Below are 72,089 nucleotides of genomic sequence, written 5' to 3'. Positions count from 1 at the left end.
AACCTAACCATGCATATACGCTTGTCACCTTGCATATAAGATGCACCTAAATCTAATAGGAAATAGCACATAAATTGCCTACGGGGAGAATTCTCTGTTACAAAGATAGACAAGCGGCTTACTTCTACCCGATAAAAACTTCAACCTTCCAAAACAACTATTCCTTTCAAATAAACCTCCAAACACCTCAAATCTAGTCAAATACAACTCAATAACATCAAATAATGCTACAGAAATGCACTCCAACAATAAAATTTTAATCTTTAATCAAATACCAAAAGTCAACAAAAGTCAACCCGGGCCCCCAAGGTCAAAACCCAAGTCAAGGGGTAGATCCTAACTGCCTATAACCCCATGAGTCCGACAATATAATTAGATTCCAAAACTGAGTCAATATCAAACCTCAAATCCTCAAAATTCACCCTCTTAAGTTGTAGAAAAAAAACCTCAATTTATCCTTCAGAATTTCATGATTAAAGTGTATAAATCCATGGGGATTCAAGATATATAGTCAAATTCAAGTGAAAATTACTTACCCACAAAGTAGTGATGAAAATCTCCTCAAAAATTGCCTCTTATCGAATTCCAACTCTCAAAATAATGAAAAATGAACTAACCCCCGAAATATATGAAGTCTACTAGTGGTTCCGCATTTGGGGACAAAATTGCCGCATCTGCAACACCGCATTTGCGGTCTAAGGCTCGCATCTGTGAGCTTCTACCTATCTAGTCTCCCTTCGCATTTGCGCCACCACTATCGCATCTGCGACTCTGCAGCTATGCATATTCCCCGCAGGTGCGACCATTCATCTACACAACAAGGTCCACACATGTGGACTTCCAACTCAAGGCCTGCTCCTCACATCTGCAACCATATACTCCACAGGTGCGACCACGCACCTGTGCTCCCTCTTCCACAGATGCGGCCAATCGCAAGGCTACATCACCTTCACAAATGTGTCTCAGCCACAGCAAAAGTGACTTCGCACCGTTGTTCAGGATTTCGTAGGTGCGATGCACTATGTAATGACCCAAATCCTACCTTAAGGTCGTGATGGCGCCTAGCCAAACTTGCTAAGCAAGCCAACTCGCATTCAATAAAATGAAGTCTATTTTCTTAAATTAATATCAATATAGCGTAAATAAAGACACTAATAATCCAAAACAGTAACAAAATTTGATAAAATCATAATACGGCATAAACACAGCAAACATCGCACAACCCCAAGACTAGGTGGTAAAAGTACATGAGCTACCACGATTAGAGAATATGTATGAATACATAACCAACTGCCTTAAATACAAATATACAGGAATGATAATAGAACAGGGACTCGGAAACTGTGAAATAGATCTATGAAGTGCAGCTCACCCTAAGTCTCTGTGTGAACTCCAAACTCAGTCTGAAACTCTGCTAGGACCCACCTGAGGACCTACACAAAAAGATGTGCAGAAGTGTAGTATGAGTACACTACAATCGATACCCGGCAAGTATCAAGACTAACCCCGAGGAAGTAGTAACGATTCTCAAGTCATATGATACTCACTAGTAGAATAGCATGTTCGATAAATCAATACTGGCAATATAATATGAAGTGCAAAAATAATATCAACAAATCATCAAATAGAAGAGAAGGCATAGGAAATATCATGATGGACGAAATTCCACAGTTTATGAAAATACAGTACAAAATTTCAATGAAGACGAGTACAGAATTAACATATTACTTTCGTCCCATCACAGCAATTGTAAGGCCCCGTAAAACTTTTGCCAAGGGATTCAAGATTTGTGGTGCCGAGGTAGGGTGATGTGTACGGATGTAGTAGTTAATCTTCAATTTTGCCAATTGAAGAATGCACTAAGGAGTAGATGGAAGCTTTTAGCAGAAGAAGGCAATTCTGCGGTCTGTTTCACAATCGCAGAATCATTTCGCAGGCCGCATAATCATCGCAGAGTTGAGCAAAAAGTTTGTTGAATTTTGAAGGTCATTTTGCAGTCCATTCTGTGATCGCATATCCATTTTGCGGTCTATATTTTCCGTCGCAGATTTGGCATGAAGAATTTTGTTGGGTCATTCTGCGGTCCATTCTGCGGCCGCATAAGTGTTCTGTGGACCGCAAACCCATCGCAGACCGGTCGAGACCATCCTAGTTCTTGGCATCATTTTCACGGCCCATTTTGCGGGCCGCATATCTGTTATGCGATCCATTCTGCGACTGCAGACCTGAGTTCGGAGGGTCCATTTTTTAATTTTTATAACCCGGCCCCATTTTAATAAATAGCCTTAGGGGCTCATTTTGAAGCAAATGTCTGATGATTTTAGAGAGAGGTAAGAGTATTTTAGAGAGAGAAGGAGAAAACCTAGCATTCTAATCACCCATTCTTGCACCAATCTTCAAGAATCAAGGAAGCCACTCACTAGACCACTATCTATCCGGGTAAGTTCATGTCCTATACCACCCATGTAAGTTATTCTAGGGTCTAAGTATATTGTGGGGATTGGAAATAGGCCATGCATGTGACAATAGGTTGTAGTATGTGAGATTAATGAACCATTTTGGTTAGTTTCTTGTTGAAATTGGTTGAGGGAGGAAGGGATTACCATTGTAGAGCTTTATAGTCTATTTTGCATACTAGGTGTTTGACAAAATTCCTAAGACAATTACACCATGAGAATCCTTCTAATTATTATCCGATTTTTGCTATCTTCCTATAGATTGTTATTGTTAAGAAGTTTTGGGACATTGTAGTAACTTAAGGAAAGCTCAAACAAGGTATGTCGGCTAAACTACTCTCTTAAAATTGAATTCCATGATGTTCCCGTAAGTTTCAAGTATGGTTGGCTCAAGTTCCTTATTCCCATGTTTCGAGTTGTTTCCAATAAATTTGATTGTTCCGAGTAAGCAAGTGTCGAGAATTATGTATTCAAAATGTGTTCTGAATGTTCCTATCACATTATGTTATCCCTCGGAAATGTGTTCAAGAATGATATGTGTATTTAAATGTTATGGCTTGAGTCGTGTTTCAAATGAAAGTCCATTATGCTTAACTTGGAAAGAATACTCCATGCGTCTAAAACTCCAATTGCTTATATATGTACCTAAAGTCTTGATTTGAAATGCCTTGTTGTTGATAATCTATAAGGATGCTTGAAAGTGAAAGAGGTGGATTGGAGATATAAAGTGTGCACAACGAGCCAAGAATGAAAGTTATACTTGTGGTCAATGGTGACAAGGAAATAAAATGATGTGAGAAAGGTTATGAAATAAGCCTTGATTCAACGTTCCAAACTGACTTCTAAAATAGGATTGACTAAAAGGTTATATACCCGAGTCAAGCTCAAATGTGGTTATTTTAACTAATGCTATGCTTTGTAAGTATTTCCAATGTGTTTTGAGCTCTTATATCTTCATGAGTTGAAATTGTGCATTGCCCTTTTGGGGAAAAGTATTCCAAGAATAAATGATGTGTTACTCGTTTATGATTTTAACTTGTGTTTCGATTGCCAATCATTTTACTCCATTTCTTGGAAAGAAATCCATTGTGTTAAAAGTCGTCGTTACTAATAAACCTAAAGTTGTGATTTCTGGAATATTCTATTTGTTGATGTTTATGATGATGATCCATGAGAGTAAAGAAATGAAAATGTGGAATATAAAATACGGCCAGCGTGCCATGGATGAAGAATCATAAGTATGGCCAAGAGAGCCAAGGAAATAATGATGTTGTGAATGGTTGAAAGTACTAACGAAGCTATATATATAGGGTGAAAGGTTAAGAGGTGAATATAAAATATATTTGTACTTTTGTTTCCTGTGTGTGCAAAACAAAAATATTTTTGGGAGTATCATTAGCAAATCGAGAAAGGGTGGGCCATAAGGCCCACACCCGAAACTATACGTGCCGGTGTAGGGGTGGATTATGATTATTCCCCTTATTTGGGATGAGATTGAAATATTGATGTGATTGTGATTATTTCCCTTAATTGGGATGAGATTGATATTAGTTGTGAATTGTAAAGTCAACCCATACGGCATATGTGGGAAGGCGGCCTAGCCGATCGGGTGGAGATCGGATGCCATGTTGCGCACATGGTGGTACTACTCTTGATAACACCTTTTTTCACATCGCATGTCAAACCATATTGTTCGTGGGGAGATGGCTTAGCCGATCGGGCGTGATCGGACTCCATGCTAAAAACACGGTGGTATATCGGTGCTAATGATCTCCCAACCAAAAATATATATTATTTTCGTATTTTGAAAAATGTTATGTTTTAACTGGGAATTTGGATATTGTTGATGGTGACTTGTTGTTTCTATGGTTTTCCCTTTCTTATATTGGCATTCTATTTTGAAAGAGGACATATAGCTTTACATACTAGTACTATTCCATATGTACTAACGTCCCTTTTGTCGGGGGCGCTGCATCTTCAATGGATGCAGGTGGTTCGTCAGTGGGCGATTTTGATCCTCGTTAGCAGTTACTCTCTATTCAGCAGATTTTGGTGAGCCCTATTCTGTTCCGGGCTTCATGTAATTTGACGTTGTACTTTATGTTTCGAGGTATAGCCGGGGCATTGTCGCCGGCACTTCCATACTACTCTTCTGTTGTACTTAAAGTCTTCGTAGACAGGTTGTGGGTGGTGTTTGATGCTGGTATTTGGGCAAACATATTCTTCATCATATCTATAAACTTGTAATATTTTGGAAATCATATATGAATATCCTTTGGTAATGGAAAAGATTGTGGAACAATTGACTCTTCTCATGTCTATCACTTGTATTGGTTCTTATATTGTTAATGGGCAAGGTTGGGTAGAAGACATCTAGCAGGCTTACTTAACCGGGGTATCTCGGTTGAGCGTTGATCGCGCTCCCCGAGGTCGGGGCGTGACAGCAATAATATTAGAAATGACATCCAAAACATAACATAATCTCAGCAAGAATAATCCCTAAAACGATCACGTACAAAAACATCACTATACCAGCCTTATCTCATCGTATGTGCTAAAATAAAGTAAATGCCCTCCTTGTCTCACCACACGCGTATTAACAATTCATTACACCTTGTCTCGCCACATTTGGAAACTCGATATAACCCACCTTATCTCGCCACATGTGCAATATCAATAATAATAATAGCACGGCAAAGACCTCTTGCCAATACGCAAACAATCCGCCCAACACGTCTACATGTGCCACAACCATGATAACATAACATGCCAACAATTGTCATCAAGAAATAAACACACAATCTGCCAACGCAGTGCACAAGGACATATCAATACAAAAATGCAGATGGATGTTCGACATATAAGTATGAATTTAGTCGATTCAATTTAGCAACAATCTCACAAACGCCCAACTTGGCTAATTTAGGAAATAAAATCCTAAAACATGATCTCTAGCATTGAAAAATAAACTCAAGTAATCATCTAAGTGAATACACGTAGAACAGAGATCTCTCAATCAAAATAAGGCAATAAGAGCAACCTCGAGTCAAATCCGGTCATAAACCACACATAGCACTCGTGTACATGCTCGTCACCTCATGTACACGTCGTTTTTCACATAACACAAATAACAATTGAGGCTAAATCCTGAGGGGTATTCTCACACACAAAGTTAAGCAAGATAGTTACCTCAAACAGGCCAAATCAGTACTCTAAACATCCCTTCATGCGTGAATCAATATACGGACGGCTCGAATCTAGCTGAAATAACTTAATAATATCAATAAAAGTTATATAAAACAACCCCAAACGATAAAGTTGTGATCTCGATTCAAATATGAAAAGTCAACCTCGGTCCCGCATCCCAAAACCCGACAAAACTCACAAATTCCAAATACCTATTCCAATACGAGTCCGACCATACAAGTTTTATCCAATTCGGAGTCCAAATTGGGGTTCAAATCCTGTATTTACACTTTAGAAGTTTTTACTAAACTCCCCAATTTCTTCACTTAGATTCATCATTCAATTGCTAAAATCAAGGTTGGAATCATGAATAATAATCAAATTCGAGTAAAAACACTTACCTGAAACCATATCATGAAAATCCCCTCAAAATTCTCCCAAATTCGAGCTCCCAATCTAAAATGTGATAAATGAAATTAAACCCTCGCTCAAGATATATTCTGCCTAGCACTTTCACTCCCGTGGACCATAAGTCGCTTCTACGACATTGCATCTGCGAAAAACTATTGCAGAAGCGGAATCCACTTAAATCCTAAGATTTCGTTTCTGCGGACCAATACCTCGCACATGCGGAGCCGCTTCCGTGGTCAAGGATGCGCATATGTGCCATCACATTTACGCAAGGTCCTTCGCATCTAGGGACCAAGCTGTCTTACTCCCATCTTAGCATCTGCGGCCAACCATCCACATTTGCGGACTCGCACCTGCGGTTCTGACCTCGTAGGTGCAAAAACATCATAACATAACTGCCCACCAAGGCCAAAATGAGCCGAAGCTTATCCGAAACTCACCCGAGCCCCTCGGGATCCAGTCCAAACATACCACCCAATCCCAAAACCTAACATGGACTTACTCGAGCCTTCAAATCACACACAATTATGTCAAAACCATGAATCGCACTTCAATTCAAACTTAATGAACTAATCCAAATTTTTGAATTCCAAACTTACGCCGAACATGCCTAAACAACTCGGAATCACCCCAAATTTTACAGACAAGTCATAAATCACCATATGAACCTATTCCAAGGCTCATAATCCCAAACGGACATTGATAACCACAAAGTCAACTATAGGGCAAACCTATGAACTTCTAAACCTCAAACTTACAGCTTTCGTCAATTAGAGCCAAATCAACAACCTCTGAATCAAAATCCAGACATACGCCTAATTTCAAAATCACCATCCAGTTCAAACTGAACTATAAAAACTACGATCCGAGGGCAAATACACAAAAGTCAAACTTTGGTCAACAGTTCTAACTTAAGCTTCCAAACTAGGAACTAAGTGTTCGAATTCAATCCAAAACCTTCCCGAAACCAAACCAACCATCCCCTCAGCTACATAATAATAAATGCACCTATGGGAAGCATCATATAGGGGAACGGGGCTCAAATACACAAAACGACTGGCCGGGTCGTTATATTCTTCCCTCTTAAACAAACATTCATCGTCGAACAAGTTTAGAGACACACCTAAAGTGCCAAAAAGATGAGGATGTCAGCTCTGCATATCATGTGCGGTCTCCCAAGTCGCCTCCTCGACTGGTTGACCTCTCCACTGGACTTTTACCGACACAATGCTCTTCGGCTTCAACTTTCGAACCTGCCTGTCCAAAATGGCTAACAGCTCCTCAACATAAGCCAAGTCCTTGTCCAACTGCACCGAGCTGAAATCTTACACATGTGATGGATCCTCATAGTACTTCCAGAGCATGGAAACATGGAACACTGGATGAACTCCTGATAAGCTAGGTGGCAGAGCAAGTCTATAAGCCACCTCACCAACTCTCTCTAGAATCTCAAAGGACCAATATATCGAGGGCTCAACTTTCCCTTTTTCCCGAACCTTATCACACCCTTCACGGGCTAAACTTTGAGTAGAACCCTCTCGCCTACCATGAATGCCATATCATGAGCCTTTCTATCAGCATAAAGCTTTTGCCTGGACTGCTCTGTAAAAAGTCGCTCCTGAATCAATTTCACCTTCTTCAAAGCATCACGAACCAAATTAGTGCCCAACAACCTAGCCTCCCCAAGCTAGAACCAATCAACTGGAGAACGACATCGCCTGATAACAACAAGGTCGGAAATCCAAATTAGAGTAAGAATTTGAAAAGTAAATGCGAAAGCAATAACAATAAGGAATTGAACAACTAGAACTAAAGGGCAGATTATAAAGGATATGAGAAAATTCAAGGAAAGAATTCCAAGAACTTCCAAGAACGCAAGTTCTATAGCCTTGACAAGATCAAAGCAACAACGTCTTGATTTATTGAAAAAATCAAACGCCTTCACTTAAAAGCAAATCAAAACAATAGATTCGGATCTTGACCGCTTTACGAGTAACTTAAGACAATAATTAATAACTAGTATTAATCTCCTTCTAAGAATACCACAAAGAAATCAAAGATATCACAATAGAGAAGTAATCTTACTACCTTGAACTATGAACTAGTAAAGGTTGAAAGATAAATCTCAAAGCACAAGTAACAAAGGTTCAAAAGAACTCTCAAAGTATGATATACTTAATCAATAATGAAGTGTCTCAATGAATGAGAAGAACTCCTTATTTATAGGAGTACTAAGGCACAAAAAGTCCTTAAAATTAGGTAGGGTAGTTGCTAAGGCATAAAAAGTCATTACAATTAGGTAGGGTGGTTGCTAAGGAGTAAGAAAAGTCATTACAATTAGGTGAGGGCGGCCAAATCCCTTTGGGTCAGATTTGGACCTTAAAACTACTAGTTTGGGCTATTGATTTGGACTCCAATTGGGCTCCCTTTGAAACACCCCCTTTTGGACCTCTTTTTAAGCTCATTTTGAGCCCCTTTGGTGGACTTCAAGGGCTGATTTGGTGGCCCAATCTTCCTTCTCTTGGACTTCAATTTGGATCACCAAATAATTGTAAAACTTGGATAATTCATCTACTTTGGGCTTGAGCTCTTCCTCTACAATTAAAAGCTTCTTTATTTGCCATGGAAGTCCAGCAACCTTAGAGTGCAACTCTTTAGCTTGAGATCTTGTAAATGGCCTTGGAGCTTCCAAAACTCTATCCTTGTCCTTGATGCTATCATTCCCCTCTTCTTGAAAAGAATTCGTCCCCGAATTCGATCCTACATCAAACAAAGACAAGTCAGCAACATTGAATGTAGCACTTACTTGGAACTCACCAGGTAGGTCCAGCTTGTAAGCATTGTCTCCAATCCTTTCAAGGACTTGAAATGGGCCATCTCCTCTAGGGTGCAACTTTGACTTCCTTTTGGAGGGAAATCTCTCCTTTCTAAAGTGAACCCAAACTAAATCTCCAGGTTTAAAAATAACTTGTTTTCGACCCTTATTCTTTCTCAAGGCAGTTTGCTCATTTTTCTTCTCAATTGCTAGCCTTGTTTGTTCATGAATTTTTTTCATCATCTCAGCCTTTGTCCTACCATCAAGATTAACAATATTATTAGTAGGTAATGGTAATAAATCAAGGGGAGTGAAGGGATTAAAACCATAAACAACCTCAAAAGGAGACATACCTGTAGAAGAATGAATTGTTCTATTGTAAGCAAATTCAATCATAGGTAAGTGAGCCTCCCAAGAAGTTAATTTACCTTTCAAAACAGCCCTCAACATGTTTCCTAAGGTTCTATTAACTACTTCAGTTTGTCCATCAGTTTGTGGGTGACAAGAAGTAGAAAACAACAATTTAGTGCCTAACTTCCCCCAAAATACACGCCAAAAGTGGCTCAAAAACTTAGCATCCCTATCACTAATAATAGTTCTAGGTATACCATGCAATTTGACAATTTCTTTTACAAAAAGATCAACAAAATGTGAAGCATCATTAGTCTTTAAACAAGGAATAAAACGAGCCATTTTGGAGAACCTATCTACCACAACATATATACTATCCTTACCATACCTTGTTCTAGGCAAACCTAACACAAAATCCATAGAAATATCAATCCAAGGTGAAGTAGGAACAGGTAATGGCGTGTAAAGACCATGTGGTAACACTTTAGATTTAGCTTGTTTACATTCCAAACACTGTGCACACATTCTTTCAACATCTTTTCTCATTTCAGGCCAAAAGAAATTTTCAGCAAGTATGTCTAGCGTCTTTGGGACTCCAAAGTGACCCATAAGCCCCCCAACTTATTTTCCTTAAAGAGAAACCCATCTTGGAGGTTAAACCTCTCAAAAGGACCCAACTTACAATCTGCAAAAATCTTGCCAAAATCAACATCATTAGCATAAAGTCTCTTGATTTGATCAAAACCCATCAATTTAGAAGTCAGGGTAGAAACTAAGACATACCTTCTTGAAAGTACATCCGCAACAGCATTCTCTTTCCCTTGTTTGTAAGAAATTACATAAGGAAAAGTTTCAATGAATTCAACCCACTTAGCATGCCTTCTACTAAGCTTACCTTGACTCTTCAAGTATTTCAAGGATTCATGGTCAGTTTTAATGACAAACTCTCTTGGCCACAAGTAATGTTGCCATGTGGCTAAAGCCCTTACCAAAGCATATAGCTCTTTGTCATAAGTGGAATAGTTCAATGTGGCTCCACTCAACTTCTCACTAAAGTAGGCAATAGGTTTAGAATCTTGCATCAAAACAGCACCTATTCCTTTGCCAGAAGCATCACATTCAATTTCAAAAGATTTAGAAAAATCAGGCAATTGTAACAATGGAGCAGAACATAACTTTTCTTTCAACAAGTTAAAAGCATCATCTTGTTCTTTTCCCCATGTAAAAATCTTATCCTTTTTAATAACTTCAGTTAAAAGAGAAGCAATGGTGCTAAAGTCTCTCACAAACCTCCTATAAAAATTAGCAAGTCCATGAAAACTCCTAACTTCAGTTACACTCTTAGGTTTTGGTCATTCTTTTATTGCTTTAATTTTCTCTTCATCAACCTCAACTCCTTTAGAACTAACCATAAAACCCAAGAAAATCACACGATCCACACAAAAAGTACACTTTTTAAGATTAGCAAATAAGAGTTGCTTTCTAAGAACTTCAAAAACTTGTTTTAGGTGTTCTACATGCTCTTCTAAAGTGTTAGAAAAGATCAAGATATCATCGAAGTACACCATAATAAATTTTCCATAAAAATCCTTAAAGATATGATTCATTAATCTCATGAAAGTGTTAGGTGCATTAGTCAAGCCAAAAGGCATAACTAACCACTCATAAAGCCCATATTTGGTCTTAAAAGCAGTTTTCCATTCATCTCCAGGATTCATTCGAATCTGATGGTAACCACTTTTTAGATCAATTTTAGAAAAGATTTTGGATCCATGTAATTGATCCAACATGTCATCAAGACGAGGAATAGGATGTCGATACTTTACCATTATCTTGTTGATTGCTCTACAATCCACGCACATCCTCCAAGTTCCATCCTTTTGGGTACCAATAGGACGGGAATAGAGCAAAGGCTCGTGCTCTCTCTCACAAAGCCTTTCTCAAGCAGCTTCTCAACTTGCCTTTGAAGCTCTTTTGTCTCTTCTGGATTACTTTTATAAGCAAGCCTATTTGGGATTTGTGATCTAGGCACAAAATCAATTTGATGCTCAATGCCACGTAAAGGTGGCAATCCATTAGGAATATCTTCAGGAAAGACATCTTCAAAATCCTGCAAAAGAGAAGAAATACTACTTGGCAAAGAAGAAGTTAGTAACTCAGAATTAATCAAAACTTCTTTGTAAGTAAGTAGTATTATGGGTCCCCCCTCTTTTCTTGCATTTAAACACTCTTTGGCTTTTATATAAAAACTCTCTTTTTATATTTCCTTAGCCTCTTTCCTCTCACCAAGACTTTTATTTTTTTCATTCAAGCCCCTTTTTATCTCTTCTCTCAAATTGTTGCCCTCTCTCTTGGCCTTCTTTCTTTTCTTTTTCCTCAAGATCACTTTTTATCCCTCCCCTTGGTTTTTCCATTGTTTTCCTTAATCTCTTTTGATCTTCAAACACTTGAGAAGGAGATAAAAGTGCAAGAGTAAATTTTCTACTATTTAGCTCAAGAGAATATCTATTCTTCCTTCCATCATGAAAAATATTCCTATCATACTGTCAAGGACGACCCAGTAAGATATGAAAAGCTTGCATAGGGACTAGGTCACAAAGAATATCATCCTCATATCTACCAACATTGAATGAAATCATACATTGTTTGTTTACCTTTAGTTCACCACTATCATTTAACCATTGAAGTCTATAGGGAGTAGGGTGTTTCATGCATGCAAGTCCCAATTTTTCCACAAAGTATGAACTCACCACATTAGCACAACTACCACTATCAATGATAATAGAACAAGTTTTCTCCTTTATCCCACACCTAGTATGGAATATATTCTCCCTTTGTTCTTCACTATTGCTTCCCAAATTGATAGTCATAATCCTCCTAACTACCCCAATCATGCCATCATTAGGTAGTTCTATATCATCATCATTACTCACATCTCCCTCTTCTTCTCCCTCACTTTTTTCACTCTCATATCCTCCATCTTCTCTAAGAATGATGTTTCTTCTACTTGGACATTCATGCATCATATGTCCCCTTCCTTTACATTTATGACACTGAATAGAACTAGAAGGTGTAAAAGGTTTAGTGTTAAAGGTTTTACCTCCCTCTTTGTCCTCAAATTTGCCTTTATCCTTGTCTTCTTGAGGTTTAGAAGAACTCTTCATCTCTTGATTCGACCATGGCTTCTTGGAGATGGTGTTTGACCGACCTTTCCATGAGATAATTTGCTTTCTTTTATTTTGATTTTCTACCTTTACAGACAAATCAACTAACTCATCTATTGTTACATATTGTTGTAATTCTACTACATCAGCTATTTCCTTATTTAAACCATTTAAAAACCTAGCCATTGTAGCCTCTTCTTCCTCCATACAATTAGCTTGCATCATATCCATATCCATAGCCTTAAAGTACTCATCCACAGACATGGACCCTTGCTTTAATGTTTGAAGGCGTTGTTGTAGCTCTCTTTGAAAGTGTGATGGTATGAATCTCTTTCTCATCACCCTCTTCATCTCAGCCCAAGTAGCAATTGGTGCTTGTCCTTCTTGCAATCTATCCCTAGTAAGCTTTTTCCACCAAATAGCACCATAGTCAGAAAACTCAACAATTGCAAGTTTAACCTTCTTACCCTCAGAGTAGTTGTGACAGTCAAAGATGGCTTCAACCTTTCTCTCCCAATCAAGGTACAAGTCTGGATCCCTTGTTCCCTTGAAAGATGGCATCTTCATCTTTATACTGCTTGTATTATCATCTTCTACTCTACCTCTTTGTCCCCTCCTATCTCTTCCCACCCTATCAAAATCAATATCATTAAAATCATCTATAGGGTTTTTTTGATTTACAATGGGAGCAAGGGGTACATTTCTCCTAGCTTGGGGCCTAACATTATTTTTTCTTCTAAGTTCAGCTATTGTATCATTTTGCTCAGCAATTGTGTCCCTCATCTCTTGGAGTTGCAAATTCCACCTTTCGAATTGTTGATGCATAGCTTGCAAGGTAAAATCATTTCTTGCTTTGATTTCGGCCTCTTGAAGAACCCTTCGTTCATCATCACTACCTGTATGTGACATCTTAAATAATTAAACTGTATCAGAAAAATTGAATTTTTTTCTCAATTATTCTCACACACACTTTGCCTTTTTTTTCTCTCTCGAAATAACCTTTGAACAAAATACTTTGTAGATTTATAGTTAAACCTAGCTCATATAAAGTTCTTAGTAGTAAAATATAGATTTTTGGGGAACAAATGAAAGAAGAACCAAATCCTAGAACTATTAGGCTCAGTTGAAACAAGACACAAACAAAAAAGGAAATGATTATATATTTAGATTAGAAAGAGTAAGAAAACTTAAATTTTTATCTTATCTTTGAAATCGGGGATCCCCTCTTCTTGTTTCCTTTGATAGTTTTTGGAAACAAATTAGATACAAAAGAAAGTTCCTGGAGAGCAAGCAATTTTTTTTTTTAAAATTGATTTTCGTTTTTTTTGTTTTTATTTTTAACTTGTTTTGTTTTTGCTCTTAGTATTCAAGAAATCCCCAGAATTATGAAGAACGAAACCTTAATAGAACCGCTCTGATACCACTTGAAAACGACAAGGTCGGGAATCCAAACTAGAGTAAGAATTTGAAAAGTAAATGCAGAAGCAATAACAATAAGGAATTGAACAACTAGAACTAAAGGGCAGAAAATAAAGGATATGGGAAAATTCAAGGAAAGAATTCCAAGAACTTCCAAGAACGCAAGTTCTATAGCCTTGACAAGATCAGAGCAACAACGTCTTGATTTATTGAAGAAATCAAACGCCTTTACTTAAAAGCAAATCAAAATAATAGATTCGGATCTTGACCGCTTTACGAGTAACTTGAGACAACAATTAATAACTAGTATTAATCGCCTTCTAAGAATACCACAAAGAAATCAAAGATATCACAATAGAGATGTAATCTTACTACCTTGAACTATGAACTAGTAAAGGTTGAAAGATAAATCTCAAAGCACAAGTAACAAAGGTTCAAAAGAACTCTCAAAGTATGATATACTTAATCAATAATGAAGTTGTCTCAATGAATGAGAAGAACTCCTTATTTATAGGAGTACTGAGGCACAAAAAGTCCTTAAAATTAGGTAGGGTAGTTACTAAGGCATAAAAAGTCATTACAATTAGGTAGGGTGGTTGCTAAGGAGTAAGAAAAGTCATTACAATTAGGTGGGGGGCGGCCAAATCCCTTTAGGGCAGATTTGGACCTTAAAACTACTAGTTTGGGCCATTGATTTGGACTCCAATTGGGCTCCCTTTGAAACACCCCCTTTTGGACCTCTTTTTAGGCTCATTTTGAGCCCCTTTGGTGGACTTTAAGGGCTGATTTGGTGGCCCAATCTTCCTCCTCTTGGACTTCAATTTGGATCACCAAATAATTGTAAAACTTGGATAATTCATCTACTTTGGGCTTGAGCTCTTCCTCTACAATTAAAAGCTTTTTTATTTGCCATTGAAGTCCAGCAACCTTAGAGTGCAACTCTTTAGCTTGAGATCTTGTAAATGGCCTTGGAGCTTCCAAAACTCTATCCTTGTCCTTGATACTATCATCGCCTTCCATATAAAGCCTCATACAAAGCCATTTGGATACTCGACTGATAGTTGTTATTGAAGGCGAACTCTGCCAGCGGTAGAAACTAATCCCATTGATCCCCGAAATCAATGACACAAGCATGTAACATGTCCTCCAAAATCTTAATAGTGCGCTCGGACTGCCCATCCGTCTGTGGATGAAATATCGTACATAGCTCGACCTGTGTGCCTAATTCACTCTGCATAACTCTCCAAAAATGCGATGTAAACTGATTGCCTCAATCCGAGATAATAGACACGGGCACACCATGCAAGCGAAGAATCTCTCAAAGATAAATGCGGGCCAGCTGCTCTGAAGTGTAAGTAGTCATGACTGGAATGAAGTGTGCAGCCTTGGTCAGTATATCCACAACGACCCACATAGTGTCACATATCCTCAAGGTCTATGGCAGCCCAACTACAAAATCCATAGTGATACGCTCTCACTTGCACTGCGGAATATCAAGCCTCTGAAGCAAACCACCATGATGCTCATACTTGACTTGCTGATATTTCAAACACCGTGCCACATACCCAACAATATCTTTCTTCATCCTCTGCCACCAATAGTGCTGCTTCAAATCATGATACATCTTCGCGGCACTCGGGTGAATGGAATACCGTAAACTATGGGCCTCCTTAAGAATCAACTCTCGTAATCCATCCACATCGGGCACAAAAATCCGGCCCTAAAGCCTTAATACCCCATCATCACCAATAGTCACCTCCTTGGCATCGCTATGATGCACCATGTCCTTAAGAATAAGCAAGTGGGGATCATCATACTGACGTACCTTGAAGCACTCAAACAAGGACAACTGCGATACAATGCAAGCAACAACCCTGCTAGGCTCTGAAATATCCAACCTCACGAACCTATTGTCGAAAGCCTCAACATCCAAAGCTAACAGTCTCTCCCCAGCTGGGACAAAAGCAAGACTCCCCATGCTCTCCGCCTTCCTACTCAAAGCGTCGGGCACTACATTGGCCTTCCCGAGACGATAAAGAAGGGTGATATCATAGTCCTTTAGTAGCTCTAACCACCTCCATTGCCTCAAGTTTAAGTCCTTTTGCTTGAATAGTTGTTGGAGACTCTTGTGATCCTTGACATCTCACAACATATACCATTAAGATAGTGCCTCCAAATCTTAAGCGCGTAAGCAATGGCTGCTAACTCAAAATCATGCACTAGGTAGTTCTTCTCATGGGGATTCAACTGACGCGAAGCATAAGCAATCACCCTACCATATTGCATCAATACACACCTAATGCCAACACATGAAGCATTACAGTAAATTGTATATGAACCTGATGCTGAAGGCAAAACTAGAACTGGAATTGAAGTTAAGGCAGTCTTGAGCTTCTAAAAGTTGTCCTCACACTCGTCAGACCACCTGAATGGGGCACCCTTCTGAGTCAATATGGTCAAAGGAGCTGCAATAGATGAAAAACCCTCCACGAAGCGGCGATAATACCCAGCCAAACCTAGAAAACTGTGGTTCTCAGTAGTGGCAGAAGGTCTAGGCCAACTCTGAACTACCTCAATCTTCTTTGGATCCACCTTAATCCCCTCACTGGATACCACGTGACCCAACTAGCCAAAACTCTCACTTAGAGAATTTAGCATATAACTTCTTCTCCCTCAAAGTGTGGAGCACGATCCTCAAGTGTTGCTCATGCTCCTCCCAGCTATGAGAATACACCAATATATCATCAATAAATACAATAACGAAGGAATCAAGATAAGGCTAAAACATGTTGTCCATCAAGAGCATGAACGCTGGTGGGGAATTGGTCAGCCCAAAAGACATTACGAAGAACTTATAATGGCCATAAAGGGTCCTAAAAGCCATTTTAGGAATATTCGAAGCTCTGATCTTCAACTGATGGTACCCTGATCTCAAGTCAGTCTTCGAGAATACCATAGCACCCTAAAGCTGGTCAAATAAATCATCAATATGCGGTAGTGGATACTTGTTCTTGACAATAACCTTGTTCAACTACCTATGGTCAATGCACATCCTCATAGAACTATCTTCATCTTCACAAATAGTACCGGTGCACCCCAAGGTGACACACTAGGCCTGATGAAACCTTATCAAGCAAATCCTTAAGATGTTCTTTCATTCTTTCAACTCAGTTGGAGCCATGTGGTATGGTGGAATAGATATGGGCTGAGTGCTCAGCACCAAGTCAATACAAAAATCAATATCCCTATCGGGTGGCATGCCTGTTAGGTCTGCTGGAAACACATTTGAAAACTCTCTCACTATCGGAGCTAAATCAACGGTAGGAGTATCAGTACTAACATCCCTCACAAAGGCTAAGTACGCCAAGCACCCCTTCTAAACCATCTCTTGAGCCTTCGAATAAGACACCACCCTACCAGGAACGTGACCCAAGGAACCTCTCCACTCCAACCTCGGCAACCCCGTCATAGCCAACGTCACGGTCTTAACGTGATAATTAAGAATAGCATGATAGGGTGACAACCAATCCATGCCTAAAATCACATCAAAATCCACCATATGAAGCAATAGAAGATCAAATCTAGTCTCGTAGCCCCCAATATTGACTAAAAAAGGACGATAGACACGGTCCACCATAACAAAATCCCCAACGGGCATGGACATATAAATATGAGCATCCAAAGAATCACGAGACGTATCCCAATATGAAGCAAAATAGGATGACAAATACAAATAAGTAGAACCCGGATCAAATAAAACTGATGTATCTCAATGACAGACCGAAACAATGCTTGTAATGACAGCATCAGATGCGACTGCCTCAGTCCTACCAAGGAAAGCATAACAACGGGACTAGCCTCCACCTATAGGATGCTCTCTACCCGCATGTCCTCAACATCTAGCTGGTTGTGCAGGTGGTGTAGCAACTGGAGTGGGAACTATAGCCTGAGTACCTTGCTGAGGTATACCCGCCCGGAGTTTGGGACAATCTCTCACCATGTGCCTAGTATCCCCACACTCAAAGCAACCTCTCTACTAATATGACTGCAGGAACTGTCCGGGATGACTGGAGTAACCACTGTAAGAACCCTATGCCGAAGGTGCACTGAAAGATGACTACCTGTTACGAGTGCTCTGGAACCCATGGATAACTGGAGCACGTGAAACCTGAAGTGCAGACGAAATTGGTCGACCGACAAAACCTCTACCATGACGCACCTTGAACCCAAGATTGGGACCAGTAGATCCTCCAGGTCGACGAGGCTTATTAGACTCCCTATCCTCCCTTTTTAGACTGTGGATGCGCTCTAACCTCCTAGCAATCTCCACAACCTGATGAAACGGAGTCCCAGTTTCTAACTCCCGTGTCATCCCAAATCTAAGTATGTAGGCGAGTTCCTCAATAAATCTACGGACTCTCTCTCTCTAATAGTGGAAACCAAAGCAGGTGCATAACGAGATAACTCTGTAAACCTCATAGCATACTCAGACACAGTCATACCCCCTTGGCGCAACTGCTCAAACTCGGTGCAGAACTCATCCCTACGGGTCTATGGAACAAACTCTCTCAAGAAAAGATCAGAGAACTAGGACCAAGTAAGTGGTAGCTGGCCTACTCGCCTCATAAGTCTGCCACCATCTATATGCCGGCCCCGTCAACTGAAAAGTACCAAGGTCGACCCTGCTCTGCTCCACTGCACCCATAATACGTAGAATGTGGTGACACTAATCCAAGAAATCCTATACATCCTCAGAAGCCCCTCCACTGAACTAGGGAGGATGGAACTTCTAAAACTTCTCAAAACTCATATGCCCCTCAACTGACACAACTGGCCCTACCTCGGACTGAACTGCAACTATTGGTTGTACAGGCACAACACCCGAGGGTCTGATAACCATGACCCGGCTGCTCTCGTGTACAAGACGGCGGGACTTTGAGCTCCTCCTCCAGCCCGTGAAGTAGCTAGTACAACTAGGATCGCTACTCTAGCATAGACGGGGGTGTATGATCATCCGATCTAGTAGAGCGTGTCCTCACCATCTGTGAAAGAATAGAAAGACAAAAGCTCAAACTCTAAAATCAACAAATCTGCACTATAATGAATAAAACAACAATAACAACAACATACTCAGGCTAGTCCCACAAGTGGGGACAATAAGGAATGAAAGAAGTGAAATTTTCCAATTAGTTCTGCAGCCTCTCGAATATATGTATAAATGACTCTGTACTGATCTACAAGACTCTACTAAACTTGCTCATGACTCGTTAATACAAAAATAAAGGAATAATATAACAACAAATCGGAAACTATGAAATAGATCTATGAAGTGAAACTCACCCTGAGTCTCTGTGTGAACTTCAAACTCAGTCCGAAACTCTGATAGGACCCCCCTGAGGATCTCCAAAAAAATATATGCAGAAGTGTAGTATGAGTACACCACAATCGGTACCCAGTAAGTATCAAGACTAACACCGGTAAAGTAGTGATGAGGTTCAAGTTATATGATACTCGCTAGTCAAATAACTTGTTCGATAAATCAATAACTATCAATATAAAAGTGGAAAAATAATATCAACAATTCATTAAATATAAGAGAGGGCATATGAAATAGCATGACGAACGAAATTTCACAGTTTATGAAAATACAAAACAAAGTTTCAATGAAGAAGAGTACAATATTAACATATTACTTTCGTTCTATCAAAGAAATAATATCATAAATGACATCCAAAACATCACATAATCTCAGCAAGAATAACCCCTGAAACCATCACGTACAACAACATCACAACACCAGCCTTATCTCACCACGTGTGCTAAAATAAAGTAAATGTCCGTCTTGTCTTGCCACACGCATATTAATAATTCATCCCACATTGTCTCTCCACATGTGCAAACGCGATATAGCCCGCCTTATCTCGTCACATGTGAAATATCAATAATAACAATAACACGGCAAAGACCTCGTGCCATCACCCAAATGATCCGCCCAACACATCAACATGTGCCACAATTACAATACATAACATTCCAATAACTGTCATCAAGACATAAACTCACAGTCTGCCAGCACAATGCGCAAGGACATATCAATAAACAAATGTGAATGGGTGTTCGCCATATAAGCATGAATTTAGTTAATTTAATTTAGCAACAATCTCAGAAACGTCCAACTTGGCCAATTTAGGAAATAAAATCCTAAAACATGATCTCTAGCATGGAAAAGTAAACTCAAGTAATCATCCAAAGTAAATACACGTAGCACATAGATCTCTCAATCAAAACAAGGCAATAAGAACAACCTCAGTTCAAATCCGGTCATAAACAAAACATATCATTTGTGTACACGCTCGTCACCGTATGTACATGTCACTTTACACATAAAACAAAATAACAAGTAAGGCTAAATCCAAAGGGGCATCCCCCCCCCCCAAGTTTAGGTAAGATACTTACCTCAAACAAGCCAAACCAGTACTCTAAAAATCCCTTCCCGCATGAATCAATCTTCGGACGGCTCGAATCTATCCAATAACTTAATAGTATCAATAAAAGCTATAGAAAACAACCCCAAACAATAAAGTTATGATCTTGGTTCAAATATGCAAAGTCAACCCAAAATGTCAACCCCGAGCCCGCACCCCAGAGCCCTACAAAACTCACAAATTCTAAACACCTACTCAATACGAGTCTGGTCATACAAGTTTAATCCAATTCCGATTCCAAATCGGGGTTCAAATCTCGAATCTACACTTTAGATAAGTTTTAACTAAAATATTTCCAATTTCTTTACTTAGATTCATCATTCAATTGCTAAAATCAAGGTTGAAATCATGAATAAAAATCAAATCCGAGTCAAGACTTACCCCAAACCAAATCGTGAAAATCCTCTCAAAGATCGCCCAAATCCAAGCTTCCAATCTCAAAATATGATAAATGAAATTAAACTCGCGCTCAAGATATATTCTGCCCAGCATTTTCGCTTTCGCGGCCCATAAGTAGCTTCTACAACACCGCATCTGCAGAAAAGCATCGCAGATGCAGAATCCATTTAAGTCCCAAAATTCCTCTTCTAAGGACAATACCTCGCACATGCAGACCCGCTTTTGCAGTCAAGGATGCGCATCTGCGCCAATGCATTTGCGCAAGGTCCTTCGCATCTGCGGACCAAGCTGTCTCCCTCCCATATCCGCATCTGAGGCCAACCATCTGCATTTGCGGACTCGCACCTACTGTCCTGACCTCGCAGGTGTGAAAACATCATAACATAAATGCCCACCAAGGCCAAAATGATCTGGCGCTCATCCGAAACTCACCCGAGCCCCTCGGGACCCAGTCCAAACACAACACCCAATCCCAAAATATAACACATACTTACTTGAGGCTTCAAATCACACAAAATAACATCAAAACCCCGAATCGCACCTTAATTAAAACTTAATGAACTAATCCAAATTTTTGAATTCCAAACTTACGCCGAACATGCCTAAACAACTCGGAATGACCCCAAATTTTACATACAAGTCATAAATCACCATACAAACGTATTCCAAGATTCGGAATCCCAAACGGACAATAATAACCACAAAGTCAACTATGGGTCAAACCTATGAACTTCTAAACCTTCAAACTTTCAACTTTCGCCAATTAGAGCTAAATCAACCCAGGAACCTCCAAATCCAAATCCAGACATACGTCTAAGTCCAAACTAATCATCCAATCCTAATGGAACTATCAAAACTTTGATCCGAGAACAAATACACAAAAGTCAAACTTGGTCAACACTTCCACATTAAGCTTCTAAAATAGGAACTAAGTGATCCAATTCAATCCAAAACCTTCCCAAAAACAAACCAGCTATCCCCGCAAGTCACATAACAATAAATTCACATATGAAAATTATCAAATAGGGGAACAGGGCTCAAATAGACAAAACGACTGCCAAGTCATTACACATTAAAACCCGAACTACCAATACATACCAAAATACACTGGAATCATTCCGAAATACCCCTCCCCTCCCCGGACCCCGTCCAACCATACCAGCAAGTCCCTATACCTAATTCAAACCTATTCAAGGGCTCCAAACACCATAAATAACATCAAAACCAAGAATTGAGGTTCAAAGTCCTTCTCTTAAGTTTCAAAGATTCCATTTACCAAGCACGTCCATATTATACTTAGACATTCTGGATCACAACCAATATTTGCACAAAAGTTTCACTCAACTAAATGAACCTATTCAAAGTCTTGAAATACCAATAGGATCCCGATATCATCAAAGTCAACTCCCCGTCAAACCTATGGGCTCTCCAAACTTTCAAATTGCCAACCTTCGGGAAATAGATCCAAAACTTTTCAGAAACCTCCAAATTCAAATCCGAACATACGCCTAAGTCCAAAATCACCATATGAACCTATTGAGACCATCAAATCACCAATCCAAGACCGTCTAAGCAAAAGTCAAACCTTGGTCAACTCTAGCAACTTAAGCTTCTAAAATGACACTAAGTGTCTCAAACCTTCCCGTAGCCAAACTAACTATCCTTGCAAGTTATAAAATAACAAACCAACATACGGGAAGCATCAAATAGGAGAACGGAGCTCAAATACACAAAACGGCCGGTCGGGTCGTTAAACAGACTCAATCTCGATTTGGATCTTTACCTTCACATGTACCTCCTACTAGTATGGGTGTCAATGGATATTTCAAAACCAAATAAACCGATCGAACTGTACCGCACCGAACCGATTTTTAGGTTTCTTTTAATAAAATCGCAGATTCTTATATAAATCTACAACCGTACCGATAATTAGGGTAGGCTTTTTATTTTATAAAAATAAACCGAAAAAATACCGAACTGTACTAAATAATTTTATATAGGAAAATATATTTATATATTAAATTTAAAATAATAAAGCATTAAATTTCCTTGGGCCTTAAAATTATGAAAATGGTTACAAGCCAACAAATAATTAAAATCAAAATCCTAATTTCCCAAACCTATTATGCTACTCTTACTGAAACTAAATTATTTTCAGTATATTCACTAGCAAGACACAAAGTATTCTAACGATTATGAGTAGCAAACTAAATGTATTGATAATGTTTCCTTTCGTATGATTTAGATTTATCTTTTTGAATATTTAATCTTCTATAGGCTTTATTCTTGAATCTCAGCTTAGTTAATATCTTTCTACTCGTGTGATTTATCTTTTCTTTGTCTTTGCTTAGTTTCTTTTATGACAGTGTAGAATTGTTGATGGATTTATACTCTAGCCACCTTTCATGTTTCTTAATTCATCACCATTTAAACAATAAAACTATCTAGAGAGTTTTGCTAAGTCCTATAAAAGTATGTATAGTATTGTATTTCTACTTTTATTAGTGACTTTTACATGACCTTTTAAAAAATACCGAAAATTAACCGACCTGTATCGATACCGAAGAGAAACTGACATAATTGGGACGGCTTCAAAAAGTCTAATTTTAGTTATACATAATAGAATAACCGAAAAATTGGTATGATGCAAATTTTATAAAATAATCGGCCGAACCGAACCATTGACACCCCTACCTACTAGGGGTAAGGTTAAACACGCCAAAGAACATAACTTGCATGGCTATTTTTTACTCTCGATAAAGATGCATGTGTTGCAACTTGTAACAAATGTAATCATCATTTGCACATGGGACGAGTGGAAAAGCAAGTGGGACGAGGGGTTTAAGGAGACACTAGAAAACTAAATACAAAGATATATAGATTCAAGCTCAAATATATGTCGAAGAGATACCGAATCCTAATGGCACTTCTGGCGCTCCTACTGGATCTGGCTAGGGTTCTAATTATGTCAAACAATAGTTTAACCTTGTTGATGATTTACAATGTCCCTATAACAAAGAAAGAGATCATGAAAATATAGCAAAAATGGACGCTATCTGTGGCGTACCTTTTACGTTTCCTTCCCAACCCGCTTTTGAGCATTATATACAAGACTCACATAATTCCGTTGTCACGACCCAAGTTCCATAATAGGTCAGGTTGGCGCCCAACTATGCTGCTAGGCAAGCTAACGCGTGAACTATCCATTTTAAATTTTTAAAATCAAGAATTTCATTAAATAAATAGAATAAAATCTAGCACTCATAGAAACATGTGCTTTTCTTTACCAAATTTCCGAATATAAATAAATCATAAAGTGATGTGATAATAATAACATGAAATAAAATAATGAACATCCACTAGAAACCCCTAAAACCCGGTGTCACAAGAGCATGAGCATCTACTAGAACAATACAACACTACCACAACATATGTCTGAAATATAAAATAGACAAGATATGATAACTGAATAAGATGGAAACTCTGTGTGCTGTGAATCGTAGCGTAGAATGCAGCTCGCATAAAGTCCCCTCAGCAGCTGCACCAATGCGCCAAGATGACCACCTAATATACATGCCTCAGTACCTGCACATTCAGTACAGAAGTGTAGTGTGAGTACGTAAATCAACGTGTACCCAGTAAGTATCTAGCCTAACCCTGAAGAGGTAGTGACGAGGGGTCGACATTGACACTTACTAGTGGTCCAATAAATCAAATATAATAAGGTAGACAAGTATGAAACATGGTAAGTAAACAGTGAGAATAGATATAGGCAAATAATACGGTCTACAACTGAATAGTGAACACAAAGTCCTTAATTATCGGATACCTCCTCAAATGGAATACATAATGGTCAATACCAAATCACCGGTCACATCTCAAGTCAGGAAACTCATGAGTATGCGGACTCCTTATCAAGTATTTTGCACGATTCTGCTGAGGCGAGTGGCCTAATCCCATAAGAGTGTTTCATAGAACTGCCGAGGTGAATGACCCGATCCCATAACAGTGTGATACATAATCCTACCGAGGCGAACGACCTGATCCCATAAAAATATGATACATTATACTGCCGATGCGAACGACCTGATCTCATAAGAATATGTTACTCTACCGAGGTGAACGCCCCGATCCCATAAGAGTATTTCTGAGGCGTTCAACCTGATCCCATTAGAATATGAAACTTTGATGGTTCACTAACCCTACTCACGAATATACGTGTGAATTATAAAATTCAAGAAAAACTATCGGACGAATACGCACAACACAGAAGAAACTGTAAAGAAAAGTACAATTTTCACGGCTAATCAAGTAGCTCATCAAGTATCTTAAATCGCAAGTATGATACTATATGCGAGTCTAGTCTCAAGCTAAATGTAAATTAAAACATTTAAATTGGCAAGAATAACTCAAATAGTATAATTAAAGCATGGCGTGAGTCTAAGTCTACCCGGACATAACCAGGAATTCTAGTATAAACACGGACACTCATTACCTCATACGTACGTAGTTTCCACAACATATAGCACATAATAAATAACACATATGAGCTAAATCCCCCCTCATAATGTTAGACGAGAGACTTACCTCGCTCCAAAATCCGATAACCGGCTCCAACGCCTCTCTAACTCCTCAAATCGATGCCAAACAATCCGAAACTAATCAAACAACGTGTAAACCAATCAAAATATATGCCAATACTCGTAATTTAATAATTTATAATAATTCCCAACTTAGCTCGAAAAGTTAACATAGTCAACCACAGGGACCACGTCCAGGATTTCTAAAATTATCAAAAATATATATTACCCATAACTTATATAATTTATATCCAAAAAATCATCGAATTTCGTCCATGAATTGACTCTCAAATCAAAGATTTGTCATTTCTCAACTTTGGGGCTCAAAATCCTAATTTTTACAATCCAAATATGAATAAAAATATTAACCAACAGAAATAATCATGGAAAACATCAAAATAAAGGTTGGATATTTACCTTCTTGTTGAGACGAGAACAACGCCACGAAAATTACTTCAAACGGAGCTCTAGAACTCAAGATATACTCAAATTACTAAAATGTTCGATATGCCCATTTAAAACACTACCCAGGTGATTTTTATCACCTTTGCGGGACACCTTCGTGTTCGCGAAGAGAATTTTTTTGTGTTGACAGGTCAACCCAAATTTCCTTCTTCGCGTTCGCGGAACCTCTCTCGCGTTCACGAAGAACAAAAGTTCGCACCAGAAACCAACAATCTTTTTCGACACGGAAATGGATATAACTCTCTCATACGACCTCGAAATTCGACGATTCTTGTTGCTATGGTTCCTTAATTACGATACAGATCTAATGGTTTAGGCTAATCACAAATTAAATATCATTTTCTCAATATGGTACCCTTTATGCCCAAAGAAACGATGCTAAGAGCGCGACACAACCCAAACACATCTGATGCCTCCGGAACCTCGTCCAATTACACAAATCATTCCCAAAACATAGCACAAACCTACTCGAGGCTTCAAATCACACCAAACAATATCAAAACCATGAATCACAAATCAATCCAAGCCTAATGAACTTTTAAACTTCTAAAACTCATGTCGAACCATACCAAATCTACATGCAAGTCCCAAATGACACAACGAACCTATACCAACTTCTGAAAGCACAATTCGGATCCGATATTAATAAAGTCAACTCCCGGTCAAACCTATCAACCTTCTAAATCTTCAATCTTTCAACTTTTGCCAAAAGCATCAAATTAACCTACGGACCTTCAAATCCAAATCCGGATATACACCTAAGTCCAAAATCATCATTTGGACATAACAGAACTGTCAAAACTCTGATCCGAGGTCATATACTCAAAATTCAAACCTTGGTCAACTCTTCCAACTTAAAGCTTCCGAATCGAGAAACATTCTTCCAAACCAACTCTGATCTTCTCGAAAATCTAATCTGACTACACGTGCAAGTCATAATGCATGAAGTGAAGCTACTCAAGGTCTCAAACCGCCGAACAACGTGCTAGAGCTCAAAATGACAGACATGTATTTTTCAAGGTTTTCCTATAACCACAGTAGAAATGATATATTTTAATTTCAAAATGACTATCTTAGTATATACCTTGTATATTTTACCACTTAGAATATAAAGTATCTTTCGTTCTGATATAGATCGTAGTCCTAATGGCGATCATTTAACTGTTACATATCATTGGATGATTATAACTAAAGCGTGAAAAAATATATTATTGCTTATAAATTTGTTGATTCAAAATACACTGGAGCATATATTGCTTCTACTGTTTTAGAAATTGTTCAATTTTATGGTCTTATTAACAAATTTTTAACTATCACATTAAATAATTCTCCTGCTAATATTATTGCAGCAAATAACTTAAAAGTTAGAATTTTCCAACTTTATGACTCAATTTTCTATGTTAGATGTGCATGTCATATATCTAATTTGGTCGTCAAAGCTAGTATCGATTTATTTGCCGCTTTTTGTGCTAAAATAAAATATGCTTGTGCATATATCTTTCATGCTAATAAAGCGAGTAGAATTTGTGAATTTAAAGAGCGATGTGTCTATGTTGAACTTTCATATAGAAAAGTTCCAAAAGATGTTTGTACTAGGTGACATTCTACTTACGAAATGCTAAAAGTTGCTTATATCTATCGGCTGCATATACAAATGATATATAATGCATATAATGCTATCCCTATTAATTAAATTATCGAGTCTGATTGGAAAGAAATTCACAAGCTTACTAAATTCTTAAAAAAATTTATTATGCTACAAAATAATTTTTTGGTATATATTGTCCCACTATTACACAACTATTGTAGTATATTTGTGGAATTTTAGCTGTATTTGCTAAGTATAAGATTAGATGCATATACACGAGCCGTTGAAGAAATAATTTAGAAATTAAAAAAATATTTTTTAAATTTCTCACTATTTATTTAATTTTTACTATACTTGACCCATCTTTAAAATTACGAGGTGCAAAAGAACGTGTTCATAAAATTTATGAGAAATTAGAAATTTCAAAAACTAAAATGCCAACTGTCGAAGAATACCAAGCTAACATATATGTTCATGCCAAATTAATGTTTGATAAGTATAAAAATATGGCAACTCTAGACAGTGTACATCTAAGGCTAGAGTAAAAGATAAAGTGTAGGAAGGTATGGAGATCGTGATTCAACTGGTATTGGAAATAAACTTGATGTTTCTATTAATCAGGGATTAGAATCTATTAAAGATGAAGAAGGCAAAGAGCAGCTTTTAGCATGGTTGAGGGGGCATGACAAGGTATTTCGAATACTTTGAAGAATGGCTCGAGAGATGTACTGGCTTTTCAAGAGTCATCAATAGCTTTGAAGTGTGCTTTTAGCATGACAAGATTTCAAATCGGAGACCACAAATATTTATTAGTGGAGGACAGCCTAGAGATTTTCGTTCTTTTTCAAAGATTGGATCAATGCAGAAAGAAGAAATTTGGCCTAACAAAATTAACCACTAAGGAAGAAGAAGACTACAATGAGAACTTTGCACTGAAAGCGATGATGACATGGAACTCATGGAACATCAAGCTACATTGCCAGTTCTAGAGGAGCTTCCCTTTGATATTATACGAAAGTTAGAAAGAAGCTATATAGGAAAGTATAGACATTAGCATGATAATTTGTAATTATCTACTTAGAGGCCTAATTTAACCGGAATCTTTTCTAGAAGGTGGTGATTAGGTGCTTTTCAAAAGACTTGTATTTATGTATTAAATTTAAAATTTTAATTAGATAAACTAAAAGGCTTTAAACCTTGAATTTTCTTAAGGATTGTCTTACTTAGTTACTTCATAGTAGTACATACTTGGAAATATGTTAAATAAACTACAAGTATTTTTTTAAGTACTTAAAAAATTTATATATACTAAAATATTTTGCTACAGTTTTTTTTTTTTTACATTTTCTTTTTTCTTAATTAGAGTTTTTATAATTTATTAAGTTTGAAGTTTATTAGAAAACTAGTCGTCGCTAATTTTAAAAACTTAGCCATTGCAATTATAATTTTTTTAAATATATTTAACTTAATAAAAATTTAAAAAAATCCCACGAAGGGCTTCCATCTCGTCTCGTCTCGTTCCGTTTCGTCTCATTTCGCCCCGTTAGTTAGTGGGATGGGATGGGCCTAGGGGTTCGTCCCGCTAACGTCTCGGTTCCCTTAATCCTGTTAAGAAATCGTCCGTCTCGTCCTGCTAAAATCATCCCATTCCGTCCCATTAGACAACATTAACTATGTGATATACCAATATTTAAATCATGGTATATTTTATTTATAACGTTTTGATCATAAAGTTTTTAAAATAGGCTCTTATCGTCCTTTTCTCACGAAAAAAAGAAACAAAAAAAGAGGGAGAACTTACACAAATGTCCCAAATAAGTCTTAACTTACCAACCTATAGCCATTAGTCATAGACTCACCAAAACTAGCCAACCACATATAAAAAATGAAAAACCAAATAAATAAGGCTCTTTCTCTCAAAGAATCACATGTAAAAATCTCCTTTCATATTTTTAAACGTGATTAACAACATTAGATGCAAGACAGAATGGAATTTTCATGGATGAGGTAGCAAATAAGGTGATGAAATACAAAATAAAATACAATATTCCAAAAATCTAAGCAAAAAAGGAACTTTTTCAATGGCTATAGTTGAAATTAATAGAAAACATATAGATAAGTCAATATACAAAATTTGAGGAAGATTAGAGGTGATTAGGAGTGGTTTTGTATCAAAATTCATAATTAAATCGAGTTCAAAAACGCTTCTGCGACACATGTATCTCACACATAGGTATAAATGTGATACACAACTGATACAAATATGATACATATATGATACACAAATGATATACAGTGTGATACACATCATTTTTCATGTTTAGTTTTTACATCGAATTTTCTATTCAAACCACCTCAAAACTTTACCAAATCATCCCAAAACTTAGATTCAAGCTCCTTAAGATATACCTAATCTATTCTAATAACACCCACTCAAAAGAAAGCAAAAATTTAACTTTTTTTGCTATAAATAACTAATTGGCTAATATTAGTAATATTTGACTAATATTAGTAATATTTTATGAATTGGCCAATTTTGATAATGACCTACTTATAAATGGACATAACTCCCAAAAAAAAAAAAAAAAGAGACCGATAGTTTTGCAGCTATGAATTAAATTATGAGATAATGGGTTTTATTGGGCTTTACTTCCCGGAAACGGGCTTACTGCCAATGCTGTAATACCTGGGGCTTGGCTACGGAACCATAACAACCGCATTGGCTGTTTCCTTCTTCCAACCGAACTCTAGAGCTCAGCCTAGAGCTCTCCGATCAATCGATTAGCCTATCAATGCAGCTTTGTTTCCTGCACTTTACAGGTACACTTGTTCTTTGTATCAAATCTCGGAAGTAACTCAGCAAATCTTTCATTGGATGTGTATCTGGGCTGAGAATCAATAATTAGGAGGATCGATAATTTATTCATGGTAGATTTGACAACATCGTTTAACAAAATATAAAGTTCAATCTTTGTGTGTTTTGGTTGGAGGAAAATGTTTTCCACGTGAAATTGCTTACTTTGACCATCATTTTTTCTGTATCATTTTCCAGTTTGGTTGGGCATAAAAGTAGGTGACATGTAGTTTATTTTTCAGGTTAAATACTTAATTTAAAGAGAAAAAAAAGCTTTTGTTCTGCTCGCTGCCTGATACTAGAAGTTGACTTTGCAGTAAGAGTAACACTTTGAATTGTACAGTTAACTAAACGTTGCATTTTTTAGGTGAGTGGGCGCAAGAACAGACGCATTGGTCATCAGCTTGATATCTATTGGACCTTAAATACCAGAACGTTACTGTCTTCAATTTTGAATATGATAGACATGGCATGGCTTAGCGCCATAATACTTGGGGCAGGATGTCTTGCTTTGGGTTATATTATTGGTGTGCGCCACTCTTCTCGCACTTCTCTATCAAACAAAGCATCTGGTGGCACTGAAACTCTAGTTGATGGGAAAAAGAAAAAAGGGGTCAAGCCACCTCTTGAAGTTGAAAGACTGGCCGAGATCCTTGAAGATTTCAAAATGGTCTCTTCTCTTCTTTCTCCATGTTTATGTTTGTGCCAAATCAATTTACTACGAGCGAAGGTATGTTGTATGTTAGAAGATTAAGGATGAACCATAATTTCTAATTGTGTGCAGGTTTTGGTAGTCAGGAATGACTTGAAGATGGGGAAAGGGAAAATAGCCGCACAATGCAGGTAATTGATTCATTCTTGCCGCCTTTGCTGGTATATAGGTATCTTTATAAGTTATTTAGATAACTTTCATGTGTAAGTGCATCTTTGAGAAAATTAATCTGCATTATTTGAAAACCACATTCATAGTGCCGGGTCTATTTACTGGCTATCGCTTTTGCTTTGCATCTATTTTCTGGTTTTCATGATGTTGTTATTTTTTCTTATGGTATCTGTTGGTGGTACTGATATTGTCTCTTTTCGTCTTCTTGAGTCGAGGGTCTTTCGGAAACAACCTCTCTGCTTTTCGGGGTAGGGGTAAGGTCTGCGTACACACTACCCTCCCCAGCCCCCACTAGTGGGATTTTACTGGGTCGTTGTTGTTGTATTTGAAAACCACAAGGTGATTGTGCATGTCTGTCCAAACAGATGATTCCATCTCGAATCAAAGTCACTTATTCTTATTTGTTGACGTTTGATGTTTCAGTGCATGAAAGCCTCCTGAAATGTCAGCACCCTGTAGTTTTGTTGTGTTTTAAAGTTTCTCTTTCATTTGGGTGTTTCTGAGTACAAATACAAATTGGTGTTCCTACATTTATTGGCTGTGTTCCACTAATTTTTTTCTAACTTTTGGTTGAATTGGTATATGGTTGGTTAGTCATGCAACTTTAGGTCTCTACAAAAAGCTCCATAATAGGGCGCCAAAAGCTTTAAACAGGTAATTTTTAAGAGACATATCAAGTTAGGTTGGTATAGTAAGTGTTATTTATCGTGAAATTTGTCTATGCAGATGGGAGATGTGTGGACAGGTGAAGGTGGTGGTGAAGATTGAAAGGGAAGAAGATATGTTGCTTTTGCAAGTATGTAAAGTTTACTTATGCTATCACTGCTGTAGGACATACCATTTCCAATAATTTGTGCTCTTGAAATATTTGTTATCTACTCTGCCTTCTTGCTTGGTTATAGTAACTTTATTATTTTTATTTTTATTTTTGGTCATGAATCTGAAGTAGTGGGCACTGTCTATGAGCACCAACTTAAACATTGAAATATTCCGTCAGTTATTTTATTGTAGGATTACCATTATACTTCTCTTTTAGATTTTCGTTATCCAATCTTGTAGTGGACGTACAGTCTGTTTTGGTCTAGGTTTGTTGCTTGGTTGTGAATTTTTCTGGTCTTGGGTTTTCTTCACTTGTGATGGATATGTACGTTGTATGATTTCCCTTATGGTGCGTGTCGAAATACAATTTTACTTTGCCCCAAACAGGAGAAAAAAGACAAAATTATCATCCCGGATGCTTAGACTTTTCTCCATTGCTTTGATCTGCTCACGTGGTACTGCTTCAAAAGATCTCATATGCTTGGATTGGTGCCAGGGACACTGTTTCCATCCTAGATGCCAGGAAATTTTATTGTCCGGTGGATAAAGTTGGCAAATATCCTCTCGGTGGGAACATGAAACATTCATTTTTTTTTTTGAAAAGGTAACATATCTATTATACTAATTAAATCATCAGCACAAAAATTGTGCTGGGAGCCAAAATGTACATCATGGAGAACTTTAGGCAAAAACCAAAAGCGTAACATCCTTGTTCTTCTCACAAAGAGCCTAAGACTTCTATGATTGAATCATGGTCATCAATATATTCTAATTTACACCAATAACTAAAAAGAAGAATACAATTCATCTTAATCTTCTGTGTAGGGCTGCTTGTATCTTCAAAGCATCTTGCATTCCTCTCCTTTCATACTGTCCACCAAATAGCTGCTGGGACAATTTTTCATCTGTCTTTGTTAGAGGTAGAATTTCTCCCTGTATTCCAACTTTCCAGAAGTTCAAAGGTTCTTCCTGGCATTGTCCACCTAATACCCCTTAGGTTGATGAACAATTCCCACAACTATCTGGTCACTCTACAATGTAGAAACAGATGGCCAATTGTCTCTGCATCTTGTCCACATAAATAGCATTTAGAACAAATTGGCAATCCTCTTTTCCTATGATTTTTCTGAGTAAGTACTGCTTCTTTAGCCACCAACCAAGTAAAGCATGCCACTTTGTATGGTATTTTAACTTTCCATATGTGTTTCGAAGGCCATAAACTGTTTTGAGACAACTGATTCAAATCTTTGTAGGCTGAACTTACTGTATAACTTCCACTGATGTGCTTCTTCCATGAAAGAGTGTCTTCCCCCTCTTGCAATCCTCTGCCTTGATCCAAAGTGTTATAGAATTCTGCAATTCTAGGCAGTTCCCAATCTTGAAGTAGTCTTCTTAATGTTAAGTTCCATCCCTGAATCCCCCATACATCCTTCACTGTAGCTTTTTGTTGCTGATTCAATGTAAAAATGTCAGGGAATAAAACCTTCAAGCATCCTATTCCCAGCCAGTTATCCTTCTAGAATAATATTTTCCTTCCATCCCTCACATTAAAATTCAGTTTGGATGAAAGACTTGGCCACATGTTCCTAATTGATCTCCATAAACTGGTTCCATAAGGATTCTTCACCTCCCTAGTCATCCAGAGGCCTTTTTTTCCATACTTCGCTCTTTATCGCCTTTCCCCATAGTGTTTGCTCTTCCCTTGTAAACCTCTATAACCACTTCATTAATAGACATTTGTTTTGCCTTCTCAGATTTCTGATTCCCAAACCCCCTTCTTGTTTACTAATGGTCAACTTTTTCCATTTAACTAAGTGAAATCCTTTCTTCTCTTTATTTCCTTGCCATAGGAAATTCCTTCTCATGACTTCCATTCTCCTTTCTACACTTGCAGGTAAAGGGAATAGGGACATCATGTATGTTGGGAGAGCGTCTAACACAAAGTTAATAAGAATTAGTCTACCTCCCAAAGAAATGTATTGTGCTTTCCATCTGACTAACTTTTTCTCACATCTTTCCAGAACTCCATTCCATATTTCTTTGGATTTGCTTTGTGAGAAGGCACGGGAGAAAATATGTTATTGATATTGGATAATAAATACAATACAAGAGGTCCCTATTTATAGCTATACGCTACAAGGAGATATTACTTTCTTCCAATGTGGGACAAGACTACACTATACATATCTATAAACTAACACTCCCCCTCAAGCCGGTGCATAAACATCATATGTACCGAGCTTGTTACACATGTAACTAATATGAGAACCACTAAGAGACTTAGTGAAAATATCTGCTAGTTGATCATTCGACTTTACAAACTTTGTAACAATATCTCCTGAAAGTGTTTTTTCTCTGATAAAGTGACAGTCGATCTCAATGTGTTTAGTCCTCTCATGGAACACCGGATTTGACGCAATATGAAGAGCATCTTGGTTATCACACACTAGTTCCATCTTGCTGATTTCTCCGAACTTTAACTCCTTGAGCAACTGCTTGACCCAAACTAACTCACACGTCGCCATAGCCATTGGCCCGATATTCGGCTTCGGCGCTAGATCGAGCAACTACATTCTGTTTCTTGCTCTTCCACGAGACCAAATTACCTCCTACTAGAACACAATATCTAGACGTAGAACGTCTATCAAAAGGTGATCCTGCCCAATCAGCATCTGTGTACCCAACAATCTGCTCGTGGCCTCGATCCTCGAATAGTAATCCTTTGCCTGGAGCTGACTTTATATACCGAAGAATGCGAACAACTGCATCCCAGTGACTATCACAGGGAGAATCCATAAACTGACTTACAACACTCACCGGAAAAGAAATGTCAGGTCTAGTCACTGTGAGGTAATTCAATTTGCCAACCAACCTCCTATATCTCGTAGGGTCTCTAAGAGGCTCCCCTGTCCAGGCAGAAGCTTAGCATTCGGATCCATAGGAGAGTCAATAGGTCTGCAACCCATCATTCCAGTCTCCTCAAGAATGTCTAAGGCATACTTCCGCTGTGAAATAACAATACCTGAGCTAGACTGAGCGACTTCAATACCTAGAAAATACTTCAATCTGCCCAGATCCTTAGTCTGGAAGTGCTGAAAGAGATGCTGCTTCAGATTAGTAATACCATCCTGATCATTACCAGTAATAACAACATCATCAACATAAATCACTAGATAAATACACAGATTAGGAGCAGAATGCCGATAAAACACAGAGTGATCAGCTTCACTACGAGTCATGCCGAACTCCTGAATAATTGTGCTGAACTTACCAAACCAAGCTCGAGGGGACTGTTTCAAACCATATAGTGACTTGCGCAATCTGCACACACAACCATTAAACTCTCTCTGAGCCACAAAACCAGGTGGTTGCTCCATATAAACTTCTTCCTCAAGATCACCGTGGAGAAAAACATTCTTAATGTCTAACTGATAAAGAGGCAAATGACGTACAGCAGCCATGGACAAAAAAAGACGAACAGATGCTACTTTAGCCACGGGAGAGAACGTATCACTATAATCAAGCACAAAAATCTGAGTATATCCTTTTGCAACAAGACGAGCCTTAAGCCGATCAACCTGGCCAGCCGGGCCGACTTTGACTGCATAAACCCAACGACAACCAACAGTAGACTTACCTGCAGGAAGAGGAACAAGCTCCCAAGTGTCACTCGCATGTAAAGCAGACATCTCGTCAATCATAGCATGTCGCCATCCTGGATGAGATAGTGCTTCACCTGTAGACTTAGGGATAGAAACAGTGGACAAAGAAGATATAAAAGCATAATGTGGTGACGACAGACGATGATAACTTAAACCGACATAGTGGAGATTAGGATTAAGTGTGGATCGTACACCTTTGCGGAGTGCAATTGGTTGACTAAGAGGAGACAAGTTCGCAGTAGGTGCAGAATCTGATGCGGGGCGTGAATCACTTGGGCCTGATGCTGGATATGGACGGCGATGAAAAGTTAAGAGTGGTGGAGCTGCAGAAGGTTGAACTGGATTATGTGGAGGAACTGGAGCTGTAGGTGGTGGAACTGGAGCTATAGGTGGTAGAGCTACAACTGGAGCTATAGGTGGTGGAGCTACAACTAGAGCTGTAGGTGGTGGAGCTGGAGTGACTGAATCTCCAAAAGATGAAACTGGTAGTACATCAGAAATATCTAAGTGATGACCCGAACCTGTGAAGTATGATTGGGTTTCAAAGAAGGTAACATCAGCGGACATAAGGTACCGCTGGAAGTCAGGAGAGTAGCATCGATACGCCTTTTGTGTTCTCGAGAAACCCAGAAATACGCACTTAAGAGCACGAGGGGCTAACTTATCTGTTCCTGGAGTAAGGTTATGGACAAAACAAGTGCTTCCAAAGATACGGGGTGGAAGAGAGAACAAAGGTAAATGGGAAAACATGACAGAGAATGGAACTTGGTTCTGGATAGCTGAAGATGGCATACGATTAATAAGATAGCAAGATGTAAGAACGGCATCCCCCAAAAACGCAACGGAGCATGAGATTGTATGAGTATGGTACGAGCAGTTTCAATAAGATGTCTATTCTTTCTTTCAGCTACCCCATTTTGTTGAGATGTGTACGGACAAGATGTTTGATGAATAATCCCATGAGATTTCATAAACTGCTGAAATGGGGAAGACAAATACTCTCGGGCATTATCACTACGAAATGTGCGAATAGAAACCCCAAATTGATTTTGAATTTCAGCGTGGAAGGTCTGGAAAAATAGAAAACAGCTCAGATCGATTTTTTATCAAAAATATCCAAGTGCACCTGGAATAATCATCAATGAAACTGACAAAGTAGCGGAATCCTAAGGTGGAACTGACCCGACTAGGACCCCAAACATCTGAATGGACTAAAGTAAAAGGTGACTCTGCTCGATTATCAAGACGCCGAGGGAAATGGGAGCGGGTATGCTTACCGAGCTGACATGACTCACACTCTAGAGCTGACAAGTGAGATAAACCAGATACCATTTTCTGAAGTTTTGACAAACTGGGATGTCCCAACCGTTTATGTAATAAATCTGGTGAATCAGTAACAGGACAAGTTGTAAAAGGAAGACAAGATGTGAGTCCATGTGATTTAGCAAGGATAAGGTAATAAAGTCCGTTTGATTCACGCTCGGTACCAATAATCCGCCCCGTACTGCGTTCCTGTATAAAAACATGGTCATCAAGAAATAAAACAGCGCATTTAAATGATTTGGCTAAGCGACTAACAGTTATGAGATTAAAAGAACTATTGGGAACATAAAGGACTGAATCTAAAGGTAAGGAAGGAAGTGAGCTTGCTTGACCTATTGCAGTTGCCATGGTTTGAGACCCATTGGCCATTGTGACTTTTAAAAGAGATTGAGAATACGAAATAGTAGTGAAAAGAGATTTGTTACCAGAAATATGATCTGATGCACCAGAATGAATGACCCAAGACTCAGAGGATGAAGATTGGGAGAAACAAGTCATGCTATTACCTGTTTGAACAACAGAAGCTATCTCAGAAGATGTCTGCTTACATGCTTTATACTGAAGGAACTCAATATACTCTGCTAAAGAAACCATCCGACTATTCAAAGTATCGGTTCCCATGTCGCTACAATTTGTAGTAGTATGGTTAACTTGAAATAGTGGAAATAAGTAACTCCTGTGAGAAAACTGAAGAAATAGCTTGAAAAACACTGTTTACAGCAGGAAAACAGAACATTGTTCTGTGCCGGAAACACTGTTCACACCGTAAACACTGTAGCTCGCCGAAAAATTCCAAAGTTGTCGGAATTTGTTGTAACCAGGATGGATAGACTCGGAATTCCTTTGCGAGCAAGCTGTCCTAAAGAAATATTTTCAAAAAATTGCCAGAAAGGTCACTGTTCACGCCGAAAAAATATAAAAGTGGCCGGAATTTGATTTGAATTAGATGGGTAGGTTCGGAATTTTGAGGAGAGCACACTGTCCTGAAGAAGCTTCGCGAAAAAATGGCCGGAACCCTCGCCGGAAAAGTTGTTGCCGGCGCGTGGAGGAGCGTGGCGGCTTTTCTGCCGGATAAAATTTCAGGAGTTTGTAGACGGAGGGTGATCTACCTCGTGGTGGTGTTGGTTTTAGCACAACACCGACAGAAAGTGACTTTCACTTAGACAAGCCTTAGGTCACCGGAAAAATTACACGATGACTAAGTTCTTTCTTCCTGGTTAACGCTGGAATGACGCACAACGATCTTTTCTCACTAATGCTCTGATACCATGTGAGAAGGCACGGGAGAAAATATGTTATTGATATTGGATAATAAATACAATACAAGAGGTCCTTATTTATAGCTATACACTACAAGGAGATATTACTCTTCTTCCAATGTGGGACAAGACTACACTATACATATCTATAAACTAACATGCTTTTTGCTCCTAAAGGCATCCCCAAATAGATAGTAGGAAAAGAACCAACTTCCCCTCCCAGAATGTTTGTCAGGATCTATATGTTAGGCACCTCATTAACAGGATAAATCTGACTTTTCCTCCGATTAATATGAAGTCCAGAAATAGCTTCAAAGAGGATAAGGATAATCCTAATATATTTTACTTGACTTTCCTCTGCACCACACATAATTAGAGTATCATCCGCATATTGAAGGTGAGTAATTTCCAACCTCTCAACTTGACTACTTGCAATATTCAAGCCCTTAATCTACCCATTGTTATGTGCAGTCTTCAACATGTTGTTCAGCCCTTCCATTGCTATTATGAAGAGAAATGGTGACAGGGGGTCACCTTGTCTCATACCCCTTTGTGAGGGGAAGAAACCTTCTGGGGAACCATTGATCAAAATAGAGAATCTAACAGTACTTGTACAAAATTTCATCCAACTGATCCACTTTCTTCCAAAACCCATCTTTATGCAGAATTCCTAGGAGGAAATCCCAATTGACATGGTCATATGCTTTCTCAATGTCTAGCTTGCACATCATTCCTGGATCTTTTTCCTTAATCCTGGAATGTATGCATTCATTAGCAATCAATACAACATCCGTAATTTGTCTTCCTTTTATTAAAGTCATCTGGTGTGAATCAACTAGTTTGTGCATCACTTTCTTGAGCCTTTTCGTGAGAATTTTAGAAATCAACTTGTATATGCTTCCTATTAAGCTAATAGGCCGGAAATCTCTTAGCTTTTTTGCTCTAGTCTTGTTAGGAATCAGAGTCACGTACGTGGCATTAAAACTTTTCTCAAAAATTTCATGCGAATGAAAATTTTGAACAATTGCCATAATGTCTGACTTGATCATGTTACACCCCACGTTTTCGTACGTAAAAGTACGCCATAAGTAAATTGATGAAAGTTCGGAAATGAGATGTTACATCCTGTATTCTCGTACGTTAAAGTTTCGTCGTAAGTTAATCGACGCAAGTTTGGGAATGAGATTATTTTGGGATTATAAGTATTACGCTATTTTAAACAAGTGATAAGTAAATTCGTGAAGGTGAAAGGGTAAGCGAATCGAAAGAAATGAATTTCGTCGAAGTTTGACATTTTGGGATAAAATATGGCCCGGACTAGTACCATACAAGGTACCACATGACCATGATAGTAAGGTGTATAAGGTGTGTTAAAAGGGAGTAGTATTCTCAGTAATTTGAGATAATTCTTAATTATGTGGGTAATTGGTTAATTATTGGTTTAATGGGAGATTAACCATGTAATTAAGGATTTGTGGATAATTAATAAGTGGGGACAAAGGCCCCTACGTGGCAGCCCATGAAATGGTTAATAAAGCCACCAAGTGACTAATATGATACGAAGAAAGGTGTCTTTTTTAAGAAGAATATATGTGGCTCAAAACCTCAAACTGAATATCCACGTATCATTGGGTCACTTTGGTTCTTTGTCTATTCTTGGGGAATTTTCTAAATTTTAACAAGAAATATCAACTAAGTTACAACTCTGGTCTTTCAAGAATGGGGGTTCATCTTCATTCGGTTCAATTTCAAGCTCTTCTTTAGCATCCCGATAACCTCATTCCCTTCTTTATCAAACATCGGATGTTCCTTCATGCAAAACACCTGCGGCAATTCGTCTCCAAAGGATAAATCTGGTAAGTTGTTGAGAATTGGTTTTAAGGATCTTGTATATGATATTTACAAATATCACCACCAGAGCTTCAGGCAACGTTATTTGCTTCAGAGACTATCATACGAAGTTACACCGCTTAATAGCAACGGGATTTTGCGATTCTAAGGGAGTACAGTGCAATCTTTCTCAAGAATATCATACGGATTTTTTTCTACTTCGATCCGCAATTACGTGTTGTCGCAATTGACGCGTGTTAGAGGGATTGTCAAGCGAATCGGTTCAGTTATGTTAAGGCTATTTGTACTTATTTGCACTGACGTCTCTTTTGCCTGGGGATACTGCGTTTCATGCCCGCAGATCCCGATAGACAGGTCGAGATCCCTCCAAGTAGGCTATCAGCCAACACAAGATGCTGGTGCGCTCCATTTGCTTCGGAGTTGCTTGTTTGGTTAGTATGATTTAGACGTGCTTTGTTTATGGCGGGACTCTGTCCCGACCTTTATGAAAATTTCGTATTCTTAGAGGTTTGTAGACAGATGTCATGTACGTAAAAGATTGTATGGCCTTGTCGGCCTATGTTTAGTGTACGAGTGGTTATTTTGGTCTTATAGGCCCGTATGTCTTATGTATAAGTTGGTATTACATGTTGTATTCTACTTAGCTCACGACAGCCTTCCGGCTCAGTTATCTTTGATAGTATGACATGAAAAAATACGTTACGTAGGTACTCGGTTGAGTAAGGTACCGGGTGCCCGTCGCGGCCCATCGGTATGGGTCGTGACAAAAGTGTTATTAGAGCAGTTCTGTTCTAGGGAGTCTACAAGCCGTGTCTAGTAGAGTCTTGTTTATGGGTGTGTCGTGCACCACACTTATAAGCAGGAGGCTACAAGGCATTTAGGACTGTCACTCTTTCTTCTTACTCTAGATCGTGTGGTAGAGCTCAGTTGTAAGAACTCAATTTCCTAAACTCTGTCTTATTCATAATACGACGATGCCTACATCCAGAAAGACGATTGGTAAAAGATTGCATGTGGCTATGGAGGAGTTGAGCTAGAGGAACTCGATTCTGCATGATGCTTATGATGAGTCAATGTGAGGTCTTCAGCATATCATGTGTGTACTAAAAGGTATAAGCTTCTTAATAAGTAGCCTTAAGACAAGAATATCTATCCACCCATATGGTAAAAAAAAGCAACGAGAGATTCAGAAGGTAGATACAAGCTTTAACAAGTAAAAGGAACAAGATGAGAAGGGTACGAGGTACCAGTTAATGAAGATTATCGGTATTTACAACTCAGACAGAAAAATATAAGTATTGTGAGTTACCTTCAACAGTAACAGAGGTATGTACAATTGGCCACACCCATTTCATTTATGCCCTATGGGGCTAACCGAAGTAGCATAAGAGAAGGACGGATATCAGGATCCGGCTGGGGTTAGAGTGACCCAAAATGGTGGATGGATTGTTTGCGTTAGTTGACTTTTCCGAAGGATATTGCAAATGTGCTAATAGATCTCCTTGTGAGACACCCAGATGGTGCGCTCTAAAATAGTACAGCTAGATATGAGTACTACAAAAATAGGCACTGGAAGCCTTGAAGGGATAAATATTACCTTAGTGTGGCTCCCGTCCCTAGTGGGGAAAGAATGTTAGGCAATTCGAAGAGCCAATGGATGGGTCAAGAGGAGCTAAAAGCAAAAGAATATCTTGTTCCAGTTTTCAGAATAAAGTAATAGACACAAATGTTAGCGGGAAATAAGAAGAGAGTTAATGAATCATTATGAGTAAGATGTGATACATGGATGACAACGGTAGATCAAAAAAAAAGTGACAGTATTACAGAGTCTAGTCAAGTGAAGGAAAAGACGAGAAGTGACAGGCCTTGAGACAACAAGAGAGTATAGGCCATAAAGTCATATCCTCATTTCAAAAAAAAAAGTTCGCGACTCTAACGTGATTACCAGAAGGAAAAGTTAGACCCCAAAGTAATAAGAAATCAGTATGGGCTAGTAAACAAGGTAAACTAAACATGAATTAGGAACTGAGTAATTTGATAATAGTCGGCACCATGAGAATTTCAGATTGCGTTCCGACGATAAAAGAATGGACGACAGAAGAATAACCCTTAAAGGTCATTCAGGAAGACGCTTTCCCAAAGCAAACAACGTGAGCAAAGTTAAGCTTAAAGGACTAAGTGTGCCAGTTACACTCAGTGTCACCCTCGTAAGTAAGGAATTTTGTGATCCTTAGTGCAGAAGGATTACCGCAAGACGGGTAAGAGTCATCGATGATGTGAGAAGATGCCAAAGAGGTAAAACATCTATACGTAGATCATCGTAGCGCTAAATATTAGTGCTTCCCTAAAGGGGGGAATATGGAGTGATGTGACATTAAGTCGGAATTAAGTGGTTGTAGTAACTATGGAATAATAAAGGAAGAATGCGATAAGACTAAGAAAGGGATAAGATTGCACTTATCCAAATCCTACAGGTATGCTGCAATTCCAGAACATTAAGCAAATACGACGTCAAGGAGAGGAAGTAAGGGTCCCTGCCCGAGATGTTATTGATAGATAAGGAGCCAGTGCGAGGAATAAGTTAAGACAAAGGAAATGATCCAAGAAAGATTACGCAGAATATTGATATGAGAATGGGCCAACGAGTAGTTAGTAGTTGATTCAGGAAGGGCCTAGTTATGGCTAGACAAGAGGATACAGACAAATCAATAGATCGTGCAAGATAAACAGAATGAACCCCAATATGGGAAATTCAGTCTCACAGATATGACATCATGACCTTGAGAAATACTCAGATAGGGGTTGGGGTAGTTAAAGATACCGTATGAGTGTTATGGAAATAAAAGAGAGTCCCACTGGGAAGACAGTCAAAACTTCAGTTCAGAAGCAACCGTACGAGCACATGAGTATGGAGGTAAGTAAAAAAGGATAAATATAGGTAAGTATGAACATCAAAAATTCTGTCGGGTAAGCAATATAACAAGCTTGTAACTTTACAAGAGCCAGAAGGTCCTCCCTAAGTACTACAATGTAAGACGAGTTGAGGAAATAAGAAAAAAAACTTCAACCTAAACATAGTAACTAGAAGAAGGAATGGTCTTCTAATAGCAGTCTCACTACAACATTGTATGCACTCCATAAGAAAGTGGTCCGGCACCTATCGTGGCTAATGAGCGGGAAGTGAAACCAAAAGTAATGGTCAAAATCATATGAGTTGCACAAAAGAAAAAAGAAAAAAATTCCGGCATGTGTGGGCACTAAGATAAGCCAAGTATTCATGCAACAAGTGGCAGAACGACCAGGAAAGGCAATTGCTCTCATTTAAGGAAAGTTGAGAAGGAGCAAAAGGAATTATTCGATAAATGATCCAGAGTTAGTTACGTTATGAACGTACTTAAGATTTTGGAGTATTATCCATGCAACATATATGTTGACAATCATATAGTCGTAAAAGACTCCGGTACAAGTTAAAAGAAAGAATTGAGTCCAGGTCATAGACAAAGGATTGAATTAATTAGAAGATTGTATCCTGAATATTCCAAAGCATCCATGAAGGGCTAAAGTAATACCATGAGCCGCAGATCGGAAGATAGCTTAAGCCTACATAAAGGTTGATCAGAAGAAAGAGGAAATTAAAGAGTTACATCAACGAAGTAAATTAGGAGTCTGATTATTGGACCCAGAAAATTATAGAAATCGTGATTGAGAATATTGCAGAATTACTCTTAATATCAGAGGTACAAGAGAGATAGTACAACAACCATATGCTAGGATAAATCCAATTAGAAGAGTACCAGCCTCATAAGAAGTCAGTATAAAGCTCTCACCGAATCATGTAAAGAGGTGCAAATATTATAATAGAAGTTCAAGTTGTGGATGTGAGTTATACCTAGGTGAAAGGGAGGTCATGAAAGAGATAGAAGATATGATGCGAGACTTTAAAGTTAGTAAGGTAAAGGTGAATAACGTACGAGATACTCAAATGCAAAAGGTTGTGAATAGTCCATACTTCGGATAGAAGGCTAGAAGCGCGGGGATTCAATATCCAGGAATGATAGCGGCATCGTCAGCGGCATATCTTCCAGCCTATGGTTTCTAGGTACCGAGAGATCTAGCCAAGGGAGTAAAGAAAAGTTGGAGACGATGTGATGTCTCGCTTGATGTTCCAGAATAGCATAAGGAAATCTATGGTGCAAGCAAGTTGAAGAGAGGTTGCGAGTAGTATATGTATCGGTCGCAAGCTAAAGTATAGTAAAGCGACAAGGTTTTATGACAGGAGTAAGGATAAGAAAGGGCGAGTGGGGAGGTGACAAGAAATGTATAAGTTCTCAGGATTAAGCCTATGAAAACAAGAGAGATAATGGTTTCTCCAAGTTATAGAAAGCTGAGTATAGCCTGAATAAACTCAAAGGAGTCTAAGACTAGTAGCATTTAGCAGAGATGGAATGCTACCCTGCTAGTAGAATGAGGGTGTAATTGTGATAGATAAAGGATGACGTTTGGGCCTTCGATTGAGTAACGATTTCATGAAATGTACAAGATTAAAATACCCACGCAAGGTAAATCACATGGGGATACTATCATGGTTATGGAAGTATAGTATCGCCCCTAGGCGCTAATTACTCCAGATGTCCCCGATGAGACGTGAGCCCTAGTGGCAGTGTTACATAAGAGATCAAGTTATCAGTGGTATATTGTAGATTAATATTGATGTGAATCAACAATGGATGGACAAAAGTCACAAAGTATGAGATGATATTAGGCCGCCATTCTTAAGATGAACAGTAATGAGGAAGCATTAAAGGACTTAGATTTATACATATGGGATAAGCAACGAAAATAACCTGGAATTCGGTAGCAGACCTCAGTAACGATAAATCAAAGTAAGAATTATGGCAGTAAAGTTATATGGATGGATAAACAGATCTATGACAAAAGGTAGCAACAGTTGCGAGATTGGAAGAATTCCGACCACAAGTCGTGGTGTGAAAAAGAGGCCTAAAGGGGGAATGTCCTGGCCTTTGGGATCCATTCACAGAACAGTTGCCTAGATGGCAAGAGGAGTACCAAAGTATTCAGAAGACATAGGTAATGAAAATGATAAGTGCATCAGCCAACATTCGAGGACGAATGTTCCAAAGGGGGGAATGATGTTACACCACACGCTTTCGTACGTAAAAGTATGCCATAAGTAAATTGATGAAAGTTCGGAAATGAGATATTACATCCCGTATTCTCGTACGTTAAAGTTTCGTCGTAAGTTAATCGACGTAAGTTCGAGAATGAGATTATTTGGGGATTATAAGTATTATGCTATTTCAAACAAGTGATAAGTAAATTCGTGAAGGTGAAAGGGTAAGCGAATCGAAGGAAATGAAATTCGTCGAAGTTTGACATTTTGGGATAAAATATGGCCCGAGCTAAAATCCCCGGTATATATGGATTAGTACCATACAAGGTACCACATGACCTTGATAGTAAGGTGTATAAGGTGTGTTAAAAGGGAGTAGTATTCTAAGTAATTTGAGATAATTCTTAATTATGTGGGTAATTGGTTAATTATTGGTTTAATGGGAGATTAACCATGTAATTAAGAATTTGTGGATAATTAATAAGTGGGGACAAAGGCCCCCATGTGGCAGCCCATGAGTACGGTGCAATCTTTCTCAAGAATATTATACGGATTTTTTCTTACTTCAATCCGCCATTACGTGTTGTCGCAATTGACACGTGTTAGAGGGATTGTCAAGCGAATCGGTTCAGGTATGTTAAGGCTATCCCTTTTTTCTTTTGGCATGATCTATACGACACAAACGAAACGAGCAAATGCACAATTTCCATACATGACTCTATTCATAGAAATATTAGAGATGCTTATGTTCTTGATTCCCCATGTGTCATATTATTCTATCATCTGTTCATGGGTCTCAGAAAATACGTAACTTGATAAAGTTTTTTCCTTGATATTAATCAAAGGCATAATGGTCTTATGACACTCCGAAAGATTTTATTGACATACTTCTCATGCATTGCATTCATTTACATTTACCCATGACCAGGTGGCGTTATATACGCGTATATATGTATAATATATATATGGGATATGGGAAAAGGTTACGGCGTTATATACGCACCACCACCCGATCAGCTGGTATACATTGATGATTTGCCCACAGTGGCCGAAATGATATGATGGGATGCCCTCAGAGGCTTGATGATGTTATGAACGCATATACCTATGCATGGTATGACATTTATACGCATATGCATGGCATTATAAAAATGAAATAATTCACAGAGCGATGCAGACATACATGTCGAGTCTTTTACTCCATGTTTCTCTCATGTCTATTATTTATTGATTTTCGTTCCTTACATACTCGGTACATTATTTGTACTGACGTCCCTTTTGCCTGGGGATACTGCGTTTCATGCCCGCAGATCCCGATAGACAGGTCGAGAGCCCTCCAGGTAGGCTATCAGCTCAGCGCAAGATGTTGGTGCGCTCCATTTGCTTCGGAGTTGCTTGTTTGGTTAGTATGATTTAGACGTGTATTGTTTGGTATGGCTGGACTCTGTCCCGACCTTTATGAAAATTTCGTATTCTTAGAGGCTTGTAGACAGATATCATGTACGTAAAAGATTGTATGGCCTTGTCGGCCTATGTTTAGTGTACGAGTGGTTATTTTGGTCTTATAGGCCCGTATGTCTTATGTATAAGTTGGTATTACATGTTATATTCTACTTAGCTCACGACAGTCTTCCGGCTCAGTTATCTATGATAGTATGACATGAAAAGATACGTTACGTAGGTACTCGGTTGAGTAAGGTACCGGGTGCCCGTCGCGGCCCATCGGTTTGGGTCGTGACAGATCACCTCCCAGCATTTGATGAAAAAACCCATAGTGTATCCATCTGGCCCAGGGCTTTGTCTGCTGCACATAATTTCAGGCATCGTAGGACCTCTTCCTCCTCAAAAGGGTTTTGCATCACTTGTTGTTCTTCTACAGAGATAGTAGGGCAATTAGTCATACTGCAGGTACGTCTCCAGACCTCAGTTTTAGAGTACAATTTCAGATAAAAGTCAACTATCTCTTTTTTAATGGCTTCTGGTTCCTCAATGTTCTCCACTTCCACTACCAGCTTATCAATGTTATTGCTTCTTTTGTGTGCATTTGCAACTCTTTGAAAGAACTTGGTATTCTTATCTCCCTGTTTGAGCCAAAGTGCTCTAGATCTTTGTCTCTACGCAATTTTTTCCCTTCTGGCATACTCTTCAAATTCCATGAAGAGCCTTGCTTTCCTGGCCTTCTCCTCTTGATTAAGGTTCCTTTGTTGCTGAATAATATCCAGCATAGTGATTTGATTAAGAATATGATTTTTCTCCCTCTCTAGATTACCAAAATTACTATTACTCCACTCTTTTAGTTTTCCTTTGAGAGCTTTGAGTTTACAAGCAAGAATATAATATGGTCTTCCTTCTATTTCAAATGATGTCCACCAATTTTGAACTCTATCATTGAACCCTTCGGTTTCCAGCCACCAATTCTCAAACTTGAAGTAGGATTTTGTTTGCTCCCAGTTACCACATTGTAAAATTAAAGGGGTATGATCTGAACACACTCTGGGGAGAATTTCCTGCTTGATGTTTCTGAAGCAATCATTCCATTCCACTGATATGAGGAATCTGTCAATTCTAGATGATGTCTCTGCTCCCACTAGCCCATGTGTAATTTCCGCTTCCAACTGAAGATCAACCAACTCCATGTCTTCAATGAAATCTGAAAATTCTGTCATTGCTCTAGTAACTCTAGTGCAATTCCTTTTTTCATAAGGAAATTTGATTATATTGAAATCCCCAGCAACCACCCAAGGTCCAATAAATAGACCCCTAGCAGCCCCAATCTCCCACCACACTTCTTGTCTTTCGTTGACACAATTTGGAGCATAAACTCCCGTCATGTGCCAGTTGAAATCTTGGGTTAATGACTCAAACCTACATGTCAAAGAGTAAGACCCGGTAGCTATCACCTCCCCCTTCCAAACTTTATTGTCCCACAGCATTATAATACCCCCTCTAGTACCACTAGCCTCCAATTGCTCATACTTTATTCCCCTGTTACCCCATAATTGTTTAACCATCTCCTCTATATCTCCCTCTAGTTTTGTTTCCTGAAAGCAATAAACATAAGCTTTCCATTCGGTGATCAAGCTGCCAACCACCCCCCTCTTAGCTCTACGATTCAATCCCCTCACATTCCAAGATATAATCTTGATATTCATTGATCCACAATTGGAATTTCTTTCCCCCTATTCCTAGCACCAATGCTTTTAAATTTCATATCAATGACCAGACTTTTCAATTCATTATTGCCTTTTCTCTTGGGTGTTTCCATGGGAATGATGTTCTCTTCTTGTCTTTTAAATTGCCTGCATATGTCGATTTTCATGAAAAGTGCCAAAGCGTCCTTTTCACATCCTTGGAAGTTAATTCCAAATTGCTTGCTTAGTTTCATTACATTTTGATGGACCCATAAAGATGCATCCATCTCCCCATCTATCTCCTCTTCTTGCTCTTGAATTTCAAGAGGTTGTGCTTACTGCTTCCTCAACTGACCAAAGTTCAGTCTCCATGGGATCGATTATCTACATGTCACCTCTATCTCCCGCAGTGTCAAATTGTGTACACTCACCGTCAATGTTGGTCATGGCATCTTCATAGTCATCAACGTCTTCGTGGATTACAATTTGCTTTGTAGCTTGAAATTGGGAAGGAGAGATTCCTCCTTTGTTCACATCTACTGTAGAACTTCGTGAAGGACCAAAAGTATTTGCCTCAATTTCCACAAATAATGGGTCCAAATTATTTGAGGACGACATAATGTTTTGGACTGATGATAGCAATTGGGCCTCGTTAAATAAAAACGAGCCCGCAGAGTTTCCTTGCACTTTATCTGATTTATCTGAGGGTGGTAAAATATTTTGGACTGATGATGCCAATTGGGCCTCATTAAATAAAAATGAGCCCAATAAGTCCCTGTTAAACCTACAATTAGAGTTTGCTTCCACAATTAGAGTTTAGTTCTTCTTAGTGTAATTTATGGAAACCTCCTCGTAAATTAATCAGCCCATTATCTGCAGCCTTTCGAATACCTTATGTTCTGTTCTTTGTTTAGACATACTTGTTTTAATTTACTAAATGTAACTTTTTATCCTGTTCTGGTTGGTTGCTCTCTGAATTTCTCATTTTGCTCACAGGAAAGGGCAAAATCACTTAATATACCAACACATATTACAATTGATGCTGGGAGAACACAAATTGCGCCAAGTGAGTTAGAGACATAATCGCCTCTTTCATGATGTTGTTTGCTTTTGAGTGAATTTGATAGACCATTTTTTATCTTGCCCGCATGAACATACTTGGAACGTGATTAGCAATGATGATTGATGACCTAGTGCATAAGGCTTTCATTGTTGCATCTTTCCGCACACCTTCTTGGATTTCCTGAGTTGTTAGTGGAGCTTGGTATTCCAAGTCTACAACAAATGACTATGTTGATACTTAAAATTTAAGTGAATCTATTCAACATGTTTGCTTTTATGCATGATTCCTAATCAGTAGGTTTATGACTGTTATATGAAGAGCTTCTGCAGCTTCTTCTCCACTTTTGCCCATCTTCTTTCTTCTTTTTTTCCCCAAAAGAAAAGTGTTATACTTGCTTTCATGATGAAAGGAGAATCAAGAAACACCCTTAAGTTGAACTTCACTATTGGCATTCTGCCACTAAACTATGGCCTCCTCCCTGGCATGTTAACATGTCTCTTGCTTTATTGATCTCCGTCATCCTCTCTTTATGGTTAGATAGTGAAGTTGTCTTGGTTTCAGTTCATCTGGTCTATGCGGAAAGAGCTTGTTAATTGCTTTTCAGAATAACGTGAACATGAAAGGATGTTACCATTATAAATAAATAAAAAAGCGTACGTAAACATGAAAGGTTGAAAATAGATGGTTGGTACGGTTTCCAGCAGCTAGTGATGTGATGGCTTTGCCTTGTACATCATAACTTCCTAGGTGCATGTTTATCGCAACACAACTTCATCTTCTGGTGGTGGATAGTAGCAATGAAGGATGGCAATTTGTGGTTATAGACAGTGTGTTCTTGTCTATATTAATTAGAAAAACACAGATATTCAGTGCACCCAAGAGTGTGGCCTAGTGATATGAAGTGGGGGGATCCATGAGGTCTCAGGTTAGCATTAGGAGGTTAGCATTAGGTGATTTCTTCTCATCTGTCCAAGCCTTGATGGACAAGCCTTGATGGACAGAGTTACCTGGTACATGTTGCTAGTGGGAGGTGGCATCCCGTAGAATTAGTCGACGTGCTGGCTCTGACACCACGGTTATTAAAAAAAATCCACAGATATTCAGTATTGTTATTGGAGGGCACAAATTATTTGAGTATAAATGTCCTTCCTTAGCTGTTATAGATATATTTTTCTTTGTTAGCAGTATCTTACAGATATATAACGTAACAATGCTAGGTGGTAAAAAGACTTACGTCACATATGGAGACCTTAGGAGTTATGACTACTAGGATCAGTTATAATAACCTGAATAGAACAGTTTACACGCACGAATGTTTGTCGGAGCAATAAGGTGTTATAACTGCCTAAACAGGGGATTTTGCTTACCATTGAAATGATGCTGAAGTTTGACCATTAGAGAGCAGTAATGCTGACAACCATGGAGAACATCAACCTCCACCATTTACGGTATCTATTTTCCAAGAAATGATGCTGAAGTTTTCCAAAACTAATCACTTTTTGTTCAAAACTCCTTGTTGTACTAAGCGGTGTTGTGAAGAGCGTGAAGCGAGGAAAAACGACAAGCCCCTTTTCGCTTAAAGCGAGAAGTGAGAAGCGAAGCGCTCGCTTTTTTGAAGTGAAGCGGAATTAAAAAAAAAAAAATTAAAATAAATACTGCATAGATAACACATGTAATTGTAAGCAAATGTTTTATACTTCAATGTAAAAACTAAAGAATAGCATCACCTAAAGCACAAAATGAGCATTCGATTCTTGTACAAGACTGTCAAATTCTTGTATTCTACTATCATTATATTGCTCGTCGTCTTCTTCTTCTTCATCAACTAGGGACAAAGTAGCTGCTTCTTTTCCCTTCCTTTGTGAGCTTGAAGTTGAAGTACTCCCCCTAAAACCATAAATCTTCTCCCCAATTCCACGTGCCTCCGCAACATCATCCCAAGTGAAATTAGAAGTTTCCTCAAATACTTCTTCATCTACATGATCTTCCGGGACTCCAGTTAGCCATTCATTAGCATCATCGATGTTGTCCAAACTTATTGGATCAATTATATTGCGAGCGTTGTAACGACGCCTCAATGTTCTATTGTACTTAATGAAGACTAGATCATTGAGACACTTCAAGGTTAGTTTGTTCCTCTTTTTGGTATGAATCTGCAAATAATAAATAATTAGTAAGATTAGGACATTTGAGATATAATTTAATTATCTCGAAAAATCTTTCTTCTTAGTTCTTACATGTTCAAACACGCTCCAATTCCTTTCACACACGGATGAGCTACACGTTAGACTTGCAACTTTGATGGCAAACTTTTGTAATTTTGGAGTGGAATGGGCCATATTGCTTCCACCATTCAACTGTAGAAGTAGAACAAATATTCAAAACATAATATTTATAAAAAAATAACTTATTAACTATAAAGCAACATATAAGCACTCGCTCACCTGGTGACTTCATCTTTCTTTGTATAATAGCCATGTTTTTTCCAAAAAGTTGCTCAGCATTCCTATAAGTACTAAATTGCATTATTATTTTATCTTGCGCGGATTCTTTAAGTATCAACTTCTCAATACATTCAATGTATCCATTCCACAATTCTTCATCTCCTATAATCCTCTCTTCGTTGTCATAAAATAGTTCCGGGTTCAAAACAAGTCCAGCTGCATGCAAAGGGCGATGAATCTAATTTGTCCACCTTTTATCTATGATCTCAAGGACTCTTTTATATTTTTTTTATCACTAAAAGAGTCTCGAATAGCTTCCTTTGCCCTATCCATTGCTTCGTAAAGGTAGCCCATTGGTGGTCTTTGCTCCCCATCCACCAAACGAAGCACTTTAACTAAAGGACCACCAATCTTCAATGTATGAACCACATTATTCTAGAATGCATTAGAAAGCATAATATCTGCAGATTCTCTCCCTCGAGCTTCCCTTCCATAGGCACTGTTAGTGTACTCATCTGAAACAAACAACTTCTTCAAATTGCTTTTTTGCTCATACATCCTATTCAAAGTCAAGAAAGCAGTAGCAAATCTTGTCTTTGCAGGTTTCATCAAGCTTTTTTGTTTAGTGAATCTCTTCATCATATTCAATAACAAAGGCCTTTGAACAATATAGAAATGCACTCTAATTGCCTGATTAAAGACTGAACTGAAAGGTCTTTCCTTGAAATGTCTGTGAAGATCAAATTAATGCAATGTGCTGCACACGGAGTCCAATAAATATGCGGGTACCCTATAGACATCAAATCACCAGCTTTAACATTTTCACTGCGTTATCTGTGACAACTTGAACAATATTTTTTGCTCCAATAGAGTCTATTGTACTCTTGAACAAGGAGTACATTTTGGTTGAATCAGTAGAAGAGTTGCTTGCATCAACGGACTCAAGAAACAAGCTTCCCTTAGGAGAATTCACGAAGATATTGATGATTATTTTTACATTTCTTGCGTTCCACTTATCCATCATAATGGAACAACCAAACTTGTTCCATTCTACTTTGTGCTCCTCCACGATTTTGTTCGTCTCTTCCACCTCTTTTTTAGATATGGACTTCTAACTTCATGATAAGTTGGAGACTTCATTCCTGGACCATATTGGCATACGACCTCAATAAAAGCAGAAAAAGTGTCAGTATAATTAACACAATTAAAAGGAAGACCTGCATCATACATCCGCCGCGCAAATATTGCAACTGCACTATCCCTCAAAATCGCTTTGGCGTCAATTTTTGACGATTACCACTTTTCCCTCCCATATCTCCTGGTTTTTGCGAGAACTAATAATCCATAGGTACTTTAGTCTTACTAGTAGATCCACAACTTGAAGACATAGTTTGTATCCTTCCCCGCTTTTGTGATTTTAATGGAAGTGACGAACCATTGTCACCTTCTATTTCATCATTGTCATCATCAAGATTATGCAGTTGTTCTTGTTCATGATGCATTTGAGTCTTTAACTCTCTTTTTTTTTTTGAAGGTGCTTTCATTTCTTCCTTCACATGCGGCGGAACTTTATGTCAAGATGCGGCATTTGGATCACCACCGATTAGGTGAAATTTTTGACAATAGATTCCCCCATTTGATATCTTGTCACAAAAAAGACATCTAATTGCCATCTTGTTCGTCTCGTTAACTCTTATAGAATAAGCCCAAATCGGGTTTTTCCTATCGTGCCATTAAAAGAACAACTGAATAACACATAAAAATGGCAATAAGAACTAAGAATAAACGAAATGAAAAAAATGGCAGTAAGTATACAAAAAAAATGGCGGAAAAAAATTGGGTAGCATTTCGCTGCAATTTATCACTGAAACAGTGAAAGAAAATGAAGAATAAGAATAAGAAGAAGAGGAAGAGAATGAGAATGAGAAAAAGAAGAACTGAAGGGGGAAAAAAAAATTTGCCAGCATTTCGCTGCTATTTTGGGACTGAAACAGTGAAAGAAAAAGAAAAGAAGAAGGAGGAGGAAGAGGAAGAAATCACATACCTAGGCTTGAACTTGATGAACTTGAAGTTGAAAAGTGCGGAAAATGGGAACCCTAGTCGCCTGTTGTTCTCTGCTGCTCGATGGTCTTTTAAAAAAAGAGTTTTTTTAATTTTTAACGTTGGCAGCCTTAATATATAGAAGCGCTCGCTTCTGTCGCTACTGTCGCTTTTACGCTTTTTGCTTTTTTTTGCAGAAGCGCTCACTTTACTCAACCTGCTACGCTTCACATCACAGAAGCGCCCGAGGTCCCGCTTCGCGCTTTGAGTGCTGAAGTGAGCGCTGTTCACAACACTGGTACTAAGTGTTGGGAAAAATAATGTTTGTATCTACTCTTTAGTATCAATATAGCTAAAGTAATGCCAAACCTTCGAATAGCAATGAATTTGTTTTATAACTTCAAGTACGTTTTACCATTTACATTGCCTTGTCTGCTTTTAATTTGCTCCAGCAAAGTTGCTTATTGTCTTTCCCTCTTTTTTACCTGCAGACTCGAGGACAGTGATGGCTGTACTTGGTAAGTTTCCCAATCCTTAATAATAACCCACGGGGTATTAAACAATTTATACATGGAGTCTCAATCTGATTGTGTTGTGGCTATGCATGTGCAGGACCGGCTGATTTAGTTGACGACATAACTGGTGGATTGAAGCTCTTGTAGCGGCAGTCACTTAGCTCTTCTTTTCACCTAAAGAGTGTAAAAGCTTTAAGGTCCTCTGCGTTATGGAACTAGAATGAGAAATCATCACTATTATTGGGGGAAGTTGGAAATTCAGCTACTGCCCTGGTGTTGCAAACTTTTTTGAACTGATGATGATGAAAATATTTGTTGCTCCTTTTAAGCTGCATAACATTTCTAACGTGCAATGCAATTTTTATGCGGAATGTTTTTCAGTTAGTTAGTCCAAAGTGCATGGCCATAGAAATGATTAACATTGATGCGATTTGCATCAACAACACATGTTTGTGTTTCTGATTCAAGAATATATAGAAGAATATCAATCACTGAAGAAAACAAATCATTTTCTTTTTTGTTGTTGAGCACTTCATTTGAACCAATAGAAGAAGCGGAGTATCAAAACTACTACGGAGCTGAGCATAATAAGCCAGTTGGGAATTGAATTTAAAGTAGAGTGTCTCAACTTTAAACTCTTTGAAGCGATTTTTGTACTCTTTCTTTTGTCCTTTCTTTAGCTCTAAGTTGGAATTCTGTTAGACTTTGGCACTTCCCCTTTTCTTTCTCCCAAGAAAAGAACGAAAAGTGAACTCCAGCTTTTATTCTAAAGCTAATTCTTCTCTTTTATTTCTTTGTCGCAAACATTTGGTAATTCGTCTGTTTTGAGATAAGAAGATTATTATTTTCGGTGGGGAAAAAAATAGAGAAAAATTAAAAGATAATATCCGACCTATAGGATTCGAACCAGTGACCTAGATTAGGTGCAGGATCTACCAACTGAGCTAAGATCGGATCAACAATAATTTGCTTCGCTTCTGTTCTCTTTGCTTTGGGTTTTAAGTAAAGAAAACCTTTACACGTAACTCACGTGTACGTTAAATATCAAAAGCTTACTTTGTGCTAAATTACTTGCTTTTCTGTTCAACTGGTAGCATTAAAGGTGAATGGAAATGAAAATATTAAATATTTTCAGATATAAAAATGGACCAATCCTTTTAGAACAAATAGAAAGGGAAAGAGCGTCGAAAGTTTTTAATTTACTTTGACAAAATACCGATGAAATGCACATTCTGTAGTCAATGCGTTGCAATCAAGTTTTATCTTCTGGTTTTTAGATGCATTCAAAATTGAGACAAAATGAGGGTCATGTTGAATGATCATAGTTGGGCTTATAAAAAAGACTAAGCGCCCGCTACAAATATAATTCGGTCTAAGAGTTCGAAATCGAATTTCACAAAGAATTAAAGTTAACTACAATTATTCGCTATCACTAAGAAGATAAGTTTAAACAATTTTCGAATTATAAAGGTTAAGATTTCATTTTTAACTAATTAACTAACAAATATTAAAGCAATAAAAATTATCAACTAAAGATACTAAGGGTTGGAGATAAGATTAAGGAGGCCTAGAGTTATGATTTTTCCAATTGTCGGAATCCGTCTCGCTATGTTATTTATAATCTCACTGATTTATTCTCTACTGATCATGAGCATTCAATTTTTCGTAATTCGCTCTCGAGCAATTACAATAATCTACTCGACGTATTCTCTCGAATTACTCTAGCTGGCAATTTCTCACAGCTCATATGACTATACCAAAGCTTTGTTATCTCTAATCCTGCTTTTAATCCCACCGTATTGATCTATCATATACCTAGGGAGTGATGTTATTCAACAACTACCTAAATATGCAATCTCTCTCGGGCAACACATAATAAATATGCACAGTTAATCGATGACCATTCAATCAATTGAAATAAGCATGTAGTTAAACAAGTAGAGAAATTCAAAGGCTAAATTATATTAAAACGTAACAAAAATTCATCCTACAAAAGGTTCAATCAAATATTGGATAAGAAATTAGCTATTTATAATGGTATGTAAAACTACAATACTAAAATTCATAACCAACAATGAAAAATAGGAAGAAGAAAGGAAAAGCTCGTTGCCGAATCTTTTGCCTTGCTCCTATTGTATTTTTGCCTCCAAAAGTATAGTGTCTCCACAAAAAGTCATTTTAGAGTGTGCTTATATCAATTAGGGTTTGTATGTGGCAGACTTGGCATCTCCTATTTTGGATAGGAGAAGCTAGAGCCGCGTCCACAATCCGCGCGTCTCGTGAGACCCAGATTGCTCCTAGCATTCTGTTTTTCTTGCTTTGGTCCTGGTCTAGAGCAATGAACCATGCTTCTCTGTCAGGGATTCTACTCTTCCAGCTCTTTTTTTTGTCAACTTTTCTCCCTTTTTATCCTCTTCCGCACAATATCGTTCCTACATATAATAAATACGTAATGAGTATATTTCACATTAAAAATAATGTGATCTCCCGCAACTCTACGCAAACACATTAAAAATATGCACTTTTCAAGATTTATCACCATCCCACACTTAAACTCTTGGTTGTCCTTGAGCACAGAAAATTAAACACATAGGCAGGTAATACAATTCAAACTTACTTAATTATCACACCAATGACAGAAGTTTATATTAATGGTTAGGACCAACATAAGAGCTATAAACATATTTCCTCAAGTTTAGACTCATGCCAAAACTATTTAAAATATTTGTGTGGCTTTTTCTTACATCATAGCCTCAAAGGTTACTCCAATACATTCCTTTCTATGACTCGCTTCTTGTACCAACCAAAGATCCGAGGACCTTACTAATCCGTCGCAAATCATGTGCCCCCAACCACACACCAAAGATAGTAATAAGTCTGCACAATCAGATATGTATTCGAGCATAATTTAAGGACTCATATATCGAAAATATTCGCTCATTCTCGCAAAGAAACTCATATGCCACCAAAGTTCACACCATAGGCTTGTTCGCTGTGTTAGTCTCTACTAATTTAAGCTCGTAAAGTGTAGGATCAGTTAGGTGTTTACGAGTGCAATGTAGGCTAAGGGATGAGTAAGATATATATCGAGCATAATTTAAGGACTCATATATCGAAAGAATTCACTCATTCTCGCAAAGAAACTCATATGCCACCACAGTTCACTCCACAGGCTTGTTCGCCGTGTTAGTCTCTACTAATTTAAACTCATAAAGTCTAGGATCAGTTAGGTGTTTACGGATGCAATGCAGGCTAAGGGATAAGTAAGATAGATATCGAGCATAATTTAAGGACTCATATATCGAAAGAATTCGCTCATTTTCACAAATAAACTCATATGCCACCAAAGTTCACACCATAGCACTACGACAAAAATGGTCTTTAGCGGCAATAAAATTCTCCTTTAGCGGCAATATCAATTGCCGCTAAAACTTTTACCGGCAATTTCGCCGAAAGCTGGTAAAGACACTATTAATTGCCGCTAATAGCTGTTATATTTAGCGGTATTTGTGAACCGGTGATTCCAATGACCGCTAAAAACTACGCTAGAGATATGCTAACTCATAGATTTAGCAGCCTTTGTTATTGCCGGTAAAGACCTATTATTAATGGTCAATATAACAGACGTCTTTTAGTGGCAATTGTAATGGTAGCTAAAACTACTTTAAATTTGCTGTTATTTATCTTCATTAAGTTATAGCTTAAAAAGTTCCACTTTATTGCCAATAAAAGATTAATTGTTTTGGCCACTTAAAGAATTACACTTATTTTTCAACTTGATTGAAGCATACTAATACTCGGCCCAAAAAATTTAAATGAAATAAAACTTTGTAAGAAACCACGCCGATATCCATTCGAAAAAGATCTATTTCATTAAATTTACAACAAACAAAAGCTTCTAATCCATGGTTTCAAAGTGGCGACAACATAAGAGAAAGAATAAACCATTTGACTCCAATATCATTTTTAGTCAAACAAATATCTCTTCATAATCATATCGACATTCTTCCACATGAGTCCGGCTAGAAGAAGTCATCAGTGTTGGGATGTCATTGCTTTGAATCTGCACCATTTCCTTATTCTTCTTTTTTTTGTTTCAAGCCAGAGCTAGTTGGTCTAAAATAAAATTGCAAAAACTGGTCTTTCTGAAGCATTAGGCTTCAGCTATAGCATTTCTAGGAGCATCTAGTTGTCTTTCAAAGGTTCTACCTCTCTTGTTACATATGACTCAATGCGTAGCTGTAATAACAAAACATCATAGGTGGTTCTTGAAAAGGGAAGGAGAAGGTCTAGCATGCCGAGATGCGCTGGTTTCTTGAAAGCATCAAGGAGAACTTTTGGTACCTTGCAGCTTGTTGAGCCAGCAATATAAATAAGCTCTCAATAATGGAGTGATGTCACTGCCTCCACTCACCATTACTAGAATCTGATGTCTGCAATAAATTTTTTACAAATAAATCAAGGTAAAGAATGTTGACGCAACACAAGTATAAAGTCCTTAACTTAAAGTTTAAGTCGAATTGTTGCTTCTCTACAAGACTGATATCTCAGGAATTGGGTTGAAGATGGTCTCCTGTTGTAGCTGATGAGAGCTTCGCAAACAACTTTGAAGACTATGAGACATATAAAGAAGTTGATATGATCCATATAATGATTTCACAAAAATTACCTAAGAAGAAAGTACGATTTTTTTACTAATTTAACTATAATAACTAGTGGCATTCATAAACTAATTGATCATTGACAATTACTGTATATGATGCAAAAATAGAGACAATAGTTTGAGGAGTTATACTGTAAGGTGACTAGTTGCTATAATCTACTGTTATACAAGGATTTATCACTTAATGGAGAAGGCAAAAATAGTTAAAGAGATTAACTGCATAACATTCACCCCTTTTATCATCTACGGCAAATTATATTTGTCATTAGTCAATTGACATAATCGTCCTCATTAATTAAATTCATATCCCTACTTCAAACAGTAATCAATCTCAACTATATCTGTATGACTAAGCCAAGATGTGAACACATCGCTAAATAAGTATGCATATCTCGTGCTTGACTGACCCTGGCATGTACATATACTAGTATTCAGAACTATCGCGAGAAGCCTTCACCGGAAATCATCAACTTTACTATTAGATTTTATAGTTAAAAGTTACAAAATTCTCCAACATGTCAACTCAGGATTTAGGAAAATGCTGCATAATCATAGGTAAGGGACACAATTATCTTTATTCTCAATACATTTATCAGATATATCAACTCAAATCAGATCTAAGTTCTAACATAATGCAAAAGCATTAATCAAACATTGAAACTACTTGACTTACAAATTAAAATGACGAACTTTGAACTTTGTGGAAAAGAAAATAAAAGAACTAAAGATCCATCGTGTCCACCTGCAAGATAAAAATAGAGAGCTTATGCTTTATGCATTACATACGGACAACATCAAATGTGGATGTCCACCAAAAAATGGAAAAATGAAAAGGCGCTTTCTCTAAACTTTTGAATATCTTCGAAATGATTTCATATACAAGGTCAGATAGTAACAAAATATCATAGCAAAATATTATTTTTGGTAGAGAAACTTCAAAAGTTATCACTTCAGAAGCAAATTTAACAGGGGAAGGATCATGGATTTGATGAACCTAAGGAGAATTAGACAGTTGAAAAGATTTTCACTGATCAAAAATAGTTACAATAATGTAGTAACAACTTATAGATATCACGTCAGTTATATATCCCACTTCTTAATACAATATCTTTATGTGACATTTTATCGAACACCAAACAAGCTGCTTGAATTTTTCCTTTAGAGGCAAATACAACCAGCGATATAGTAATAAACAAATGAATCATAATCAAACCCAATCTCCTATCATTTTATCAAAGTATTTATAATCTTGTGCTTTTCCAACAGAACTAGACTTTTGTATACACATAAAGAAAAAAATTTACCCCGTAAATGAAACACGAAATACAACAAAAATCCTAAGAATTATTTTTGGGATCAAAGGATTTGTAATGGTTAAAGTAGAGCATCACACATCTTGATAAGACGATAGATAATGCAGATCGCTCAAAATAGATTAAATAAGCAATAAATACTCGAAAAATAAAATAAATTAGAGTAAGAAATGATAGCATACCTGGGAGACCAACGTAGGTTGTATTTGTAACGACCCGCCGGTCGTTTTGACTATTGCAATCCCGTTCCCCCATTTACTGCTTAAATTGTGAATTACGGTTGTTATTTGGCTTGCCGGGGTAATTGGTTTGGGTTCGGTGAAGTTTTGAAATAATTTGGAGCGCTTAGTTCCAAGGTTTAGAATTTAAGTTGAAAAGGTTAACCGGATGCTAACTTATGTGTAACGACCCCGGAGAAATTTTGCTAAGGAAATTAAGTTTTGGTGGTGCCGAGGTAGATCAATTAGTACAAAGCTCGCCGCGGCTCAGACTTTTTGGGTTGAACAATGCACCGATGTGTAAAGAAAAATTTTGTCGGAAAATGGCCATTTCTGCGACCACTATGCGGTCGCAGAATCACTCTGCAGACCGCATAATGGTCGCAAAGTGGAGCAGGAGGAGGGCAAGATTTGAGGAAAATCGGCGGTGCACTATGCGAACGCAGACCTATTTTGTGGTGCATCATGTGACCGCAGAACAAGTATGCGGACCGCATAATGACCGCAGAACAGGTCAGTAACGCCCAGCTTTGGTGGCCAAATTATGCAGTTGGTATGCGGACCGCATACCTGTTATGCGATTACATATGCGACCGCATAACTGCGTCGGAGCTTCCATTCTTTCTAATTTTTGACCCGACCCAACTTCGATTTATATCCCTTGAAGCTCATTTTTGAGCCAAAATCGGATATTTTAGAGAGAGGGGAGAGCATTTTAGAGAGAGAAAGTGAAGACTTAGTCATTTATCCATCAATTCTTGTTCAAGGTTTGAAGATTTCACAAGGATCTTGATAGGGCTTCAAAGAGGTAAGAATTTCTTTCTCTAATTCTTCAATTTCGGGTTTGAAGTAAAGATGGGTGATTAATAGTATGATTCTTGGGTGTAGAGTATCATATATACATACCAATAAGGTTGTGGAAAGATTGTTAAGTTCAAATGGGTAAGGATTGGGTTGAAAATGGTAGAAATCTTCATAAACTTTAATTGAAGATTTGAGGGTCGAGTTGATGTCGGATTTTGGTAAAATTTATATGGTTGGACTCGTAGTTGGATGAGCGTTCATATTCCGTATCTTTTGTCGGGTTCCGAGATGTGGGACCTACGGGCGATTTTTGAAGTTAATTTCGGATTTTATTGGCTATAAAGTTGAATAATTTGTTGTTAGCTATATGCCCTCTATGTGTTGATAAAATTTGACTGTAAATCATGTTAGAAATCATGCTTAGGCTATGTGATGGTACTGTTGGGACCTACAGAGGTTGTGTACATGTTGAATTGCCTGCTAAATGCTATATTTACTCAGTCTCAATTTTTACTTGCATATTTTATCTCAGTCTCTGTTATGATTATTGATACATCATATTATTGTTGTTTGGGCTGATTTCATGATTATTGAGAGCCCGAGAGACTGGAGAGATTTATGACTGAGGGAGGCCGAGGGCCTGATTGTGAGGATATTTTATGGATCGGGGCTGCCCGCCTGTAGCAGGCCTTATTGGCTTATTATTATACGTGAGTTGGCCGTGCAGCACGTGAGTTGGCCGTGCGAATCCTTATATTATTATTGCACGTGAGTTGGCCGTGCGGATCTAGACATTTATATTATGGCACGTGAGTTGTCCGTGCTTATAGCGCTTGGGCTGTAGGAGCCCCTCATGAGTCTGTACACCCCCAGTGAGCGCGGGTACCCATTGGGAGTGATTGATGAGGGTTGGGAGCCCAGTGAGTGATTGTTGTCCTAAGAGGTTGTACTTAATTTTCATTTATTGTTGCACTTAGTTGCTATCTGTCATTGTTGTGAAATCTCTAAAAAATTGTTGATATATGGATTACATGAACAAGAAAGTATAAAAAAAAATTGATTTGACATTTAACAGCCAGATTTGATAGCATGTCTATTCTTTTGCTGGAATTACTGGAAATGAACCATAATTGTGTAGCTCGTTACTATCTTCAGTTCCTTATTTATTATTGTTACTTGCTGAGTTGGTTGTACTCATACTACACCCTGCACTTCGTGTGCAGATCCAGGTATTTCCGGACATAACGGGTGTTGATCCTTTTGCGCGATTGATTTTCAGGAGATTTTGAGGTAGCTACCGTATTCCGCAGACCTTGTCTCTCCTTCTCTATCCTTTTGTTCACTATATTTGATCTCAAACTTGTATTCATATTAGATGCTCATGTATTCAGTGACACCAGATTTTGGGGAGTGTTTGTATTGTATTTAAATATTATATTTTCAATCTTGAGAGAAATTGTGGTTTATTGAGATTTTCGGCTTGCCTAGTATTGAGATATGCGCCATCACGACGGGTGAGATTTTGGGTCGTGCCAGTATTACAAGAGTTGTAGCAACTGACTCCTTGAGTAGTGATGATCTCTATGTTGTTCCGATAATAGGAGAGCAACATAGTCATTTGAAGTACAAGGGAGAGAGGGTGGGCGGGAGGAGTGAGAGAAGAGCGAATGAAATGATCATATAGGGTTTTATTTTGGAGGGAATATTAATTTTATCTTTCAACTCATTTGGAGGAATATAAAAAGTAAAAGAAGACTCTTTTTCCAGCCATTTCTTGTAATTGCCGATAAAGTAATGTTCTTTCCTGGCTAATTAACATTTGCTGCTAATTTTTGAGGTTAGGAGATAAATTAGTGGTAATTAATTAATTACCACTAAATAATTATCGCTAAAAGTACTTTTTGTTGTAGTGTAGGCTTGTTCGCCGTGTTAGTCTCTACTAATTTAAGCTCGTAAAATCTAGGATTAGTTAGGTGTTTACGGGTGCAATGTAGGCTAAGGGATGAGCAAGATAGATATGGATAGCAGTGACTAATTCTAAGCACTTTTAATATAATACACTATAACTTTTAGGCACATACTCTTTAAGACCAACTCAACAGATTGCTACAAAATCGTACTTAACTCAGCCCATTGTCTTTAAGCACTTTTACATAATTACTAGCTCAGATTAAAATGAATTGGAGGGGTATTTTTTTTTATTGATATTCTTGTATTTTCTCTTTTTTTGTTTTCAAAATCTTTTCAACACCCTCCATAAGTTGGTATTTCTGGTTAGTGGATTTTTCAATACATACGTGTACCTTTTAGCCTTTCTATGGTTTCACTCAAGAGTTACCCAATCCTTCCCTTACTCTTCTAGCGACTTAGTTCTTTAAGAGGTAAAAATTCAACAAGATTTAATTAAGAACAAAAGAGATTTAGCTTTAGTGTGGGTGCCAAAAAAAGGTTTAAAGACTCAAATGGGCTAACAAAAGAATAACTTTACCACTGGTGGGCAAATATCTCAAAGTTCAATCAAAGAAATACTTATATCATTTCCTAGACTCACAAGACTTGCTCATTTTGCTTCGATTCACATACGGGACAACTTCTAGACTAGCAAGGAATGAAACAAAGTATGACTAAAATCTCACATCACATAGTGCACATGACTCACTTTGGACGGTTCAGACCTAACTCTCGAGTTAAAGCAAATAAGTACAGTCATCATATATTTTAACACATAGGAAGCAATCACAGGAGTCTAAAGATGAGCCTAAGTATCAAATGAAAGTCACATATATTCTCAAGGCATGTAATCACAAAAATCATGAAGAAAATACTCAACTCAAATGCTCCAAACCTAAGTCCCGACATAAAACACGTCAAATAACAAATATACTCAAGTTCATCCTATTCTACTTGTCAATTATAAAAGAAAAAAAGAAAAATCTTTTTGTATTTTTCTTTAGTCTTCAAGTATCAGGACCCCAATTTTCCACCTTAGGATGTCGTGATGACACCTAGTCTGTAAGATTAGGTAAGCCTAATATTTAATAATAGTTTAACAAAAATAACCATCTGAGATACTAAAATAAAATCGATAAGCTCATATTAATTGCCAAATAGAACATCAACAATATAATTCCCAAAACCCGTGGAACTGAGTCATAAGCTCTACAGAATATTCTAAACCTCTACTACAATACTGTCTGATAAAGGAAATAACAGTAATGAGAAGATAACGGAAGGTGAATCCGAGGCCTGCGGACGTCGAGCAGGTATACCTTGAAGCCTCCGGAAAGCAGTTAATCAATCAATCACTAGCGTTCAGCACGGGCAGACGTACCTGGATCTGCACAAAAATATACAGAAATGTAGTATGAGTATACCACAATGATACCCAGTAAGTATCAAGCCTAACCTCGGTAGAGTAGTGACGAGGCCAGGTCAAGACACCTACTAAGATAAACGAAACTGAACAAGATATGGTACGGTCAAATAATGTAGAACGAAAAAATAAATGACATAGATTGTGAAACAAGAATAACAACCGAGGTACCGCCTCGTTTCCACATTTCACAATTTCAATCCCAATCTTTCCTTATATCACTGCGTGAGCTTTACATTTAGTTTTGAAAATTATTTTTTTCCAAAATAGCTACACGCGTTTAGCCCACCTTATCACACCGTGTGGCTTCAAGTAGTTTCCCTACTAGCAACACGCGTACCACCTTATCTCACCGCATGTGTATCAACCCTTAGTCTTATACCACCGCATGCGTATTAATATCACAATACAATTCGCAAGTGCGCATATGCCATAATTTTCCCCAAAGTCAACAATACCAATATTTTCACAATAAATAGCCCATGGATCAATCACAAAGTATACACGAATCTCAACAATAACAAAATGAATGTGAATTGCTCAACAAGAAAGATATCTCAACAATTAACAACTTTTTCTCAATGTGATAACGGCTTTTTTAACTTCAAAACCAATAACTCAACATTAAGATATTCCACAAAATAACAACCTCAAGTAAGAGTAATTAAACAATAAAGAGGTAATAAGGCAATAAGGAAAATAACAACTTCAACTAAGCATATTTGAGAAAATATAACAAGTAGGAGGTAGAGCAAGTGCTACAACGTCAAATAAAGCATGTAGGAGTAGATTAACAAATGTAAGAGTAGATTAACAATGAAAGATGTGACATGTTATAACAATTAAATTAAAGGTATGGAAAGAGTTTAAATAGCCTAAACTAGTAAAATATCACATATAGCCCGTGTACCCACTCGTCACCTTATGTACACGACTTTCACATAATACAAATAGCACAATCAACCTAAATCCTAAGGGGTAGTTCCCCCACACAAAGTTAGACAAGATACTTACCTCAACTAGGCCAACTCAACCTTCGAAAATAGCTTTTCCCCTAAAATTTGCTTCCACACGGCTCAAACCTAACCAAAAACAACTTATTACCATCAAACAATGCAAGGGAATCAATTACAATAAATAAAATTATGATCTTTACACGTTTCCCAAAAAGTCAACAAAAGTCTACCTCAAACCCCCCGGTTAAAACCCAGGTCCAAAGGTAGATTCTGACTACCCATAACCCCACGAGTCCATATATGTATTTTGTTTTCAAAACCGAGTCCAAATCGACTCTCAAAACTCAATTCTTTATTATTCAAAAACTTGACAAATTTTTTTAATTTTTCTCTTTGATTCTCATAAATTTGATGTGAAATCTAAGATATAATCATGAAATATAGTTGGAAATTGATTAGAATCACTTACCCAATGTTTGTAGATGAAAATCCCCTGTCCAAATCGCCTCCTACCGAGTAAGATGTGAGAAAATAAGATAAAATCCTGACTCCCAGCCCTTTTGATCAGTTGCAGTTGTCACATTTGCGACACTAGGTTCGCAATTCCGAACCCTCGCTATTGCGAAGAAAGGCTCGCAATTGCGGCCACTAACACACTGAGGAAATGTCGCAATTGCGACACAGACTTCACAAATACGAAGTCTATCCTCCTCGCAAATGCAAGAAAAATATTGCAATTTCGAACTATGATACCCAGGCCCATACTTTGCAATTGCGAACAAGGAATCGCAATTGCGATACCTGACCCTCCCCTGCCATGTTCACAATTGCGAGGCTGATGCTCGCAATTGTAACATCAGAGCACCGGCACACCAGAAAAATCCTATTTTCAGTCCAATCCTTCCGAAACACATTCGAAACTCATCTGAGCCATCGGGGCTCAAACCAAACATCCACACAAGTCTAAAACCATCATACGAACTCGCTCGCATGATCAAAACATAAAAATAACATCTAGAACTACGAATCAGATACCAAACACATGAATTTCAAAGTAAAGTTCAAGAACCTCTAGAATTGCAACCAAGCGTCAGAATCATATCAAATAAACTCCAAATGACACCAAATATAGCAGAAAATTTCTAAATAACATAACAGACCTATTCCAAGTACCAAAACCGAATTCTAAAATCCGATAGCCAAAAGTCAACCTACGGTCAAACTTCTAAATCTCAAATTGCCAATTTTCGGCGAAACAACACAAATCAACCTACGGACCTCCGAATTCAATTCTGGGCATAAACCCAAGTCCAATATCACGATACAAACCTATCAGAGCCATCAAAATACCGTTTCGGGGTCATTTTTACTAAAGTCAAAGTTTGGTCAATACAATCAACTTAGGCTTCTAAACCAAGAATCAAAGGGTCCAAATCAACCCAAAACCTACCTGGAACGAAACCAATCAACCCCGTAAGTCGTAAAACCAAAATTAAACATGTGTGAAGCATCAGAAAGGGAAATGGGGCGCAAGTACACAAAATGACCAGTCGGGTCGTTACATTCTTTCCCTCTTAAAACAAAGGTTCATCCTCGAACGTGCATAAAGACATACTTGAAGTGATGAAAAGGTGAGAATAACGACTCCACACGTCATGCTCGGTCTCCTAGGTCGCCTCCTCGACCGGATGACCTCTCCATTGAATCTTCATTGAAACAATATTCTATGATCTCAACTTCCGGACTTGTCTGTCCAAGATAGCCACTGACTCCTCAACATAAGTTAAATCCTTGTCCAATTGGACTGAGCTAAAGCCTGAAACATGAGACAGATCACCATAATACTTCCGGAGCATGGAAACATGGAACACCGTATGAATTGCCGATAAGCTGGTGGCAATGCAAGCTTGTAGGCCACCTCCCCCACTCTCTAAAGGATCTCAAAAGGACTAATATACTTTGGGATCAACCTGCCCTTCTTCCTGAACCTCATCACACCCTTCATAGGTAAAACCTGGAGCAAAACCCACTCTCCAACCATAAATACTACATCACGAGATCTCCGATCGGTATAACTCTTCTACCTAGACTATGCTGTACGTAGCCGGTCCTAAATCAACTTGAGTTTCTCCAAGGCATCCCGAACCAAATATGTGCCCAACAACTTAGCCTCTACCGACTCAAACCAACCAACTAGAGAACGACACCGTCTCCCATACATGGCCTCATAAGGAGCCATCTAAATACTCTATTGGTAATTGTTGTTGTAGGTGAACTCTGCAAGCGGCAAGAAATGATCCCAAGAACCCCTGAAATCCATGACACAAGCACGAAGCATATCCTATAATATCTGAATGGTGCACTCGGACTGTCCGTCTGTCTGGGGGTGAAATGTTGTACTCAACTCAACCCGCGTGCCTAACTCACGTTGTACAACTCTCCAAAAATGCGATGTGAACTGCGTACCCCGATCGATGATAATAGATACCAGCACACCGTGGAGACGAACAACCTTATGGATATAGATCTGAGCCAGCTGCTCGGATGAATAAGTAGACACCACCGGAATGAAATGAGCCGACTTGGTCAACCTGTCCACAATCACCCATACAGTGTCAAATTTATTCAAAGTCCATGGGAACCCAACAACGAAATCTATGGTAACACGCTCCCATTTCCACTCAGGAATCTCAAGTCTCTGAGGCAAGCTGCCCGGCCTCTGATGCTTATACTTCACCTGCTGACAATTCAGGCACCGAGCCACATACTCCACTATATCTTTCTTCGTTTTCCTCCACCAATAGTGCGGCCTCAAATCCTAATACATCTTAGCGGCACCTGAACAAATGGAGTACCGCGAACTATTGGCCTTCTCAAGGATAAACTCACGTAATCCATCTATATTGGGCATATATAACTGGACCTACATCCGCAACACGTCATCATCTCTGATAGAAACCTCCTTGGCATCGCCGTTCTGTACCGTGTCTATAAGGACAAACAAATAGGGGTCGTCATACTGACACTCTCTGATGCGCTCATATAAGGAAGACCGAGAAACCATGCAAGCAAGAACCCGATTGTGCTTCGAAACATTCAATATAACAAACTGATTGGCCAATCCTGAACATCCATGGCTAGTGGTCTCTTTGCTGTCGGTAGATATGCCAAACTGCCCATACTCTCCGTCTTTCGACTCAAGGCATCGGACACCATATTGGCCTTTCCGGGATGATATACAATAGTGATGTCATAGTCTTTAAAGCATTTCTAACCATCTCCGCTGCCACAAATTAAGATCTTTCTGCTTGAACAGATGTTGGAGACTCCGGTGGTCGGTATAGACCTCACATGGAACACCGTACAAGTAGTGCCTCCAAATCTGCAAAGCATGAAAAATAGCTGCCAACTCCATATCGTGCACTGGATAATTGTTCTCATGAACCTTCAACTGCCAAGATACGTAGGAAATCACCCTACGTCTTGCATCAACACCGCGCCAAGCCCAATACGTGATGCATCACAATACAAAGTGTATGACCCTGAACCCATAGGAAACACTAACACTGAGGCTGTATCAAAGCAGTCTTGAGCTTTTGAAAGTTGCCTCACACTCCTCGGACCATCTCAAAGGAGCACCCTTCTGGGTCAATCTAGTCAAAGGTGTAACAATGGATGAGAAACCCTCTACGAAACGACGATAATACACGGCCAAACTAAGGAAAATCCGAATCTTAGTAGCTGAAAACGGTCTGGGCCAACTTTAAACTGCTTCAATCTTCTTCAGATCTACCTTGATCCCCTCACTAGACACCACATGACCCAAAAATATCACTAAATCAAGCCAGAATTCACACTTTGAGAGAATTTTGCATATAACTTCTTCTCTATCAAGGTTTGGAGCACGATCCTCAAATGCTGCTCGTGATCCTCCCGATTACGGGAGTACACCAAGATGTTGTCAATAAATACAATGATGAATGAATCAAGATATGGCTGGATTACACTGTTCATTAGGTGCATAAATGATGGTGGGGTGTTGGTCAATCCAAATGACATCACAAGAAACACGTAATGACCATACCGAGTCCTGAAAGCAGTCTTCAGAATATCCGAATCCCAAATCTTTAGCTGATGATACCCTGACCTTAAATCAATCTGTAAGAACACTCTATCACCCTACAGCTGGTCAAATAAGTCATCAATGCGCGGTATTGAATACCTTTTCTTCACTGTAACCTTGTTCAGCTGCCTATAATCAATACACATCTAGATAGAACCATTCTTCTTTTTCACAAACAGAACCAGAGCACCCTAAGGTGACACACTAGGCCAAATGAAACCCTTATAAAGAAACTCTTGCAGTTGTTCCTTTAACTCCTTCAACTCCACTGGAGCCATACTATATGATGAAATAGTAATGAGCTGAGTGCCCGGTACCAGGTCAATACCAAAATCTATATCTCTATCGAGTGGCATTCCTGGTAGGTCTACTGGTAACACATCAGGGAAATCTCCCACTACCGGAACTGACTCAACGGTAGGAGTATCAGCACTAACATCCCTCACAAAGTCTAGATATGCCTCACACCCCTTCTCAAGCATCCCTTGTGCCTTAAGGAAGGATACAACCTTGCTAGCGGTAAACCTGGCATAGCTAGTATCACAGTCTTGGCGTGACAATCTAGAATAGCATTATAGGGCGACAACCAGTCCATACCCAAGATCACATTAAGTCTATAATATTGAGTAACAATAGATCAACTCTGGTCTCAAAACCACCAATAATAACTAAACACGGCCGATACACACAGTCCACAATAATAGAATCTCCCACAGGCGTGGACACATACATATGAGAACTCAAAGAATCACGAGATATATTTAAATACGGAGCAAAGTAAGATCATATATATGAATAAGTGGATCCTGTATCAAATAAGACTGATGCATCCCTACGACAAACCAGATCCATACCTGTGATGACTGCGTCTGATGCGACTGCCTCGGTCCCACCCGGAAAAGCATAGAATCTTGCATGGCCTCCCCCTTTAGGGTGACCTCTACCCGCCTGACCCCTACCCCTAGCTGGCTGTGCAGGTGGAGCGACAACTAGAGAAGCAACCATGGCCTGTGAAGTCTGTGGACCAGGTGGAATCCGGGGAGCCTGAGTAGTCTGTGAAGGTGCACCCCTACTAAGTCTGGGGCAATCCCTCACTATATGTCTCGTGTCACCACACTCAAAACAAGTTCTCGGTGGGCGTGGCTACCGAAGCTGACTCGGGCCTGGTCGTCTAGGCTGACCGCTGAAGGCACCCCGTGCAAGAGGTGCACTAGATAATGGTTGAGCAAATTGCACAACCTGAGACCTCGGAATAGCCGGAGCGCCACTAGAAGCTGGAAGTGCTGAATGAACTGGACGGCTCAGATAGCCCCTGCCATGATAGGATGTAGCTGGGGAGCGGTCACCTCTATATCCTCCAGAATCTCGAGGCCTCTTGGCCTCCCCGTCCTCTCTCTCATGGCCCAACATACCATCTAACCTCCGTGCGATCTATACCAACTACTTATATGGAGTATCTGTCTCCAACTCTCGAGACATGCTGAATCTAATACCATAGTTGATCCCCTCGACGAATCTGCGGACTCTCTCTCTGACTATAGGAACCAAGGAAGGTGCATGTCTGAAAAACTCACTGAATCTGATGGAATATTCTGACACTGTCATAGTACCCTGGTGCAGCTGCTCAAACTCCGTACGCCATGCATCCCGAAGAGTCTGGGGAACAAACTCTCTCAAGAACATCTCTAAAAACTGAGTCCATGTGAGTGAAGCTGCATCGACTGGGCTACCCTCGTCGTAAGCCTGCCACCATTGATATGTTGTTCCTGACATCTAGAATGTAGTAAAAGCAACTTCGCTCGTCTCCACAATACCCATGGTAATATGGTGGCATTTCTCTAGAAAACCCTACGCATCCTCGGTAGCTAGGCCACTGTAAGTAGGAGGATGATACTTCTTGAACCTCTCAAGTCTCATCTCCTCCTCCTCTTATGCCACTGCCCTGACCTCGGGCTGAACTGTGTTGGCATAACCTCCAGGACCTGATCTACATGGGTCCGCCGCTTTAAAGTATGGGCCGTGGGAGTCTAAGCTCCTCCCCTAGCCTGAGATGTGGATGGTAAAAGTGGGATCAACCCCGCCTGAGCTAGAGTACTGAAATGCTCAAGAACTGTGCTAGGGTCTCCTGAAGTGCACGGGTGACAACATGTGCCTCGGGTGCCTGTCCCCCAACCAGAGCTACTGGCAGCTCCTTAATTGCTGCTTAGGCAGGTGCTATAGCTGCACCTCATGCCCCTCTTCGGCCTCTACCCCATCCACGGCCTTTCGCGGCTCTAGCAGGCGGCGCGAGTGTCTGATCGTCAGATCCAGCAGTGCGTGTCCTCACCAACGTTGATCGGTAATCT

General features: G+C 38.5%; 1 protein-coding gene and 2 long non-coding RNA genes across 12 annotated transcripts; 1 reads left to right on the top strand and 2 right to left on the bottom strand.

Moving 5' to 3' along the window:
- The first annotated feature begins 29,955 nt into the window (after positions 1-29,955).
- LOC104102348 (uncharacterized) lies at positions 29,956-54,812 on the top strand. Of its 10 annotated transcripts, none has more exons than XR_011411716.1 (11): positions 29,956-30,139; positions 30,541-30,843; positions 30,958-31,016; positions 31,651-31,710; positions 31,783-31,852; positions 46,412-46,503; positions 49,229-49,298; positions 53,274-53,346; positions 53,977-54,077; positions 54,271-54,297; positions 54,392-54,812. XR_011411716.1 is itself a non-coding variant. In XM_070187687.1 (11 exons), the coding sequence occupies exons 2-9, from the start codon at positions 30,631-30,633 to the stop codon at positions 54,045-54,047; spliced, it is 708 nt and encodes a 235-aa protein (XP_070043788.1). In that variant the 5' UTR covers positions 29,956-30,139; positions 30,541-30,630; the 3' UTR covers positions 54,048-54,055; positions 54,271-54,297; positions 54,392-54,812. The 10 variants fall into 10 exon arrangements, 8 of the variants coding, with proteins under 8 accessions (XP_070043788.1, XP_070043785.1, XP_070043787.1 ...); XR_011411717.1 differs by having other exon boundaries at positions 53,977-54,101; XM_070187687.1 differs by having other exon boundaries at positions 53,977-54,055.
- Positions 54,813-56,236: 1,424 nt separating this feature from the next.
- On the bottom strand, positions 56,237-57,800 carry LOC104115449 (uncharacterized). Its single transcript, XR_011411526.1, has 2 exons — positions 57,651-57,800; positions 56,237-56,726 (listed from the first exon to the last, which is right to left on the bottom strand). It is a non-coding gene; the product is annotated as an uncharacterized lncRNA (long non-coding RNA).
- Positions 57,801-58,143: 343 nt separating this feature from the next.
- On the bottom strand, positions 58,144-60,427 carry LOC104115450 (uncharacterized). Its single transcript, XR_690605.4, has 3 exons — positions 60,262-60,427; positions 59,631-59,699; positions 58,144-58,727 (listed from the first exon to the last, which is right to left on the bottom strand). It is a non-coding gene; the product is annotated as an uncharacterized lncRNA (long non-coding RNA).
- Positions 60,428-72,089: the final 11,662 nt, after the last annotated feature.

This window comes from Nicotiana tomentosiformis, chromosome 10, assembly GCF_000390325.3.
Source record: "Nicotiana tomentosiformis chromosome 10, ASM39032v3, whole genome shotgun sequence".
In the NCBI taxonomy this organism is placed as follows: domain Eukaryota; kingdom Viridiplantae; phylum Streptophyta; class Magnoliopsida; order Solanales; family Solanaceae; genus Nicotiana; species Nicotiana tomentosiformis.
The sequence above is the reverse complement of the archived record's forward strand: the minus strand, read 5'-3'. Positions and strand labels throughout refer to the sequence as shown.

What these genes read in the sequence shown, in the direction of transcription:
- LOC104102348 (XM_070187684.1), top strand. Translation starts at nt 30,631, where the DNA reads ATGATAGACATGGCATGGCTTAGCGCCATAATACTTGGGGCAGGATGT. An exon ending in AAAATAGCCGCACAATGCAG is followed by an intron (nt 31,017 to 31,650) that starts GTAATTGATTCA and finishes ATGGTTGGTTAG; the next exon opens with TCATGCAACTTTAGGTCTCT. An exon ending in TTTGGATCACCACCGATTAG is followed by an intron (nt 53,347 to 53,976) that starts GTGAAATTTTTG and finishes TTTTTTTTGCAG; the next exon opens with AAGCGCTCACTTTACTCAAC.